We start from the raw sequence: 71,734 nt of genomic DNA on the forward strand, positions 1-71,734 counted from the left end.
TGTCCACTTGTTCTTTGCTTATCAAGTCTCTAATATATTTTCGTTTAAGACTCCCTCCTAACCCTCTTATGTTCAGACTAACAATCTTTATCATCTGAAACACTGCTCTCCCTCCTAACAACCTTCTGCTTACCACTGTCACGATTTTTCAAAAACTTTAACTTGCTGATAACAAGTTCCTCCTCTCCATTAAAGGTAAACCCAAGTTCCTTTCCTATGCTCCACACTCTAATAGCTTCTAAATTTTCATTTTTCAGCCAATTAAACCTAGAACCGTTTTTACCAGCACTATCGTCGCTCCTGCTGAGAGGGGACATGGTCTCACGACTAGATTTAGCATTCGGTTTCGAAAACAGGGTTCGAGAAACCTTCCCTATTACCATTTGTCCACCAGCTTGTGAACTTGTTCCTCTAGCGTTGACCATAGGTGCTCGGTTAAATACGCAACTAGCAAGTCTACCATCAACCTTATGACCGTCACCGTTGTTTGACGTACTAGAAATTAAAGTCGCATTGTCGCTCCCATTAAAACTTCTCCGTCCATCCTCCACCCCGCCACCGTACTGCAGAAACGCTCCGTCATCCCTCCCAATAATCACCCCCGCGCCCTCGCACCGAAGCTCGTCACCGTTCCGCCCCAAGCTGCCGTCACCAATGGTGGCAGCGACACCCAGCGCCGAAACCGGCGTAGCTAACTGGTCACCACCCGCCGCCGCACACAAATCCACGTATAAGACTTCCGCCGCTGGTTATTGTCGTTTCGTAAACGTCCCTGGAAGACGACCTGAACCCGCCATTGTGTTGCGCGTCCTCATCGGAGACGTCGGAACCGCTGGTGCCATCGCAAACCGCCACTCCTCGCGTCACCTCCTGATCTGCAACTTCCCCGGAGAAGACATACATGGTAGCCGTCGCCGCCCCTGGTGAAGAGTCAACCCTAGCTGCGACTCTTTCTTGGGCCAGAATAGGCCCAACACAAATTAGGTCATCAGACCACTTCTGATTAATTAATGCGTCATTAAAATGCAGCTCCCTTTTTCCACAACCACCTAACTGGGCCCCACTACACTTATTGCTCTCCTCATTCCCCAGAAAAGACGAAAAAACCCCACCAGAATTAGGGCTGCATGCGCCACCTACTCCATCTGAACTAAATTTTTTTCCGCAATGATTATTTTTGCATGCGCCACCTTCACCACCTAACGGACAAACCTTCAACCCCGCCGGGAACTGAACCGTTTTTTCTTCTCCTTCCTTTGATTCAAACCCTTCACCAAGCTCTGAGAAGAAAGAGTTGACGGATCCAGCTCCTTCAAATACATCCAAACTTGCCTCGGATCCCTCCTCACAAGCTACTCCCCAATGATGATCATAGAACCGCTGCATATCTGTCGGGACCTCGAACTCTTCTTCAAAAGAAACAGTGCATAAAATACCATTAATTTGCACTTGTTTTACCATTTTCACGTCTCTCCCTACCGGGATTTTGACACGCAATCGAACGAACTCAACAACCTCCCTTGTTATCGTAGCGTCGTCAACCTCAACTAACGAACCGACTAGAGACCCAATGAACTCGAAACATTGGCTACTCCACACCGCCAACGTGATACCTCTGCAGCGGACCCAAACAAATTTTTCTCCTACCATAAAGCTATCGTCCCAAGGGACAATAGACTCGAAAATCCCGTCTAACCAATCTTTACTTTCTGCAACTAACCTCTCTAAGAAACCCGCTTCTTTACATGACAGCAACACGAACTTCTCCCCTAAGGACCTCAACTTCACGCTTAGAATAAAACTTTCCTTAATAGACTGCACATTTTTGAGCTCAGTAAGTCTCCCTACGAAGCAATCCTCCAGCCACTTTGTAGAATCCACCGCAACTTGAACGCAAACCATGTTGGCGTCCAGAACCTTCTGAGCGTCAGCCTCGTGGCCATCCCTAACCACCTGAGCAAAGGTTCTTTGATGATCCTTCTGCCTCCAAACCTTCTTAGCAAGTTCCATTCTCCTACCGTCTCCCACCTCTGGCCTATTTGGTTCCCTCCTGCTAAACTTAGGTATATTTACCCGCAACTTCCAAAGACCTATCCAGATAGCGTCTAGCTTCCTTTCCAGAACACGAACATCCAACACTCCTTGAAAACTCACGAACCCAAAGCGTCGTTTACCAGAATCTAACCTTCTTGAAATGAAAACATCGCTCACCCTCACCCACATCTGAAAAATCTTCCACATGTCTCTCTCCACGTACTCATGAAGAAAGTTTGTGAAGAAGAACTTCACTTCCGCCATACTTCACCGGAGTCTCTCTCTAGACTCTCTGTTCTAAATATATAATAAATTAAAATAATATTTTATTTTATATTTCTTCAGAAAATCATTTGCAAAACAATTTAGTAGGAAACAATATTTTTTTCACTTATTGCAATGTTATTATCTATAATTTTATATCTATAAAAATATTTCTAGGCAACAATTTATAATTTATAATAGTTTTACTTTGAATCTTATTATTTGCAAGAAAAATAATAATTAACATATATGTAGATAATTTCACAGTCATTAACTAATTTTTTTCAAAAAAAATCCTTACAAGGAAATTTTCCTATATTTATAGAACGAAGTATCACAAAAAGTTTGAATGTATGCTGAAAATATTTCACAAAAAAATCTACATGTTTATCTACAAATCTATATCTATAAGAAAAATTACAGAAAACCATTCATAAGTTCTAATATTTTTTGTCGTGATTTTTTATTTATAAGAAAAAACATATAATTCTATAATTGATTTAGAATTAGATAATTTTACAAGTATTAAAAATAATTGTATGCGGATAATTTTCCATTTGAAATTTTCACATGTATTTTTAGTGGAATTTCTTTTTAAAATCTACATATATCTTTTTCGAAAAATATTTTACATAAAAAAGTGTATATATTTTTTGCTGAAATTTTCTAACTGGAAAATCTGCATTTAATAAATAGGTTTCTAATGTTTCAAGAATGTGTTGTGAATAATGTAAAAAATATATTTACACTTTGATAAAAAAAATTGTACATGTTAGGTACTCTTTGTATTCTCCAGAAAATACACTAGCTGAATGTAGATATTATGCATCATTGGCTTCTTCAGCATAATTTCATCAATCTCTGCTGAGTTCCATGCCCACACCTACATCCATCTACTTTTTCAACATCTTTTTTTTTTCTCATCAATGAATAAATGAAATATATATACAGAAAAGATCAAGATCAATCTCTAACCCTATACAAAGAAAATAGATCAATCACAGAAAAAAGTTTATTTCACAAAAGCACCAAAACCTAAGTGAAGGAACGTTCAAGAAATCTTATAACATGAATAAACGTTGTCATCCACAAACCTTAATCAAAACTACATAGGTAAACACCAAATTCGTGACAACATGCCTCGAAGGAACTTATACCCACCTACTTCGAGACACTAAAGATATAAGAAAAAAAAAAGCAATAAAATAACAAACACTCCATTGCATATTAAAATAACTTTAATCACCTTTGACAACAGCTATTCCTTTAGCCTTCTTTAACCTGCAAAAGATAAACAACTCCTCCACCTTGACAAGGTGAACCATTAGTAGCACTAGCCCCACCAGATCGAAATACGTATAAACATTAGTCTAGAAAAAATAACTTGCAACTACCCTGATATTACTACCACATCCTAGGCCTCAAATTTCTCTATGTAGCTTACTAACGTACCTGTTAAAGGTTCAATTAATCCATCCCCTTCCCAATCTTATGTTTTCTTTTTTATTGATTTCAAGCATTTCTTAGGCTCCATGCACCATTGGGCATAAGAGAAATCAGCTAAGTTTTCCTTACTAGATAGTCATGACCACGTCTTGAGTTGGGCCAGAGAAAAGATTTCTGAGCTATCCACCTTGCCATTCTTGAAAATGATTAGGTTTCTTAGCTTCCAGATTTCTTCAACCACTGCTATCCACATACATTTTCAACACCTTATAGTAAAAGTGAGATATCATCATCATTTATCCAACAATCAAATTAAGACAATCTAAATACTTTTTTAAATAGATTCATACTTCAAACAAAAAGACTTCCTAATACATTTCAAGCATTGTATCAAACATACAAATCAATCTCAAAATGTATCCTTAAAGCGATGAAAGTTATATTTCATCCATGTCAATGCTTTTTGTTGGGCCATATACAATATCTCCTCAGCATCTACCATGTCATCTCTAAACACTATATTATTCCTATTATCCCATATACTTCATACTATTGTGATCCACAATCTTTTCCACACACAATTATGTTTTTTTTAGTGAAATGAAAGAGTGAAAATGCAAGAAGTGGTTCATCGATGATATGTTGAATAGTCTGGACTCCAATCTAATTGTAACACAGGTTCCAAACAATAAACACTGTTAAGAAGTGGGCGGGATCTCCAACAAACACTATCTTACAAGTGAAAAAAAGATGGTTTATTGTTTCATCATTTTCCAAACATAAAAGACAAATTATGCTATTTATGTTAACCCCTCTTCTTACTAAGCTTTTTATTGTAGTCACTTTCCCCAATATAATTCTCCACACCAATATGTGGCCATTTGGTGGTGTTTTAATGGACCAAATTTTTTTAAAATATGTCGCGTTAGCATTGCTATTACAATTTTGTAGGTATGTATAAGCAGATTTTACTAAGAATTCATCATCTTGTTCTCCTAACCATGTCCATCTATCATAGTTATCCATTAGAATGATCTATTAATTTCCTCCAACAATTCTGACTCTTGTGTTGTTTCCCATAAGAATTTGTTCTTTATTGTCATTCCCAACCCAAATTCATCCTCGCCACTATTTATAGTACAATTTGTTTTTGCAAGTTGATATAATAAAACATAGGAAATCTATGCCTAAGAATAATTTCTCCCAACCATTTATCCTCCTGAAACCTATATGTATTTCCAAATTGTGTTTTTTTTCAAACCAGTTATATTCTTCAATCACCTTAATAGTATATCCACCACCATTATTGTTGTTTCATTGGTATTGTTCCATTATTCTTTTTTTTATCAGCAATAAAAAATAAATAAATGGGAATCACTTCAAGGGTGGTCCAATCCTTATACATAAATAGCTAGCGCCTTACCAACCTCCAACCAAGGAACACCTTCCTACTTAAATAAGGAACAACCAAAGTTACTCAAGAAAGTATTAAACAACCAGCCTCATACAATCCACTAGGTTCAAAACCCAGATGGGGTACATAAAGGAATTACAACAGGAGTTTGCAAAAATTCAAGACCAAACATTTACCTGTACCAGTGCAAATACCTCGAGCGCATCTACCACGCCCCTGTCGAAGGTCACCGAGTTCTTATGTCTCCAAATTCCACTCACAACACCAACCCAAATCGCCCCCCAAACGTCATTAACCACATCAGAAGCCGAACACAACCTGAATTGTTGGAAGTTTACCAAAGGGTCCTTGTGAATAACAAACTACACTCCAAGCCACTCAAAACAAAGACACCACACCCGCCAGGTAAACTCGCGGATAGAAAACAGATGACAGGACGACTCTTCCACCTTCCCACACAAACCACACACCAAATTCTCTACCACCACCTCTCGCCTTTCCAAATTTACCCTAGTAGCAATCTTATTCTCTATCACCCTCCAAGCATTATTCCTATAACAACCTCATTTCCATACTTTGAAAATAAGATTTCTCTTTAGTTATAAATTCTAATTTTTCCCCCAGTCTCCATCACCACCATAATTGTTGTTTCATTGGTGTTGTTCCATTATTCCTAACAACCTCATTTCCATACTTTGAAAATAAGATTTCTCTTTAGTTATAAATTAGTTAATACATGCTCTTTTCTTAGTCTCACTCCCCCAACACCATAAAGAATTTCTCTGTATATTTGTCAACCTCCGAGGTTGGAGCTTTATAGAGTGACAATAAAACAAAGGCTTTGCAGAGTCCGAACAAATTTAATAAGACATATTTTTCCAGTGTTATGTATATCCCTATCCACTTTGAAAGTTTAGTCTTTATTTTAGATATTAGAAACTTTCAAAACTGTTTTTTCCTTGGATTCCACATATCCAAGCTGAACATGAAAGATATACATGTTTCAGCTTATGGGACGCTATTAGATGATAAAAATGATCTCATATAATATTTTAGATTTCCAGTTGTAACTATTTTATTGGTTATAACTGCTCTATTAGTATTAGTTATTTTTATATAACACTCAACAATGTGAGTGAATAACAATTATTAATTAATAAAATATATCATTTTTTTTTCTCCCTTTTCTCGAGATATACAAAACTAATATAGCAGTTAAATTTCTATCTCAAGACGCAAAACTTATTCTATGTCTTCCAATCTTTTATTGGAATTTATATCCCTAGTTTAAATAAAAGGAAGCAAAATTACACTTTTGAATTGCTTAAAAGAAATATTCACATAGTAATTCATTTTAATATAATATATTATTATTTTAAATTAAAATAGATAAAAAAAAATATAATTAGTTTTTAAGTTGTTTTTTATTAATTAATAAATGTAAAAATACTGTAAAAGCAATTCATATATTGATTTTGGTGATTCCAAGACATGTGCACCCAAAATCATCTATTTCTTTTGTTTACAGCTACTGTCAAGTTACCTAATAAGATTTCGAAATTCAAATATTAATAAATATTAGAATATCTCTTAAATATTTCATTTTTATTTATTTTGTTTTTTTATGATAAAAAAGAAAAACGTTCATTTCTCTTTAGGCATGTCTTTTGCATATTATTTAACATATTTAAATTTATTTTTATTTAAGCTAACATTATCTTAAATTTTAAATTACACAAATTTTAATTTGTCTGCATATTTTTCAAAGAACTTTTTATGTTCAATTATTCTTGCATATTTTTTAAATATTGTTTCTGCTATTATAATGTCTCTGGGTCACGGTCATGTAGAATTACATGTGCGTTCTCTTTTTAATCAATTATGTTCATATTGTGTTATTTACCAATCATTTTTATACACCAAATGTAGAGACAGGGAATAAGCGAAAGTAGAGGCTATCCACTGCATTGACGATAAATGTTGTTATGTTTACGTCCACACGTCATGGTTTATATACCATGCATCGTGTTCCTTATAACCTTATAACAATATATAGTATATAGTGTTCGATTGAAGTCGCTCAATATCAAAATAATTAAGCAACAATGAAGATCTCAAATCTCGTGTTCATCTTGAGCATTATCTCATTGTGCAGCATTTGCTTCGCACAGAACACCCCGAAAGATTACCTTGACGTGCACAACGAAGCTCGTAAAGAGGTTGGTGCTAAACCACTAACATGGAATGAAACCCTTGTAGAATATGCTCAGAACTATGTGGACTCCAAGAAAAAAAACTGCGAATTTGAGCATTCTATGGGGCCTTATGGGGAGAACTTGGCGCAGAGTTCTGGGGATTTGACTGGCGTGAACTCGGTGAAACTGTGGCTGGAAGAGAAGGAGTTCTATGATTACAAGAACAACAAGTGTGTTAAGGATGAGTGCATGCATTACGTTCAGTGTGTTTGGAACACCACAGAGAGTGTTGGGTGTGCTAGAACCAAGTGTGACAATAACTGGATGTACGTCATCTGCAGCTATTACCCTGCAGGCAATATCGTAGGGCTTCTACCTTACTAATATTTTACGTAACCAACAATATTTAACTAAATATAAAACTCCCTATAAATAAATTTAACTTTCATTATCATTAAATGAAGTCATTCTTTCAAGAATGTGGTGTGAAGTAGCACCTGTATTGCGAAGCTGTCTCTTCCTAGGTTGTATTTGGTGTTTGTTTGGAGAATAGTATTGTACATTTGTAATTAGTAATACATTTTGTAAATCTCTGTATCACATGATTATTGGCAGCGTATGAATATAAATAAGTTTTGTGTTTTCATCCGGTTAGAAGTTCCATTATACCAGTTTTTACAAAACAAGAAGATCCAAATATTCTTATTTCCTATTCTTAATGTCACATAATTACTCACTTCTGTTGGAATTTATGCAGAATTTTACTGCATAGCTATGCCATTTTAGCACTAAATGATGTGCCAAAAAGCTGTTAAATTTGCTAATGTTGGTTATTATGCAGAATTTTGCTGCATAGCTGATGTGCCAAAAAGCTGAGGTCTATATATATGTTGCTACGTTTTAATGTGCAGTTAGGTGAGAAGGTTTTTTGACACTTGTAGTTGTAGAGAGGTTGGGATATTCTCCGTTTTTAATTTATTTAATCTTTGCTGATTAAAATAAAATTACTGCAAAAGATAAAAATTGAAAGGAATAAATAGATTTAAATTAGAAAAATATGCGATGGAGTGAGTAATTAGGACTTTGAAAAAGGGTTTGAGAGAGTGACACAAAGAACAAAGGTTGAGCTGTGGAGAAGAGGAATAAAGGGGCAGTCTCGTAGTGGGAAACAAGAATCCCATAGCGCTCTTGAATGAATTAATTTAAAAAATTCTAATGAGCTAGTATATAGAAGTTTGACTTAAAGGAGAAAGAATATTTACTTTTTTTTAAATATTGTAGTGTCTTTTAAATATAAAAAAAAAATATTTTTATTTGTATCAAATTTAAGTGTTGGTGTTTAATCAATTAGTCTGTCTTCTAAATATAATAAATTAAAATAATATTTTACTTTATATTTCTTCATAAAATCATTTGCAAAAAGTTAGTAGGAAACAATAATGTTTTCACTTTATTAGAATGTTATTATCTATAAAGTGATATGTATAAAAAAATTCGAGGAAACAATTTATAATTTGTAATAGTTTTACTGTAAATTTTTATTCACTAGTTAGTAGGAAAATAAATTCGAGGAAACAATAATACTTAACATATATGTAGATAATTTCATAGTTATTCACTATGTTTTTGCACAAAATCCTTACATGGAAATTTACATATATTTATAGAACGAAGTTTCACAAAAAGTTTGAATGTATGCTCAAAATATTTCAAAAAAAATCTACATGTTTATCTACAAATATATCTATAAGAAAATTTACTGGAAATATTCATAAGTTCTGTCGTGATTTTTTATTTATAAGAAAAAACATATAATTCTATAACTGATATAGAAATAGATAATTTTACGAGTATTAAAAATAATTTTTTGCGGATAATTTTACTTTGGAAATGTTCACATGTATTTTTAGTAAAAAAAAAATATGATAAAATCATTAAATATCAATCAAATTTATAGATAAAAAATAATTAATCATTATATTGATTAAATTAGATATTATTTTAAAAATTAAAAATTTATTGGTATTTAAAGTAATTTATATTATTAATAAAAAATTATAAAATGATTTGAAGGTCTTCTTTAATATGTTTTATAATTTTCTTCATCCTAGAGTTATTCTCTTTAGTGAGAAAAGATAAACAAAAAGTTCAATTAGACTCATATTTATAAGTAAGTTCATAAACAAGTTCTAGATCTTCACTCTTCCTTAATCTATGATTGTGTGGTTGGAAAGTTTCTATTGTCAAGATTATGAAAGCAAACATATAACTAACAATGTTTAACAACAACTACTTTAAATTATAAAGTTGGTACCTAAAAAATTATAACTAATTAGATACCAATTTAAATTTTTTTATATAAAAATTTTCATGTTAGGCATCACCGTGACAATTTAAAAATTATTTATTAATAATATAAATTACTTTAGATACTAATAATTTTTTTAGGCTCTAAAATATTTAATTTTGTCAATATAGTAATTAATTATTTTTTATTTTTAAAATTAGTTTTTTTTATTTAATAATTTTTTTATAATGAGTATTAATTTTGCATGAGTGTTTGGGCTTATTTATAATCATAATTGTGTAAAGACTTAAAAAATAATGGGTGTTTTATATGGGATATTCAAGAAACTTGAAGAGCTATGTCTAGTGGTTACAAACTTTACATGTAGAATTAGCTCTAACCATTCCATGCATATGAATGTAGATGTGATTATTAATGTTTATTTATTTATTTTAATTCTCTTAAAAATATATCATTAAACAAAAAGAAAGAACTTTAAAAAAAGTTTCGAAGAGAAACGTTTAATAATGTATTGAGTTGAACATTAAAGGAACATACCTTAACACACATCAATAAACATTAAACCCTAAATTCAAATGTTAGGTAAGCCTTTCCATTTATGTGTTTTATAGGTCCGCAATTTCGTTTATACTAGCAGAAGAAACAGCAAGGTTGAGTGCGTGAGAACCATCACTATATCTTTGTCGTTGCCCCCACATATCCATCAAAGTGTCATAAACTTCAAGCATCGTTGGCCTTTCATCTGCAAAAGGCTGAACACACTTGCATGCAACTTTGATGAGAGTGTAGACTTCGTTTTCGAAACCTTCCCCTATCAGAGATTCATCGATTGCGTTGATAAAGTTTGAAGGGTTACCAGATAGGTTAGTTGTAGTAGTATTGAAAGAAGACGACAACTCCTTCAATGGTTTCCCTGTGATTAGCTCAAGGAGCAAACTACCAAAGTCATAGACATCCTTCTTCCCATCACTCACATAAAACATTGTGCTTGCATCGTCCTGAATGTTGGGGTTCACAAACTTGGCCCCTCCAAAGTTGGACAGTTTTGGTTCAAAATTCTTATCTAGCAACACACACTCCGAACTTATATTGAGGTGCACAACATGCAAGTTGCATATATGGTGGAGCCAGGATAAGGCTCTTGCTACCCCAAGTGCTACTTTGATCCTCTGAGGCCATTTCAATGTAAGTTCACCTTCTAAAGGACGCAACCATTTTGAAAGCCTTCCATTTGACATGAATTGGTATACCAAAATCCTTTCATTTCCTTCTACACAGAACCCAAGTAGGGGAACTATATTTCTATGTCTGTACTTACCCAGAATTCTTATTTCCAAAAGAAACTGTCTCCTGTATTGTTTGGAATCGAATAGTTTCTTAATGGCAAGGATCCAACCATTGGGTAGCCTTCCCTCATACATTATTCCAATTTTCCCCATCCCAATGGCCTTGTCTATAGAAAAGCAGTCAGTTGCATCTCTTACTTCGTTCAACCTCATTGTGGACTTCATTCTCTCTGTTACACATATCTGTTGATGCAACCACAATTATATTAATTATTGCTAAACCTCGATTATAATACATTAATACAATTTCAATTTAGTACATGCTCATTTAACCAGTTAATCCTTACTTTTTTCAGTTCAGACTTCAATTTCTGTTTATCTGAGATCATATTTAGTACTTTAAGACAATATTGTTTATTATCTTATTAATTATTATCTCCTTTGAGTATCTAATTGATTAGGAGTCATGTTAGTTTTTGTGAATCAATTTTCATTAAAAGTAAACAAAAATATTTTGATTTCTTCAGAATTTTATTTTATATGTTTCTAATTTCTATCAGTCACTTTCATTTTTCCTTTTTTGTTTTCCTTTATCTCTTTCATACACTCTACTTTGGTGTCAATTTATCATGAGAAACACCCATTTAATATTTTTACTTCTACCTATCTCTTTCTTATTATAGTATATTACGTACTAACTACAGAGTACTAACACTTGTCCCGGTTGGGTTTTGTACCCGACATTCACCACATGTAGTTAATATCTTTGGGAGTGAAACTTAAGTGGAGAAGAGGGAGGAGATTAACTAAGTCACTTCTTAAAGATCATTTCTAACAACAGGTCGGAGTTGGAGACAGCAAACAGATAGGTTTTGGAAGGATAGAGGCAACAACATTTCCAGTCAAGTCTGCTTACGGGTTATTAAGGAAAGACGGGAAGAGGAAGATTCAAAAGGATTAAGGCGTTTTTTTCAGCCCATGTCACAACTTGGAGGGTGATTGAAAACAATGTAACTTTTAAGGTATATCGGGAGAGATGAAGGATAGAGTTCGAGAACAATCTTTGTTGTTTGTACAGGATGTTTAAAATCTAATTTTATATATTTCAGCGTTTATATAGATTTGGTGCATTAACAATAATTTAAGATAGGCAACTAATAACAATAGATAAAATTTAGTATCACTTCCATTCGAAAGTTAGTTCTTCTATGATTGAAAAATTTATTAACACATGTACTAATTTTATTATTAAACGAGTAGGGATGAAATCAGGAAAGATATTTTACCTCTTTATATTATTTATCTAAAGAAATTTTCTTGAGATTCTGTTTAATAAATTAATTTATGTGAAACTGATTTATATATAAGGTGATAGTTATACCTCACTTATGATAACTCACTTATGATAAGTTCAAGAGTAGGAAAATCATTACTAAAGATAGTTTAATTTTGAAAATACAATTTTAAATATTTAGTTTATCTCATCTTGATATTATTTGTAAATTTATTCTAAAATGATATATCAAGATGGTAATTAATGACAAGATAAGAGTTAAAGAGGGAAATATTTTCCTGATTTAAAATCTAATTTTATATATTTCAGGGTATATATAGTTTTGGTGCATTAACAATAATTTAAAAATGTAGGCTAATCATATCAAACCAGTAATTAATAGAAGAATTAGTATTGTTTTAAATCAAGAATTCATGTTTATTAGAAGTAAAACAATATATACAAAGGCACCGCAAGGTGCTTTTCAATGGCTGTTGGTCGTTGGGCACTATAAAAATGAATGAAAGTGAATTCAACACAGACTAATCTTAAATAATGCGCACACGTTAAAATGACTCCGCAGCCTGACTCTTCCAATCCAACTCTTACAACCATTTATTTTTCGGATGCATAATTACTTGGCTAATTTAAAATTTTTGTTACGATTAATTAGAAGTGATTTCGGTGGATCTTATATGATTAATTTTATATTTAGTTAAAAAAATAATAATTAAACATTGCATAAGAATATTGATCTTGTGGTAAGTATAAGTCCTAAAACCTTAACTTCTTAATCGTTAATCAGTAATCATGTTGATAAAATAACCTAATAATTAATCATGAGTAATGATCAAAATCTTGATAAAAATGCATGATTTCATACATTTACGTTTGATTACTTCGTCATAAAATTCATCTTTTTTCATACATATAATTAGGAAAGTGATGATATTTTAACATCTACCCATAAAACCAATTACTTAATCATTAATATATTATTATTATTGTAATTTTATTTTTTTTAACTTAAAATACTAATATATATTATATTATTAAAATAAAATATAAAATAAATATTTCTTTTAGAGTCTCAACGTTTCCTACGTATATATACTTCTCTCTGTAAATCTATCTGGATACCAAAATGTTGAAAACAAAAGAAATTTGAAGCAGAGATAGAAAGTACCTCTCTGATGACTTTCTCTTGCAACTGCAGAGGTTGCAATTCGTGTTCGGCATGAGCTTGAGTAGGTGTCTTTCTCCCAGCAATGGACCAAAAAATTCTGCCTAATTCTTCAGCCCTGTTGCGGTGCTTGCTCCTTTCATGCTTTGATTGTTCCCAAGGTGCACAGTAGGAGATGTAAATGACAATAACAGAAGTAACTGAAAAAGCATAGCCTATAGCAAGACCCTGCTTGAACGATTGAGGGAAATCATTGGAGGTGTCCAATGAGCATGGTGAGAAAGGCCCACCACAAAGCTCTCCATTATTGGCGTAATCAATAGCAGTTGAGCGTGGGAAGAACAGAGGCACCGACCCTGATAAATAATTATGGGCAAAAGAAATTGATTTGATCATGGGAAGCTGCCCCAGTTCTTGAGGGATGTGACCACTTAAATTGTTGTTATCAAGCCTAAGAGAATTCAGATAAGTGCAGTGAGCCAAAGTAGGTGGAATATTCCCATTAAATCTGTTATGTGAGAGATCTATGGAGGTAGCAAAAGGGATTAACGTGCATATATCCGAGGGGATGGGTCCTGTGAGGTGGTTGTTCGAAAGGTTTAAGGCTGTTAGTGACAAGCAATTCCTAATGCCCAGTGGAAACTCACCCTTCAACCCCATGTTTTCTAGTGAGATACTTAATACTTTATTCTCACCGGGATGCCAGCATGAAACACCAACAAAACTGCATAAGAAACCTTCGGTTTGGTTGTCGAAGCTCCAGCTTGATAAGTAACTAAACGGATCTTCCAAGGAATCCTTAATGGATTTTAAGCAGGAGATGTCGCTTGCAACCCCATTACCTACCATAAGAGAACTCAGCAAAGAACACGTGAAAACATGGATCAAAATATCCCTCTTCATTTCAGAAGCCATTTCTATGCAGATGCAGAAACGACCCTTTCTGATATAAGAAAGGTGAGTTATGAAAAGGAGAACGATTGGAAAAGTGAATTTAAGGGATCAAAATAATGGAATTGAATTTTCTTTTATTATATATATTTTATTAATGACAGTCTAACGCGTAACCAACAAAATCGTCTCTCTGAACCTTGAACAATACGCAACATTGGTCTTATTCATAAGAAGCATGTCATATATTGATAAAAAAAATTATATCAACCTTACAATTTTTAATATTGTTATTTTAATTATTTTTTCTATTATTTAATTACACATTTATCCTTTATTATATTTTTTCTATGTTAAAATTGTTGCATCAGAAATGGTATACAATTCCAATACTATAAAAGTTCATATCTTTACTCATAAGAAATAAAAGTTAGGCATAATTTCCATGGTTATAGTTTCTCTGTCTATCACTCTCAAAATGTCACTTATGGTTTACGAAGGCCATTACGTCGGCCACTCACTACATTTGAACGAGTTTTGGGAAATTATAAATATTATATTAAGGTTTTCAAAATATTTTAATGCTGAGTTTAGAATTTGATCTCAAGGAAATAGAATTATTCAATCCGCTTTTGGATTGGGAAAAGTTGAACATATGAACTTTTATTTCTTATGAGTAGTGGTTTAGGTTAGGTTTGGGAGAAACATAGCGTCCAAGTTAATTTAAAATATTAGCTTGCATAAGAAAAGCCCGCTTATAAAATTTACAACTTATCCATCTTATTCAATCAATTAACATCTTTTCTATTTAGATACGATAAAGTGGTCTGAAAAACTTATTTACTTTCTAAATAAATAATTAGTAATTTTTATCTAGATTTTTTTTCTGATAAAAGTAAAGTTGATAAAAATATCAATAATTAAATAAATGTTTTAGAATATATATATATATATATATATATATAAAGATTACATAATTTCCTCCTTAAAAATGGAATTCTCTCTTGTTGATCGGATCAAGTTAAACTATGGTGCTTAGATAAAAGTCATTGATGAGCTGGATGAGGTTTTTTTTTATTACTAACGGTAGCACAATATTAAAATAAAAAATAAGTAATAAGAAGAATTCAACTTATGATTAAAGCTCTAAATTTGAATTTTCTATATTGAAAATAGTTGTAAAAGAACTAAATAATTAGATACTAATTTAAAATATAGAATAGTTGATAGTTAAAATATAATTAATTAGATAATGATTTAAAAAATAATTTATAAATTTTATTAATAATAAAAATTATTTTTTAAATTAATATATAAGTTAATTAATATAATAATTAATTATTTTTTATTTTTAAAATTATTTTTTGTTTAATAATTTCTTTTAGTGAAGGTTGATGTTGAAGCAGTCTCTATTTCTCCTTACTTCCATTTGACAAATTATAAGCAAGCTTTTGGGATAAGGTTTTGTGGATTCTCGCTCACTCGTATCGTCACTTGTTTTGTAAGTATTCAATAGATTCATCAAAATTGCATTGTAATGTCGTAATATTCTACTGAACAACGACTTTGATTTTTGATACATGCTCCGCAGGCTGCTTCTTCCTGCACCTCCATTCCTTGTGTCACCTTCATAAGTTTTTTTATTTTAAAATTATTTTTTTTTAATATTTTAGATTACATAATCTGAAAGTCTTTTTCTATATCCAGAATTAACTTTCGAATTATATAATCTGGAGACTTCCGGATTACATAATCCAGAAGTCTTTTCTATACATAAGATTAGTTTTCAGATTATGTAATCCATAAGCATTTTTTTCATATGTGTGATTAGCTTCTGGATTACATAATCTGAAAATCTTTTTTAAATATGAGATTGACTTCCGGATTATGTAATCTGGATTACATAATCCATAGCTTATTTCAAATCCAAAAAAAGTTCTGAATTTTATAAATCTAAAGAACACTCCTGGATTCAAAAACATCTTCCGGATTATGTATGAGAGTGGAAAAAAATGATAAAACGGTATTTTCATATTTAGTATCAGAGTGACAGAAGAAAGTATAGAGGTGTAGGAAGAAAGAGTCTCCTCCGCATAGTAACCATGAAACATGGTTCCAAAAACTGAAGTGGAGTAAGTGGGTAGGTTACGGCCCAAACTACTTACGATATTGCTACGACAAATTCTCCCTGCAATTCAGTGTCTCCTTTATATAATTTCCTTTATATAATTTATAAATGATGGTAAGTATACCTTTGATAATATATTTGAGGTTTTGACCGTGTTTCGGTCACTTCTTCATCATTTTGAGCTCTCTCCTTCACTGATTTGTTATTTGTGGGTGATTGTTGGTGTTTGTGATTGTAAGTGGTGGTCAGAGGTGATGATTCCTAGTTGTGGTGAGTTTCATGTACTTTTATCATTGATTTTTTTTGTTTTTATGATATATATTGAATTGTCTCCTTCGTGTATTTTTTTTTTCAATATCAGTTTGTACATTCTGGTAAGTGTAATCAGATTGTATAAACTGATATTAAAAAAAATGCAAAAATGATGACTGCACTTCAGAAGAGAATAAATTATTTTCACTACATTTTTTTCAACTTTGCAAGCCTCGCCTATCACTCGAAAATGTAACATCTCTTGAACCATGGAGGTACCAATGTGGAGAGAAATGAAGGTGCGCTAAAAAAAATAACAAATTGAGGGATGTGAATAGAAAAATGCGGTTTTAATATTTTAGGGTTTAATAAAGGATAAAAATATAATTTCATTTTAAGTAATGGAGGTGAGGAAGGAGGCATTGAGGTGCAGGGAGAATTTGCCTATTGCTACAGTTACTTAAGTTAAGCCCGAGTTATCCTCTTCCAAGGCCCAAAAGGTGTATTTGTTTCCTATTAATAATATCATATACAACTTGTTGGAGAAAAGAAATGAAAAAGAATGCTAAACAAACTGAAGCAGAAGAATACAAAACTGGGAGAAAAATGAAACTTTCTATTATTTGAATATATATATATATATATATATATATATATATATATATTTACACACAAAATCTCTATTTATAGTGGTATCCACAACATACTAACCATTAGTTTATTCTCACTTTAGACTTTTGAATTAGTCAAATTTCAACACTCTCCCCTAATTCAAAATCTAAAAAAAACATTTAAAGACAAACAACATTCAGTAGTCTTCTAAGCTCTCTGAATCTATCAGCTCTTAATGACTTAGTCATTATATCTGCAATTTGTAAATCTGTTTTGCAATGCTTCAGTCTGATCTTCCCTTTTCCAACTTGATCTCTCAGAAAGTGATACTTCGTTTCTATGTGCTTGCTCCTTCCATGTGCAACCGGATTCTTAGCTAAATTGATAGCAAATTTGTTATCTATCAACAAGTCAACATAGCCATCAAAGCCAACCTTAAGTTCTTCCAGTAACGATTCTAACCACAAAGCTTGGCACGCAGCATGACATGCAGCAATATACTCTGCTTCACAGGTTGATAAGGCTATAACAGCCTGCTTCTTGGAACACCATGAGATTGGAGAGCCAGAGAGTAAAAACACATAACCCATAGTGCTCTTTCTCTCCAATAGATCCCCACACCAATCAGAGTCAGAATAGGCTACAAGTTGTAACCCAACTTTCTCTGAATGATTTGAGTAAAGCACTCCAAAATCAAGTGTGCCGCACAAATATCTCAGAATACGTTTAGCTGCCATGAAATGCGACTTCTTCGGATTACTCATAAATCGACTTACCAAGCCAACGCTGTATGAAATCTCTGGCCTTGTATGACAAATAAACCTCAAACAGCCAATCATCTGTCTAAACAAAGTACCATCCACTGTTGATTCCTGTTCACCATTATCAAGTTTCAGATTTGCTTCTGCAGGCGTCTCTGCAGTATTGCATTCCAGCATATTGAATTTCTTTAATACATCATGAATGTATTTCTTTTGGTGCATAAACAGTCCACCATCAACTTGTTTGAACTCAATGCCAAGGAAGTATGACAACCTTCCTAAATCAGTCATCTCAAATTCAGACTACGTAGTGTAAACGAGGTATGTCACTACTAGATGGTTGTGTTAAAGCTGGAAGATTCTGCAAGTGGAGCTAGTCGGTGGTGGATAGGATGGCTAATCCTCATGTCTGGTAGAGTCAGTTTTTGAATGCCCACCTGTTTATCCTCATGGCTGGAAGCGGCAGCTGTTGATTGCCCACCAGCGTATTGAGAGGTTGGCCTTTTTTGCAGTGCCAACATGGTCCTATTCTGGAACAGCGGCGTAAAGAAAATCACAGGATGTCCTGGAATCATGTCCACCGCTTGTCAGCACTGAGAGTTGAAGTAAGATATTGTAAATATCTTTGGTAATCATGATGGTGGGATTATACCCATGTCCTTCAACGTGGATATCCCTAAATGGCAAACAAAACTTGGGAGACTCTATCTTCTGCAGAACATACCCCATAAGGATGTGGCATTGTAACAGATGAGATGTGTGGTATAGAATCATGGTGGCATAATAGTTGTTGTGGTGTTTAAATCTCCTTGGAAAGAAAGGTTCATATGAAGCTGCGCCCTATACATGAACCACAGGTATGCAGAGCAGGGACGTACGTGGTAGCAATTGGTAGAGGGATAAGCACACGAGGCAACCACGTGGGTATTCGTTTGGTGTGAAGTCAACAACACCTGCACGACTTGTCCTATCTGTATTTTAATGTACTGCATAAGCTGTTAGCAAGGAATGAAGTCTGGAGCGGTGGACTATAGGTGATATGGTAAGATGGGCTTGGCTAGTTGAGATGAAGGCACTGCAATGACTGAGCTCGGTGCAAGTTGGAATCGAGGAGCCCCGAGATGAAGGCTAGGGTCGGTATAGTGTAGATAAGGAACGGAATGGAGAAAGGGTAAGAGGTGTGCCAAAATTCATACACGGATAAATATCCCAAAAGGAAAGATAACGGAGGCACTTGCTGTGGATGGAAAATAGGTCCTGTGTGGTAGCTTATGGTACACGAAGAATTGGAACTGCTAGTATTTCGTGAGCCCAATTAGTGGAGACTTTTTAAATAGGGTGTTAAAGATGTTGAGTTGAATGGAAGAGGGGGATGGTGTCTCCCAGTTATGTTGCAGTGAATTTCTTGGGCAGTAATTGGTAGAGGACGGTAGAAGTTTTAATAGCTCTATCTATTCTTAGTTTTTCTGTTGCTTTAAGTACTTTTTGTATATGGGTTGGGACACCCCTTAAGTGTCCCAGGTTTAATTAAATTAATTCTTTGCTGATCAAAAAAAAAAAATCTCAAATTCAGACTTCAAGCACTGCTTCACAGCTTCAATATCTTCTGTATTACTGCCAGTTATGAGCAGGTCGTCTACATAAAGGCAAATGAATAGAATACCTCCACCACCCATTGCTTTAATGTACACACCATGCTCTACATTACATTTCTTGAAGCCTGAACTTGAAAGGAAAGTATTAATCCTTTTATTCCAAGCTCTTGGTGCTTACCTTAAGCCATACAAAGCTTTTCTCAGTCTGTAGACCTTGTCTTCACTTCCTTCTATAACAAAACCTGGAGGTTGAGTAACATAGACTTCTTCTTCAAGAGGTCCATTTAGGAATGCTGATTTAACATCCAGCTGCCACATATTCCAGTTTTTCAAAGTAGCAATAGCAACAACCAGTCTAACAGTTTCCAATCTTGCGACTGGTGCAAACACTTCAGAGAAATCAATCCCTTCTGTTTGCACAAATCCTCTTGCCACTAGTCTTGCCTTGTATTTGGCAATAGTTCCATCTGGATTCAACTTAGTTTTGAATACCCATTTTACATCGATAGGCATCTTATTAGCTGGAAGTTTCACCAACTCCCAAGTTTCATTCTTCTTTATCGACTTCAATTCTTCATGCATAGCCTCCTTCCATATTTTGCTTTTTAAAGCTTCATCAATACTGACAGGTTCTGCATTTGCAAGAAGTGCAATGTGCTGGAGTAATTCTCCTTCGTTAGTGACAGCATCATCGAATGTAATTTCGCAATCTCTGAGTCTTGCTGGTAGAGTTCTGGATCTGGTGGGTCTTGTTTGAATACATCTCTCAAGTGAATTTGCACCTTGAGACTCAGTGTTGGGTTCGTCTCTATCGGACGATAACAAACTCCTTGACTCTGACTCTGGTGCATCGGACGGAGACATAATGTCATGAACAGACGGGTACGTGCTTCCACTTCCGGACGCATGCGATCTCTCACGATCAGACGCGTGCAACATTGGGTTTTGATCGGACGGATACAGGCTTGACTCAATGAAATGCACGTCTCTGCTGAATACTACTTGCCGTGTCTTAGGATTGAAGAGCTTGTAGGATCCAGTGGAGTTGTAACCAACGAAGATCATTTGTTCACTTTTATCATCCAACTTCCTTCTCTTTTGATCTGGAATATGCCTATAGCATAGTGATCCAAAAACTCTGAAGTGCCTGATTGAAGGCTTCTTCCCTGTCCATACCTCTTCTGGAACCTTAAATTCCAGCCTCTTTGTAGGACAATGATTCAACACATAAACTGCAGTTGCTACAGCTTCTCCCCAAAATTCGTGTGACAGATTTTTACTCTTCAGCATACTCCTAACCATGTTTAGGATGGTTCTGTTTCTTCTCTCAGCCACCCCATTATGTTGAGGAGTATAAGGTGTTGTTATCTCATGCACAATCCCATTTTCCATGCAAAAATTATCAAATTCTCTGGAAGTAAATTCACCACCACCATCTGTTCTCAGTATTTTGATGGATTTTTCAGACTGCTTCTCAACTAAGCACTTGAAGGATTTGAAAATGGGAAACACCTCATTTTTAGCCTTAATAAGATAAAGCCACAATTTTCTGCTGAAATCATCTACAAATGTCACAAAATACTTGTTCCCTCCTAAGGATGGAACCTCAAGTGGACCACACACATCCGAATATATCACATGCAGTAAACTATTGGCTCTCGATGCAGTATAATTGCTGAATGATGATCTGGGTTGTTTACTGATTAAGCAACTATCACAAACTTTCTTAGGCACGTGTACAGACGGAAGCCCAAGAACCATTTCTTTGGACTTCATGAGGCTAAGATCTTTGAAGTTAAGATGACCAAGCCTCATGTGCCACAACCAAGTATCATCAGATAGAATTTCGGAGTTAAGGCATTGAGTTTCAACAACATTAAGGTGTACCTGGAAAGTTCTGTTTGATGCAAGCGGTGCCTTCATGATTTTCTTTTCTTCAGCATCAAGGACTTCCAAGAATCCGTGCTTCATGGCTATTGAGAAACCTTTCTCCAATAGTTGTCCCAAGCTGATTAGATTGCTACTCATGGTAGGCACAAAGAGCACATCATACAGCAACGCATTCCCACCATCCTTCCTCTTGATTATCACATCTCCAATGCCTTCGGCTTGAATTATTCTATCATCAGCAAACTTTATTTTTCTTTTCTTACTTGAATCAAAGTTTATGAGCCAATCTCTATGGCCTGTCATGTGATTAGAACAGCCAGAGTCTGCATACCAAACTTCCTCACTGCAAATTTTTTGAGTATTTGTCGTCTGCAACATTACAGACGCAGACAAAACGGACGGGCACAAATCTTCCTGCACCGTTGTCACCATTAGCAGAACAGGACTTTCATCCCTGTTATCTTTCATTTCTTCTTTTGCCATATGAGCTTCATCATGCTGTTTCCTGCGATGATCAAACTGGCTTGGGGGAGCTTGACATTCAGAAGAAAAATGTCCAATTTTATTGCAATTGAAACATTTGATTCTCTTTCTATCTATTTTCTTCTTACCTCCTTTCCAATTGGATCCTCCCCTCCTTGAGGAGGTTTCTGTTTGATCTTGATCAGACTTCTCTTGTTCTTGATGAGAACTTCTGCCCTTTCCTCTGTAATCTTTCCCCTTTCCTCGGTTTCTAAATCCACCCCTGCCATCGTAGCCTCCTTTCCTCAAAGTCTGGGCTTGCAGAACCTGTTCTACAGGTTTCTCAGTGGACCTTTCAATGAGCCTCTGCTCATGTGCCTCGAGGGAACCTTGAAGATCTTCAACCTTCAGTTCTTCAAGTTTCCTGGATTCTTCAATGGCCACAACAATGTGGTCAAAGTTAGGGGTTAGGGTCCGTAATACCTTCTCAACAATCGCTTGATCAGTCATCGTTTCACCACATGCCTTCATAGCATTGGTGAGAGTGAGGATTCGATTAAAGAATTGAGCAATTTTTTCATTTGACTCCATTTGCATCAACTCATACTGGCGTCTCATAGTTTGGAGACGCACCTTCTTCAATTGATCTGCTCCTTGATGACATTTCTCCAGAATCTGCCATGCCTTCTGTGACGTCTTTGCTTCTGCAATCTTCTCAAAGTGTGCATCGTCGACACTCTGATGAAGAAGACACATGGCTTTGCAGTCTTTCTTTTTGTTTTCCTTGTGTGCCACCCTCTGTGCTTCTGTTGCATCTGTAGCAAGTTCTGGGTAGCCATTTTCAACAATCTCTGTGATTTCTTGAAAGCCAAAAATGGCTTTCATCTGGATACTCCATCGATTCCAGTTCTTGCCATCAAGAACAAGAAGGTTCGACTGTAAGTTTGCGCTGGTGTGTCCCATTGTAGATCAACCCACAAGAACGTCCTTGAATCTGAACTACGCTCTGATACCAGTTTGTTGGAGAAAAGAAATGAAAAAGAATGCTAAACAAACTTAAGCAGAAGAATACAAAACTGGGAGAAAAATGAAACTTTCTATTATTTGAATATATATATATATATATATATATATGCTTACACACCAAATCTCTATTTATAGTGGTATCCACAACATACTAACCACTAGTTTATTCTCACTTTAGACTTTTGAATTAGTCAAACTTCAACACAACTTACTTATGTTCTAGAAGAAGTTATTAGTGTCAAGTAGCAAGGGATTAACCTTAAAGGATTCCATCAAACTTAAGTTTAATGTAAAATGGATTTCTCTTAAAGTGGAATAAAATATTTACTAGAGGTAGGCTTTTGGAAAATTGAAATTTGGACTACTTTTGATGAGAAGAGAATAATGATAAAGGGAATCTAGGTATTTTTAAGAATAACTTACTATTTTTTATTTTCTTTTAATTTAATGGTTCTAAAGATTAAAACCAACTGGAAAGTATTTGATTGAGATTTAATGACAGTTTTTTACAAGTGAAATATTAATTATTATTAATATCATAAGTTTTTGTAATAATCATATCACTCATAAACTAAATAATTAACATATAACAAGATACCTGGGCAAATTTATTAACATGCATATGGATAAATCTATCACCTAAACATTTATAATCATAAAGTAATTTTATATTGTATTGAGGTATTTAGTTAAATCATTTAGAGTTGAATGATTTTTTTATAATTAATGAAAGGTGTACTTTCCAAGTTTTGTACTGTATGGATGATGGGTTCAGGTAATATTTATCTACTGGATATACAATTTGCTGACGTGTTGGTAGTCTCTAAGTTCTTTGAAGTTCTTCCTCTCGCTGTGTGCTCCGCCATTGCACTTTGACGCTCAAGTTAGTGCTAGTATTTTTGGTGTGTTCTATTAGGATATGAAAAACGTACATTTTCTCCTCTCATAAGTTCTATTTATAGGTTGACTTAGGTCCTTACCTGTATGGACTAATAAATGGTTCATCAGACATGTGTAGTGGTTTCCTAAAATTATGGGAGTGTATCTTTTAAGTTATTTCTATTGCGAAATATTTACCCGCATATTTCGAGATTTGTCCTTTACTCTTACTTATCCAAGTCAGTCGTTATTTTCTCTTTATTACTTTCACCGGTACAAGTTTACTTTGTCTTTTTTTCTATCATCTCCTAAGTAATATCATCTATTCCTTAAATCTAGGACTATCTCCAAACCAATTCCAATTATCTCCGTAGTTATTTTGTATTTTTCATCTTGGCATAGTTTTATTTTTACGTTATTAATTAAGCAGTAAGTTTTATAATCGACCTGTTAGATTATATTCCTTTCCTAGAAAACAGTCTAAAGCTAGCAATACAGAAATCCTCCAGTGTCAAATCTAGAAGACTCAAAGACTTAAAAAATATTTTGAAGATGAATTATATTCCTTAAAAAGATCAGAGTAACTAGAGATATATAGTTCAGATGTTGGATTCGAATGGAGTAGTTTTTTTTTTTTATGAAATGGAGTAGTATAGAGTTGTAAATTATGAGATAATAAGCCTGTGCACTATTGTTGTCGTATATGTAGGGCCAGATGTTGATTGATAAGCATTACATCTGTGATTTTATTTCTGTCGTGTTTCTATCACTTTATTAGTCATGATCAAATGGTGAAAAATGCATCTGGGCATGTGTAAAAATTGGAACTAATTAATGAAGGGAAGTGACTTAGTGAGAGCATGGAATGTACACGTTTTGATTATTGGTTATCAGAGTTATCTATATCTAGTGAGCTTTACGTGGAGGGCATAGGGGAGGTGGAACTAAAGACCATTTCAGTGGGAAACCATTACGTGGAGGGCATAGGCCACATTTTAGGTGATGTCAAGTAGAGGGAGGGCATGCCCCCTTCCCATAAATTTTTATTTTCATTATAAAAGATAAATAATTTATCAAAAATAATACGACAGAAGAAGATGAAAGAGTTCAAAATTCATTTACTTTACGATTTAATTTCATAATTTTTTAATAATATACTATACCATCTCGGATTTAGTGGATCATATCTCAATTGACTCGATGCGTCAGGTGATTCAAGATTAAGATTACCATAATTTTTTAACCTATTATTATAGACTCCTACATATAATTATACCATCTCGAATTTAGTCGAGATCATATCTCAATTGATCCGATGCGTCAGGTGATTCAAGATTAAGATTACTATAATTTTTTAATCTATTATTATAGACTCCTACATATAAAATTATATTAGTGTAATTATATTAATTTAGATAAATATTATGAGTATCAATATTATAAATACACAATTAACGTTATCTTATCTATAATATATTCTAATTATATTACATAATACTTTGATTTATATAAATGATATTCAGATTTTATGAAATGATATTCAGAAAAAAATTTGTCAACACTCTTAACTCAAATCTTATATATGTTTTTACTGATTTGAGCATCAGAATATTATTGTAAAATCTTCTAATTTTTTTTTTTAAATTGAAAGAAACTCCTACAAATTCTAATCGAACCTCAAACTAACTAGTATATATATATACTTAAAAGTGGGCAGACTTGTGCTCACCAAATACCTATACCTATATGTAAAACTAGTGTATAAGTTGGACGAGTCAGGACATGGGAGAAAGGGAACTGAATTGACCGCTTTAGTAGGAATTATTGGAACATTCGGTCTTTCTGGTACAGTGGTCGTATTTTTATTAATTATAAATGAGAAAAATAATTTAGAGATGTTTGAATTCTTATATAAGAAGTCTAATTTAAAGTTAGTATTTTTTTTTTGTATGGATATAGATAAAAGTAAGGAGGAAATAAAATTCAGATGAAGAACAAAAGTTATATCAAGAACTAAGCCATCTAAAAACAAAGTTTTACAGCTTGGCCAAAAATCAATATAAAAAACATTCCTCACCCCATACTACAGCTCTCTCAAAAAGTACCAGAAAAAACAAAACCTCTCATTTAAAACCAAATCCAAAAAATCTCATACACACCCAACTTTCAGTTACCTCACTACAAAATCCATCACCGAATCACTTGATGCCCGTAGTTTTTTTTTCCATCACATTGTCAAAGTTTTTCAAAGTTTGAAGTACTGCTCCTAAGTTCCTCCTTTCTAATGATTCTTCTTAATTTTGTCCTCAACTAATAGAAACCATTTCCTCTTATCCTGTCAAAACAAATAAACCTATTCAATATTATAGAAAATAGATTTCGTAAATAATAAAAAAAAAGTAACAAGGTCCAATTTAAGTTTTAATAAGACCTAAAATAATTATAAATAAAATCTAAGATTAATTCTGAATTATGTAATTAATTAAATTGTAATAACAAAATCTGAACTTAGTAAATAAAATTATAAACAGTAAAATTTCAACAATACCAATGAGGTTCAATATATTGCAATATAAATAGGGGATAAGATGAACAGGTAAAGAGAGTTTGTTTTTTTATATAAGACATTTAAATTCAATTCTGACTCTATAATCGTATAACTTTAAAGATACACTCTACCTGTTTGTCAAGCCGGAAATTGTGAACAACAAAAAAATGAAATACTAAAGCAAAGAAGAAGTGCAAAGGGAGAAGTGATCCAAAACTGAAGAATTGATTGTAATTATCTTGGTGAAAAACTTCTAAGAATATAAACATTTCTTATTTACATGAATTAATAATATAAAACCAATTATTAGTAAATTGTCAATACTCAATAAATAAAAAAACTGATACACAAAAAAAAATTGAAAGAAAAAATTACTCCCAGTAAGATAGAAAGCTAGTTTTGTTTTTAAAAGGGAAATCCGATTAAAGAAAAAACAAAATTGAACTGAAATGATTTCCATGTACACATCATTGACATTTGAAAATAGAATTTCATAAAAAGCCATCCAGAATGAAAGAAATAGAGCTATCAAAACAAAGTTACCAATAGTTAATCCTTTGCTCTCCTGACACCTGTGGTACTCTACAAAACAAGGCCTACATAACAGATTGATTTCGTTATTTACTACACACGACAAGGAAACTACGTTTAGGTGAATTTCAAGTTGGATTGGGAGACAATAACCTAAATTGGACAACAACTTCAGAAGTTAGGATTTAACCAAGTAATCACATGACTCAGCACTCAGAAGATTTAAGACATTAGAATAATATAAAATTGAATCATGTCCCACCTGAAACATTCGATCCATAAAGTTCCCAACTTCTTATGTTTCCAATAAGTATTCTCACACTAAGCAACAACCTAACTTAGGTGTTAATCACCTTCACCGCCATTCAAATTTGTTGTCTGGATCAGTTTTTTTCCAATTATTGAGCAAGAGAATAATCTAATTGTGGAAGTCATAAACTAATTATGTCAATTAGAGTTAGTTCTAGGTAAAACCTTGACTTTCTTTTTACTCAATCAACTCATTCATAATAGTAAATATAATTTACGTAGTTAGTGTCGCAAAATTTCCATCTAGCGAATGTTTATCTCCTTTATGCCCCTATAATAATGTGCTACTGTACAAGCAATATTCTGTCGTTTGAATGTCGATTCTTGGTGCTAGTACACTTTGTTCCAATTTCTAAAGGCTGGTTGGTGGCACCCAATTGTTGAAACTTATAATAAATTTGTTCCATTCTATCATATTTATACATCCTATTGTGCAATTTAGATTTAATTCTAATGTCACAAATCTTGTCTACATTCCAAAAATCTGACAACCCCCCATACCTTCTACGTCTTTTGTGTGTTTACTTGTCACTTCATAGTGCCAAGAGACAAATTTGGTATGCACAACTTCACATGGCTATATAACCACAAAAGCTTGTCCAAGTTTGCTACTCATATTAAACTATTTTGGACTAGTGGATATTTATAATGAAGATTGATGAGATATCGATCGGGAAAAGGTGCCTGTAACAGGGTGCAACCCTAAGTTAGATGCTAACTTTAATAATATTTTGGAAAATAATATTATATCTTTAATTCTAGCTTTTCACCTATTGATAAATATTTAATACAATGAATTAATGGACTCAAACTTCGGATTAAATGCCACATGTATATATATCTTTCCGATATTAAACAACACAAGAGATTAATCACGAACTAATTAACAAGAAGCCAAATCATTGAACTGTTTAATGACACACTCGTATTTCTTCAACTCTTTAAAACTTGGTAGAACATATATATTGTAGCAAAACAAGAATATTGGTAGTACAAGGACGTATTCCTACTTTTGGCTCGTTATTGGAAAGACATGCACGCTGAACGATCGAAAAAGAGGCTTTCAGAAATTAAAATCGCTTTCTGGAAGTGCTTAAAAAAAATCCACAAGCATATATATAATGGAGGGTTTTTTTCTGCTTTTGGTTCCACTATGAGGTTGGCTTTTGAATAATTGGAAAAAAATGAGCACTTTCAAGACATAGATGTGATTTGTCTTTTGTCATGCATGCACCAGAAGAGCCATTCAGCCACCAAGAGATACCAGAAATCTCTGGGAAGTTGCCTACTCAGCATGTGAAAATAAGTAGGTTTGGTCATTTATATTATATTTTTTTTGTCCCTTTTTTCTCATATATAATGCTACTTGGCTCTAACACCATCCCCTTATTCTCATTAACATTTATCATCTTTGCATCACTTGATTTAATTTGATGATCCAGTGGGATAAGATAGAAAAGTTTATTGTAAAGAATATTTTGGAAGTTACATCAACTTCAAGGCTTTTGATATAAAGTAAGTTTGTTCAAACTAAAAAAAAAAAAAATATTTTCTTTAATAAAATAATTATTTATTAACAGTTTTTATAAAATAAACGTAATTTTAAAAAAGCAGAAAAAGGGAAAAAAAAAGAAAACAATTGCAGTAAAAGAGAGAAGAATTCAAAAAATTATTTAATATATTTTTGGGTAAAAATGTTCTTATAGAAATTTTATGAGAATAGTTTGCTCATCTTTAAGATTACGTTTTTTTCTCTTCTCATAATTAGAAAATTATTATTTTTAATATTGTGAAAAACAATGTCAGTTTCTACTTGCATAATAGTCACTTAAGAATAAATAACTTTTTATTGCTGATTAAAAAAAAAGAATAAATAACTTTTTAAGTAGAAAAATATCTATAAATAATGTGCTAGAATTCTTGTAAATGAATAGATGTTACTCAGAAAATGTTATTCTCTACGAATTCTTATTTATATTCAGATAAAAATGTTATCTACACTTTAAAATATCTTTATAAATTATTGAAATACATAAAAAATATAAATTTTGATAAATTACAGTTACTTTTTTAATGGGTTTTTTCCTACTAATTTAAAAGTAAAATCAACCAAAATGAATATTTTTTTTAATAAATTTCAATCTAAAATTTCACTGAAAGTGAAAGTGGCTAACATTTCTTTATATCTACAACACTATTTAGGCCACAGACGTACTAGATTTAGGATAAATAATCTATTTATATTTTAAATTTAATATTTAGTCAATAATATTTTGACACATGTTTTCGTACCATTCGTTCATATTTAGTTGATACAAATCATATAATGATAAGTCATGTATGGAACTAAACTATTAAAGTAAACAGTAAAAATGCACTTTAATAATTTAAGTGGATAATAGACTATAATTAATTGAATAAACACTAAAATATATTGTTGTCAATTTTTAGACATTTATAAAAAAAATAAGTATATTAAATAAGATCAAAGGATTTCACCACACCAACTACTTGCAATAATTTCCTATTCCTTCTTGGTTTAATTATATACTTAGTTTTGTTCTAGTTAGAATCCCTCTCCAATGCTAAATCAAGGTAACACGTGTCTCTTAGTTGTTTATGAATATTCCTCGAGAGCTTTATCCTATTTCCAGAATAAAGTTTTCATGTTCAATTATATTAATTTTTTATTATTATAATACCAAATATGTTACTTTTTTACCATACCAAGAAAAATTGGTAAGAAAATAAAGAAAAGTATGGAATAAAGTACATTTTTAACGTGATAAAGAAAGGGATAGTAATATAAAAAAAATGTTGAATAAATAATATATAGTGTCGCTTTTTCAAAATTATGCTTTCATTACAACAATTGGATGAACAATTGTTTGCCATTAATTTATGAAATGTTTGATTTCATTGACGAGTCACTTTCTGAATCCTATGAGGAAAAACACTAGTTTTATAAGAAGACGATTAGGTTTTGTCACGGTTGTGCATACTGAAATATTATCTAATATGTTCACAAGTGTTGCCCTCATCCAGGATTAAGTACCTCAACTCACCATATATCAAAATACCGATAACAAATATTCATGTATTATAATTAAAATACCACGATATTAACTTTCATAATAAATATTATTTAACAATTCAAGATTATTCCAATATTTAAATATTGTTTTTGTCTTAATAATTTGAAATAATCAAACATATGCATAAATCAAATTGATTAATCCAAAATATAAAAAAAGGTTATGAAAAGATAGTGTAAGACAAGTTGACTCCGTAATTCAATCATAAACTATAAATCATTAGTTCATTAACTTTTAGGTAAGTTGTGGTCATTAAACTTTAAAATATTAAAACTTTCAATTCTTAGAGAGAAAATATATTTTGCATTGATAATGCAAAATAATTTATAAAAAGTTTAAAGATTTTTATAACTATTCACCATAAAAGTCATATTAACATAATGTTTCATGCGTAAAGAAATTATGATTTTTCATTAATTAACAATATAAAACTGGTTTACACATGACTATCAAATTATTTTTCAAAACCGCAATCTGACATATTAAGAAACCTAATTTTGATCATATAAAAGTTCAAACTTTAAACTTTATCACTACCACAAAAAAAAATCAACATTATTAAAAAAAATTTAATTATGAATCTAAATCAGTAGGGAAATTTAATATTATCTACTGATATTATCTATAGACAACATTACTTACGGATATTACCCATATATCTGAATTCGTAGGTAAATTCAACATTACTTACCAATTCTTATCCATAGATCTTTATTATCTATGAACTATTACCCACAAATTTTTTTTATTATCTACCAACTATTATCCACGAATTTTTAATTACCTACCAACTATTATCCACAGTTTTATTACCTATCAATTATTATCCATAAATCTCTATTACCTACCAATTATTAGCCACAGATCTCTATTACCTACCAATTATTATCCACAGGTCTCTATACCTATCAACTATTATCATAATAATTATATACATAATATCAAAAATATTATTATAATACGAATAATAATAAAATTATAACTAATGTTCATAAATAATAATAAATATACATATTATTAATATTATAAAATTAATAATACTAATATAATAATATAAATAATATTATTAGAATTATATTAATAATATCAACAATATTCTTATTAATAATATTAATAGTATTAGTAATATTAATAGTATTAATAATATTAATAATATTAATAATATTAATAATATTAATAATATAAATAAAATTAATAATATTAGTAATATAATAAAATATTAATATTATTTATAATATTAACACTGTTTATAATATTTAATAATACTATTAATATTTAGTAATATTAATAATATTTAGTAATATTAATAATATTTAGTAATATTAATAATATTTAGTAATATTAATAATATTTAGTAATATTAATAATATTTAGTAATATTAATAATATTTAGTAATATTAATAATATTTAATAATATTTAATAATATTAATAATATTTAATTGTATTAATAATATTTAATTTTATTAATAATATTTAATAATATTAATAATCTATAAAAAAAAATTATTTACAAAATTAGTTCTTATTTTGATCCTTATTTCAATATTTATTTTGTTATTTCATATGAATTACTTAAAAAATAAAATTATTGTTTAATTTTTTAAACTAATATTAAAATACAGTTTTTATTCGCAAACTAACTTCTCCCCTCTTTCCTTAATTCCTTATTTTAAGGCAACAATAGAAAGAAAGAAAGAGTATACTCTCACTCATTCCCACACCAACTAGTGTTTATGCTAATATTTAATAATATTAATACTATTTAATAATATTAATAATCTTTAATAATATTATGGTATTTAATAATATTAATGATATTAATAGTATTAGTGATATTAATAATATTTAATAAAAATATTTTAATAATATTTAATAATATTAATAATTTTTAATATTAATAATATTTAATAATATCATTAATATTAATAATATTTAATAATACTTAATAATATTTAATAATATTAATAGCATTATTATTCAAATTAATAATGTTATTAATTTGAATAATAATAATATTAATAACATTATTAATATTTAATAATATCAATAACATTAATAATATTTAATAATATTAATAACATTAATAATATTTAATAATATTATTAATTATTAATAATGTTATTAATTTGAATAAAAATAATAAAATAAATTATGTTAAATATATGAATAATATTAATAATATTTATATTAATAATTATATTAATATTGATAATCATACTAATAAGTATAATAATAATCATAACATGACAACAAAACTTGAGTGATGTAATGGGTTAAAACTTCTTTGGTCATTCTCCAAGAGACTTGGTATTCAAGTCCCACTTGCTGCTATATAATATATATTAATTGTTAATTATAAATTAGTAGATATAAATCAATTTTAGACACATATAATAATTAATTCTTTTTCCTAAAATAAATTTCAATTTAATAATTTTCTAATAGTTTATAAGTTAAACTTATATACATTCATCTTCTTAAAACATTTTGGCATTAATTCTTTTCTAGATGTAATAATCCCTTAGATATGGGTTGAATCTATCAATATAAAAAAATACATTGAATGAAAACAAATTCCATAAATGGATATGAAAAAACATTAAGAAAAAACAAAATCATGGTAGGCATGCATGTGCATTGTCCTAACTAGATACCAAGTAAGAGTTATAACTTTGTAATTAATGAGGTAGTTAAATGCATTTACATTTTTTTTTCAAATTTTTTAAATTTTCTTCTTCCAAGTCTCCTTTTATGACTACAACGTCTTTTTTTTTTCATGTTCTTTCACACAACATCACATAAAATCATTTTAACCACTTATTTTACATGTTGTTCAATATATAACAATACAATAAATTATATTGAATAATAGCGTAGAAAAAGTTTTATGTTGATACTTAAACCTTTTGATAAAGATATGTTGTTAAAGTCGTGGATTTGGAGAGGTTTTGAAGAAGCTAAACTTTGATTAAGTTGAATCTTCCGGAGCTTGTTGAGAAAATATCGAGTGAATGTTAATTTGGAGAAGATTTTCCAATGTTGAAGTTAGTAAAATTTTAGGAATTTATTTTAGAAGTATTTAATAAATAAATAAAAAGATATTGATTAAGTATTTTATAGAGAATCATGTTATAATTATTAACTTTTGGGTATAGGTTAATATCCAAAGATAAGTTGGATATTTCACTAATCAATTTGTTATCAGAAAGGAAAATGTTATTTTGACAACTGCACATTGAAAAGACATTAATTTACAACTGTAAATTTACAATTTTAAAATTGTTCCATTTCAGTAAAATATTATTTTTCTATCTTGTTGTAATATGACAGAGGATTATTAACATATCAATCATGTACGATCGGAACTAGACGGGTCCTATTAGCCTCGGTACCTAGTTCTGATCGATTGATATGTTTAAAATACATTAACTTTCAAAAGAAAATTAACAAGACTAAGTTGTACGAAAAACTAGGTAATATACCTCTAGTCAATATCCGTACGTTAATCTCGACCCAACAATAACGATGTTCATTACAAACATATAAATAAGCACAACTTTCAAGAAAATGGTACGTCATTATTATGCATTAATTGTACCGAGCATTGGATACTGAATACTTATTTGAGCGTCAGAGTAACTTTTGCAGGTGTTCTCTCAATCCAGAGCCTATGAAAGAAGCGAGAGTGAAGAAAGAAAGAGTTAACCGAACAAATATGAAAAGTGAATGAAGATATAGATACCGACTGACCAAAACGAAGAAGGGAATTGTTTGGTCGGTAAAATTTCTCTCAATCTATTTTATATGAAAATAAATACTTTATAACAAAATCACATTTTCAAGTTATTCTAAATTTTTTGGATTCACTTAATAGTAATAGTTGGGTGGTACAAGATAGGTCGAATTAAAAATCATTTTATGCATGGTTTTTAGAATATTACCATGATGAAATTAAAAAATTTACTATATGTAATAAAACATGATCGAAAGATGATAAGAAAATGAATTATATTGTTAGTCAATATGCATTAAATTAGTACTTTGAGTTTTTCTTCTCTCTTATCATTTGCTTTATTTTATTAATTAACTTCTTCATCTCTATCTAATTATTTGTCTCCCAGTTTGTCACTTTCTTTGTCCTGTATTGTCACTCTTAGATTCCCTTCTATTTATCTTCACAACCGAAACAAAATCACTTCTGTTGGTTCACTTCTAGATTTTGTTTTTCCCCCTTTTTCTGTGAAGTCAAAATGCACTTCAGTGGTAACTGGTAACTCATTCAATATTCAAAATGAACTACAATTTCAAGAAATTTATTCATTAACAGAAACTACACAATACTATAAAAATTAACATAATCATTATACAATACATGATTATACGACAATGTCTGCTCATCAAAATTGATTAATATTTGAAGGATCCTAACTAAATTAATAGAAGAGGATTAGATACTGGGATCATCAGTTAGATTTTTGTGTGACTTATGCATCTTTTAAGAATTGTTGTCCAAAAATATAAAAAAAAGTCCACTTGAGTTTAATTAAATTAGTAATAGTTTCAAAATTTAACATTCATTTATTATTTGTTATGGTTGTAATCAGAAACTAAATCCATCTTATTTGTAAAGAATAGGAACTAAATACATCAACTACAAAGTATAGGGATACTAATCCATTCTAACCAAAAGTTGTAAAAAAATATTATATGCACTAATAAGTGATACAATTTAAGAGGAAAGGAGGAAAAGAAAAGGTGAAAAAAAAAATAACACCGTCATGTCTTGCAGCTTCAAAAAATGAAACAGCGTTGAAATATCTAAACATAGCAATGGAGACACTGTTGTAGTGTCTTTTCGATGTTAGCATGGTGAAAAGGGTAAAAGGTTCATCATTATATTAAAATTATAATAATTAAAAAGGGGGGAAACATCTATATATTAGTAATAAATTAAAAAACAGGGGGAAACGTTAGTTATTACTAAATTGTATTATTACTTTGTTGAAAAATTGATTAATTTTACTACAGTAAGTTTAAAAAAATTACTGTAAGTTATTTATTTCTAATGCATAAAAATGTTATTAGAAGGCCTAAAAGTACCACATAATTTTTTTTAACTCTTAAAAAATAAAATGAAAAAAAATAAAAACAGTAAGTAAAAAAAAGTAAAGTAATTCTCTTATAATTAACTATTTAATATAATAAATAAATAAAAATAGGTGGTTTATAGTATATTGAGATATAAAAGATATAATCGTGAGTAATCTGTTGTAACATTGCCCTTAACCTGTTGTAATCCTTAAAGAAACTCAATTTTCTACTGTGCCACATTTTTCTAATCTTTGTCTTATGTGACCCTTTTTGTTTTTGCTTATTTTCAAAAGGCTCTGTTACCATTCCCTCTTTATCCTTATAAAAAGGCTATGCACATTCAGTTATTCACTCATACACCTTACAATTTTGTACAAACCCTCAAACAAATGAGGATTTTTCACAGCCTCACATGTTTGGTTCTTACCTTCATCTCCTTCAACCCTTGTAATGCTGAACAAGCACAAACTATTTTAGATGTCCTTAGCAGTAAACATCTCCTACAGAAAATATATGAATGGGGAAATGGTGCACAAGGATTCCAAGAAGCCCAGATTCAATTTTCAGGCCCTATAGTGCTGGCAGGAGTATTGTGTTTCATTGCTTCTTCTATATCCAGTGCTGGTGGTATTGGTGGTGGTGGACTTTTCATTCCAATATTGACTATTGTGGCTGGCCTAGACCTCAAAATAGCTTCAAGTTTGTCAGCTTTCATGGTCACAGGAGGGTCTATTGCAAATGTCATGTGCAATCTTTGTGCCACAAGTCCTAAATTTGGTGGCAAGTCATTGATTGACTATGACATAGCACTTTTATCAGAACCATGTATGCTGCTAGGAGTGAGTATTGGAGTCATATGCAACCTTGTATTCCCAGAATGGTTGATTACTATGCTGTTTGCTGTCTTTCTCACATGGTCTACCTCAAAGACTTGCAACAGTGGAGTGCTGTTTTGGAAGATTGAATCAGAAGAGAGGAGGAAAAATGATGGATTTGAGGGGCTTGAAAACAGACTATTAGAACATGGTGGTGGTGAAGTAAGGGAAGGGGGAATGAAGGTGAACAAAGAAAAAGAAGGGATGAAAAGTGTTGAAGAACAGGTTCTGGTTCCTGAAGAAAATATCAGGGTGAGAATCCCTTTGCTGAAATTGGTGGTCTTACTCTTGGTCTGGTTCACTTTCTTCTCCCTCTATCTTCTTCGTGGCAATAAATATGGACAGGTTAGATTTTACTCTTCCTTACTTTTGGCTGTGTAGTGATGTTATAGATCAGTTATAAATAAGCATAAGTGCAGGAGAACAATAATAGGGTCCCTGAGTTCACTAAATTCAAGATTGAGGGTGTCTTTAATTTCTGTTTCAAAAAATTAGTTTTAGTTAGTACATAAGCAAAGTTGCTCAGATAACTGGTGGAGGGTGGTGCAAGGTATACTAATGGAGCAGGGTGTAGAATTGAGGAAGTGAAAAATGATGGAAACATATGTGAAAACATCTTACTTGGTTTCTGTTTTTCATTTTTAAAATATTTGCTTTGAAAACAATCTTCAAAATTTAATAAATTTTAGATGAGAAATTGATGCTAAGTAGCATATAATTAAATAATTTTTAAAAGCAAAAGGTGAGAGAAAATCAAATCCTCAGAATTCTGTTGTCTATTCTTCTCTCTTTTGTTGTCATTTCAAGTCCTTTTCTTTGTGGTGGAATATAGTGTTTGGAGTTGTGATTATACATGCATAAGATGAATGAAGTTGTGATGCAATTGTTGTAATAATAGAGTATCATTCCAATGGAGCCATGTGGTGTGGGATACTGGATTCTTTCATCAGCTCAACTCCCTCTTGCCTTATTTTTCACTGCTTGGATTGTATACAGAAAAGATAGCCATGAAGATCAAAATCTCACGCAAGAGGTTCGTAAAACATCATACACTGAAAACTAACACTTGAATGTTGCTTAAAGTTACAACCTGATTCAATCAAATTGGATGCAGGACCCATGCCTATCCTCAAGGGGACCATCAAACAAGCTTATTTTTCCAATGATGGCACTGCTAGCAGGGATATTGGGTGGTGTCTTTGGAATTGGAGGTGGAATGCTGATAAGTCCACTTCTTCTGCATGTTGGAATAGCTCCTGAGGTAAGTTTCATGAACATATTAACATCAGATTCAGATGTACTTCCTTCTATCTTCGACATAATAAAAACAATAATCATACTGAATAAAAATGATAGTTAATTTTATTTTTTTTCTCAATCTTATTTAAAAAAATAACTTCATTTATAAACTTACCCCTTTATGTTACTTGATGGAAAACTACAAATTTATGAAAACTTGTTCCATTTTAAAGGTCTTGTGGTTGATATCAAAACAAACAGTACTTTGAGATGATTTTGTTAAATAAGATGAAAAATTAGTTGATATTGATAAAAAAAAATTCTTATATTCCATACAAGATGAAGCAACACATCATGATGATTAACATAAAGCATTAGTGGCTAGTCCAATTCATCAACTCACTAATGATTACAGTGCTTGGCTAATAAACTGGCATTGACTAAGCACTCAAATTATTTTGTTGCATAGGTGACAGCAGCAACATGTTCTTTCATGGTTTTCTTCTCATCTACCATGTCAGCATTGCAATACCTGTTGTTGGGCATGGATCACATAGAGACTGGCCTAATCTTGGCCATAATATGCTTTGTTGCATCACTTCTTGGGTTGTTAGTGGTGCAGAGAGCAATTCAAAGCTATGGAAGACCATCCTTAATAGTATTTTCGGTTAGCATAGTGATGACTTTAAGTGTTGTTCTAATGACTAGCTTTGGAATGATTCGAACATGGAAAGACTATATATCAGGGAGATACATGGGATTCAAACTACCATGTTGAAAACCAATTTTGTTCAATGAGTGTCTCATTCTATGCTAGTTATGTCTCACTAAATTTGAGTGTCAACATCAGAGTATAAAGTTATGAATCAGGTAAATTTTTTGGACCTTTTGTATTTAATGCAAAACACTTTACTAGGGAACACTGTGTGCCTATGATATTCTCGGATCAAGAACATGTGACATCTTGCCAGAAAAACATATAAATGAAAGTTGTCATCTGTTAAAAGAAATTCTCTTGACATATTCTGTCACAAATAAGAACCTAAAAAGTGTTGGTTGAAGAAAGGATTGAAAACCCTGCACAGGTGGTCTTGGTTCCATCACAAGATTTTTATGTTACAATGAAAAAATACAGTTGAAAAGAGTCTCATTTTCGCTCCCAACAGTTCCTGTAAAGAATCAGAACACCAAAACATAAGAAAATTGAGGAAATTGAAGATCTATGTTTTCAGTTTTCAATGCTCTACGTATCTTTTACCGGAATTATGAAAAAGTGAATTTCTCTTCAAAGGAAAACCAAATCCTTTAAAGAATTAATTCTAAACTTTTAATCACTTGTGTGTTTACCCGCATTTGTGTATAATCCTGTAACTGAGGATCATTTCATAAAGTTAAAAAGTTATTTGAGTTTTGCACTAATTGAATCTATACCGTCCTTAATGTTAAAATTACAACTTCATGATCTGAAAATTAATTATTCATAATAAATTTAAACTTATTTATGTTAAACAATTTGTCAACAGCGTAGATTATCATTTTAGTTATGCAGTCCGTGATACAAAGTTCACCTTTTTAATTCATATGATTAAAAATCATTCCTTTTACTGTACACACATTTTTTAATCTCTATTTTACATTATCTATACACTTAAGAATTAAAAAAGATTAAAAATACCATGATAGAAGCTAAAAAATATTAAGTGTAAAGCTTATACTTTTATTTATCTGTGAAAATCAAATAAGGTATCAAATTAATGTAAAATTTACACCCATATATATGAAATAATCGTTCATCCGTATCAAATTTCATTATTCCTCATTGACAAATCATATTTTGAGTTTTGTTGTAAGGGTTGAAATTCAGATAAATCAATTTTTATTCACTTGAAAGTAATAATTGTGTCATATTTCAATTACTCAATTTGACTTAATTCAACCCAAATAATTAGGTTGATGATTTATTGAAATTGAACTCAATCTGATTTAATCTTGATAAAGTATTTATGTGAAACCCAAGATGTAATTTCATTAAAATTATCAAGTAACATTAATAAAAAAATAGCAATATAAATATTATTAAACTTATTTTAATATTTTATTTACCAAATGTATATTTTTTAAATATTAAATAAGAGTCTATCTTAAAAAAGTCTAAAAAAGTGGTTTGAAAATTATCAATTTTAAGAAAATATTACAAATTTTATGATCAGAAACTTAATATTGAATTTAATAAAAAGATATATAGAAATTCAATTCAATTCAACCCTACCCTAAATTCTTTTATTAGAATAGATGAAGGATTTATCTCAGTAGCCAGCCTATAAATATAAATAAATGGATACACGGCAAACAAAATTGCTCAAGTGGGATTGAATCCCACCGCCCCCCTTGTTGCGTTGTTCAAGGCTCATCTTACAGATGTCATCTAAAATTATGTCCAAACGAAGCTTAACCTCTTAAATAGTGAGGGAAGAAAAGGACCAAGAATTTTGCTAACATCCTGGGGGCAAAGAATGCTTTCTTAGCAAAGAATCATTAGAATAGCAAGTGCTAAATATAAATTAAGAATTATCTCATGTCGCATCTGAATGATAAACAAAGTATTGGTAGTACATATATTTCACTGGAGGCTAAAGCCAAGCCTCTACAACCAATTTACACAAAAAAGCTAGATTCTCTTTTACACTCTCGTACAATAGCAGCAAAAGGAATATATATTTTTTCTTCATTCTGCCGCTAAAGCAGGACAAATAAACAAAAATAATTTTGGTCATGGTTGAAACCTATTGTTAGGCAAAGCTCTCTTTTAACCATAGCTCAAACGGGAGGACAAATAAACAAAAATAATTTTGGTCATGATTGAAACCTATGGTTAGGCAAAGCTCTCTTTTAACCATAGCTCAAACGGGATTCTGAGGAGCGTGTTGATGAAGTATGAGTTTGACGCCGTGGAATCCCAATTTCACATGCATTGACTCTGGCTGCAAAGCGAAGAGAGCATAGTGACTCACTAGTGGAAGATTGATCAGGTGAGATGTTGACAAACATCAACGTTTTGGAGTCGCCACCTAGACATGGCTGCCATGAATAATAGTTAAGAAGCATTACAAAATAAAGCAATTTTAAACTAAGCATATTTAAGTAGGAGTTATAACATTTTCAGTTTTTAATTTGAATACAGTAAGAGCAACTACATCAATTTATCAATGAAAATTTTAACAGGGGCAAACCTGAAGAAGGTACGTCAACTTGGAATTCCTAAAAGGAATATGCTCTTCTTTCTTTCCTCCCAAAGCAAATATGACATCGCTTAAAGACGATAGACTTTTGTTGATAGCCTAAACGAGACCGTAAATAAAATCACTGTTATTACAATAAAAGTAGAATGGTTAGTATGCTTAATAGCATGCAGATCAATAGATACCTGAGTTTCCTTCAACCGATCTCCCATTGCCCCACTCCTTGAGAGTCTTTCACTCCCCGCAAGATCAATCAGGTTCAAGACACCTTGGACTTGTTGTTCAGTGTTCTATAAAATAGAGGGTGTCACAAAATAATTCAGGAGAAAAAATGAACATAAACAAAAATATTGTACCTCATTTTTCCCACTTATACGCAAGGTAAAGACAAAGTGGCTTCTCGATGACTGTTCATTCATTTGTGTTCTTCCCACTGACCTGAAAAAAAACGAGTCTCACAATTTTTTATTTTCTTTGTTTATGATCCAATGTCCATAATAAATTATTATTAGATTTTCTAACTGTACCATCTACAGAAACTTAGCAGCTTCTATTGTTTAGTTGAAAAGAAATAACTAGTCATCTGACATTCATTGTTGCACACATCTATCCAGAAAGGTCAAAGAACCTTTTTCAAACAAGGAAGACATATACCTGCTTTGTGCAGCCTGCTGTAAGAGGGAGGAAATCTCATCTGCGCTACAAACATCCTTTATGGTAAGGTCCGAAACATGTGTGTTTCCATTTGCATCATGTTTGATAGTGTACTGCTTGCTGCTGGAAGCACCATTTTCCTTTCGTGCATATGATAACAAATCTCTGATGGTCTCATTATATATTTCGAGTATTGATGCCTGGAATTGTTTAATTAAAATTTTCAGTTTCCATCGGTAGATGTGGCCACATGAAAATTGAAAATCAGATGCAGTATACTAACCTGCATTGTGTACTTCCATCCCTGGTCTTTTAGAGACTGGCTAGTCTGGAATATCTGTTCTAAAGAACGTGGTATCAATCCTTTCAGATCTGGCGCATCAGGCCTACCCATCATAGTATAGGTTTTACCTGAACCCGTCTGTCCATATGCAAAGATGCACACCTGCCATAGTAACCATTGCCCTCAGTGTCAAAAGACTTTAGACCCAAATCAACACAAACAAAAACAAGAAAAAATATGAATGAAAAGGATAAGCCTCGTGCGAGGCATATTTAAAATTGTATGTGACCCATTCCTCCTCTGTTCTGCATCTCACGACTGAGACAACTTTTCAAGAAATAAACAGAACTGAGTTGTCTTCAGCCATCTTAATAGTCTATTTGAACAAGTTCATAATAAATAACAAATTTAAAGAATATGTGCTTGAAGCGTTGATAGTATACTCAACAAGAGATAGTTAACAACAACCAAAGTAATCATTAATTAATGATTTTTTCCTATGAAGGGCAAAAGACAGACAATCATACACTACAAACAATAATAATAACATTAATCTTTATCCAACACGCACTGTGTTTCATTTAAATAAATAAATAAAAAGTATCCGAAAGCTAAGTCATCCCTGTATTTTAAAAAATGAAAATCATTGTCCCAAACATAGGCACTAGGATACGGTACTTTTTTTTGTTCCCAACACCAATGGCTATTTTTTTTCGTGCTCATTTTGATCATTATTTCTTGTGTACTGTGATCTGCCACACAAATACAGATACTGAACAGAGGAGGCAAACTAGAAATTACCTTGTAGCCATCAAGTGCACTTTGTACCAGCTGTGAAATCTCTACAAAAACGTCACGCTGAGAAGCTTCCTGATCGAATACCTTATCAAATGTGAAATTGTACTTCTGCCCTGCTGAATAATATTAATGGATGGGATTGTAATGCTCGTCAAAGCATGTATTTGTAAATCATAAAATACAATAGCTGTACAAAAATGTTTGTATATATACCGCTTTGTGACAATTCAATGTCCCGACCAAGCGCTTCTGTTGACGTAGGGAAAGAAACAACCGTGTCTGTTCCCGTATTCTCATCTGGTAGGAGCGGCCGTACACGGCAGAAAACACGAATATTTCCTTTTAGTTCCTGAAATATAATTTAATTAGAAACCATTGACCTATAAGTGGAGATTTACATCATAAAAACCAAAGTAAATATATATGAAAAGCAAGCAATACCAGAATAGTGTTATGCAGTTTTTTCCTTAGCTTCTCTCCTTCAACTACTTGAAATTCTTTATCTGCCAAACGATCCTGTAGTTTCTGTATAATTTTATTCTGCTCTTCAAACACTATTCTTGTTTCTGAAGCTGATAGATCAGCATTCTAACAGAAAGAAAATAAAGTTGTTTCAGGTCTAGTTGTATGGTAAACAAGAAAATTAGAAAATTATATGGTAAACAACTATTCCATGTCAAGAATAAAAACCAACGACATTACCTTTAACTTTTCTTTTTCCGCAAACAACTGCTTCTGCAGTATATGTATTTGATCTTTTTGAGATGAACAAGTCTCCTATAAAGAAACCCCACAATAACATAAATCCACCGGACACAAAAGTGCAAGTTAATGAACCAAAAAAACAAAATATATAGAAGTGAACAAAACAAATCAACAAACCTCAATAGCATTTGTTTTAATCGTCAACTTATCTAAGTGTGTACATATTTTCCCAGTATATTCTTCGTGACATACTACTTTTTCGGTTAATTCATGTACTTGTCCCAATAAATGGTCACGATGATCTTTAATTTTCTTTAAGTCTTCGTTCTGCTTTATAAGCTCGTTATGTGAAACCTAAAAAAAAATTAAAAAAATTAGAAAAAATAAAGGCAACGAACACAGAAAGGAGAGCGACTATCAAGATACTTCAACGACAACAGGGAGTTAATGCTAATAATAACGGTACCAGTAAAATACAATAGGTTCTTCACAAAGGTAAGCTATTTCCAGTTAATCACTTCCATTTCGCACCCAATGTAGCAAAATAATTATCAAAATGTTCACATAATAATTCATATGGTTTTAAAAAATTATACAAATCAGTGGGAAAAATTCACAAAACAACACAGTTCACGGACAAAAAATCATACAACACTTTAGAGAAAGAGAGAAAATACAGACAACTTACTTTAAGAGATGACAACTGATCCTGCACTGCCTTATAGTGGCATCTTACATTGCTAAGGCTCTCAACAATGGTTGTTTTCTCTGTTTCAACTCGTTTAAGGGCCTCGTTACATGTTTCAAGTTGAGATTGAAGTCTACTATTGTACTGCAGTAAGTTCATATTATACTCCTGTGAGAAAGTGGCCTGCAAAACTCAATAGTTTTAAAAGGAACAGATAATGAGGGAGGCTGTAGGATTCAAATAACAGAAAACATGAAAATCTTTTTTAAGTGCAGAATTTACCCAAGAGAGCAATAATTTTGTATAACTCGGAGGTAAAGTTCAATAGTCCAATATTTTACCAATAATAATCTTATACAGAATATAGCATTAAATCACCTGCTTCTCAGCAACTGATTTCTCATCCCGAACTTTCTCAAGCTCAGCTGATTTCTCATCCCGAACTTTCTCAGCTTCAGTTCTGACTTCCTTTTCTTTACCATAACAATTAATCGCTTCCTAGATTTGAAGTCACAAAAAAATATATCATTGGGAAATAAAGTAACTTCTCTTGAGATATTCCACAACAAAGATAGCAGGCAGCTTTACCAATTTATCTGATTCTTCCTTCACAATTCTCTCTTCCAGAGAAGAATTTTTCATCCTCAAATCAGATAGAGTCTCCTTCAACTCATCAATCTTATTCTTCATCTCAGTTTCTGAGAAAACAGAAATGTATGGTGATAAAATAATTGTGCTTTCCATATGAATTTTCTGAACTGACAACTAAAGATAATAAGTTCTATCCGGACTTTAAGGGACTATAGAGTCAATCTTATTCTTCATCTCAATCTCTGAGAAAACAGAAATGTATGGTCATAAAATAATTTTCCTTTCCATATGAATTTTATGGTCTGACAACCAAAAATAATAAATTCTATTCGGGCAAAGGACTATAGAGTCAATCACAGAAAATTTAAAATAAAAATTACTAAACAAAATATATAATCCCTCAACAAGCTAAATACATCACCAAATGATTACAATAGCCATATTACTATTTCACTGTGTATTGAAGAACGAACGTCTCTATCTATGAGTAAACTCTACTTCACCTAAATCCCTACCTGCTTCTAGCCACACAGCAAACTATACAACAATATACAAATACCTTCTCCCGCTCAACACATAAGTACAGCACAAATAGTAGCTAGCATACTTCAAGCGCAATTTTAAGAGATTTTCAATAGTATATCAGCATATCGACTCAACTTATTCTCAAAAATTTCCGAAGAGATGAAACTCACCAGTATCATTGCACTTCTTCTCAGAAGCCTCTAGCTCAGACTGAAGCTTTTCCTTTTCTTGAACATGCCCTTCTTCTATCCTTTTATACCAGCGAACGCAGGCCTTAAGGCGCTTAATAAGAACCGTCATCTGGTCCATATTTTTCTGCCAAACAAACCACAAAACAGTAAAGAACAAAAGGAAAAAAAATTGTTGACTAATTGATTAAATTAAGAACATCACAAAACAAACCTTATTATTATCATAGGTATTCCCCTTCTTCTTTTCCTTCTTTTCATTCAGCAAAGTCTCCACCTCCTCCTTCGTGAAATCAACCGCCTCGGTGACATCACTCGTCGTGTTAAGATCGGAGCGATTGGTGACAACGGAAAACGGTGTTCTAGCCCTCCCAGCAGAAGCGGCACCGCCCTGTGGCTCCATCTTCTCAGCTCCGATGCCCCTGCGACGCATGTTCGGAGTAGCTTCGTCGGGGCCTAACTTTTTCTGGAAGCAAAAACGAAGTGGTTTAGAGGGAAATGCTGCAATGTTTGGATTGTAAGAAAACGAAATAAAGATTTGAGTTTGGAGGAGCAAAGGCTTTACATACATTACTCTGATTGCGGGAAGCCATGTGAGGCTTCGGAAATGGAGGTTGTGAAGCGAGTTGGTAGGTTAGGGTTCAGAGAGAGAAGTGCGTGGAGCGCGAATTTTGAACTTGGATCTGGCGGTCAAGGTACTCTTCCGTCTTCTTCTGTTTATGGAAGTAAGTGCTGTTACTCTTGTTTTCAAATTATTATCAATTTTGAAACCAACGTTCACATTCGTCGCTCTTCAACTATACAAGAAAATAAATAATTCTCATAATAGTCAGTGGCTATTATTTAAAAAAATTTAAAATAGTAAAGTTTTCAATTTATTAAATTTGTAATTTTCAAATTTTTCCTTTCTTTTCTTGTGTGCCTTGTATATCTCACGTTCATTTCTATTATTTTTTACCTTTTATAGTGTGGCGTTTGTCAATGCCATTCTATCATAATGTTACTGTAAATGCCATGACCAATGTGTTATCATAATTTATTACATTAAAATGGATAAATTATCTTCTTTTTTATGTATTGAGTATATCAACTTTAGTCTATGTTTTGTATAACGTGATAATATATGAAAGATTATTATCTCAGAATTTTTAAAAAAAAACATGTATATCTATAGGCTAAATTAAAATTTCCTTGATATTCAAAAATAGAATTATCAAATAAATTCACCCCAATATACATTTATTGTTCGAGCAATATAAAAAAAAAAAGAGGTTATCATATTTTCACAAACAAATCAATATCAAAATAATTAAGACTAAATATAAAAAAAAAATATAGTTATAAATGTGGAAAAAAGTGCTATGATTTAGTAAATTGATAGTTTTTGTACTACAAACTATGATTTTGTATAAATGGAAAAACATGTGCAAACTTAAGCAGAAAGAGGGATTGGGAATTAAAGACATAGAATTTATCAATAAAGATTTTTTACTAAATGGAAATGGAGAATGGGCTCGGTGAGCAAGGCTTATGGATATATATATATATATATACTAGAGTCAAAATATGGAACATTGAGAAGTCTTAATGGAAAGAGTCCTGATATATTGATACCCTCTGCACATGACACACATTTGACGCTATAGACGTGATAATGACGTGTCAGAGTGAGATTGCGTGCGAATGAGCAGCGCGAGCTCCAAAATAGGATAAAAAAAGAATATATTACATCGGTTCTTAGAAACAACCGATGTAATATATTTTTTTTTTAACTCACAATGACCCATATTACACCGATTAAGTCATCTAACCGATGTAATATATGACCCATATTAAAAAAATTGATTTTTTTTTCATAAAGAGTGGGTGGATCATAAACATCACATAGGTAACTACTTACAGACACACAGGTAACCAATTTTGCGCGTGCCAGAACCTGTGGCTGGGAACCAGCTCTGGTAGGATTATTACATCGGTTAAACTATCTAACCGATGTAATATATGGTTTTTATTAAAAAAAATTGATTTTTTTCATGAAGAGTGGGTGATCATAAATGTCACGTAGGTAACCACTTACAGACACACGGGTAACCAACTTAGCGTGAGCCAGTATATGTGGAAGAACCTGTGGCTGGGTAGTTCTGGTAGGGTTATTACACCGGTTAAGTCATCTAATCGATGTAATATATGGTTGTTATTACAAAAAATGAATTTTTTTTCATAAAGAGTGGGTGACCATAAATGACACATAAGTAATCACTTACACACATGGGTACCCAGTTTTGTGCGCGTCACATAAGTAACCACTTACAGACACACGGGTAACCAGTTTTGCATGTGCTACGAGTCATATATTATAATATAGAGCCAGTGTCACATCCTCACCAAATGTCATGTCTGCAGCGTTAATTAATGTCACGCAAACAGTGTCAAGTCTGTATTAGTGACAGAGGATGCTAATAAAACATTTTTCTAATGGAAAATAAAGTAAGTAATATGAGTCATTCTGGTAGAGAGATTTATGAGAGGTACGTGGGGTTAGGGCATTAAGGGAGGTGTTTCGACAATAATATTGAGTGGTAAGTGGGTAAGGGGACTAAAATAAAGTTTTTGGAAGATAATTGTGTGGGAGAAGTTTCATTAATTGACAAGTACCCTGTGTTATACGCTAATTCATCGAAAAAATGGAGCATAACTTGTATTCTTCGGGTACTGGTACAATAATATGTAGGAATGGAGTTTGCCTTGAAGGAGAGAGTGGTTTGAGGGTGAAAGGAACCAAGAAATTGAGTTATTGAAAGACATAAAAGAGAAAGACTTATGCATTGATAGGGAAGATATATTGATATGGAAAGACATGGAAGTGAAAGGGTACACGATAAAATCTGCATACTCCAAAATGCAACAGGTAGTTTACAGGGAAGACTCTGAAATGTACACTACCCTTTGGAGTATAAGGGTTGTGCCATCTACATACCACTTCGTGTGGAAGGTATTATTGAATAGACCTGCAACAAAAGGGAACCTTAGAAAAAGATGTACAGATGTAGGAAATATATTGTGTGTACTGCATCCCACCTTCGAGTGGTACAAAACTATATACGAGACATGACTAGATACTATAGATTTTGGACAACTGCAAGTTCATATAATGTGTTGGACATTTCGGATGGTTTGATCTAATGTGATGTAGATAACTATGATGACGTAGTTATTTTGTTTGAGGAAGAACCACAAGATGTCCTACCATATATGCATTAGTACATATGTTCCATAAACAGTGATCTTTGTGGGTCTTTGGCACATTAGTGTATTGGTGATTGTGTCATGTAGCTAATGCTAGATAGCTCCATGGAAGTGAATATTTTAAACAAAAATTGGTAATCATTTCATGTTAAAATTGGAGTTAAAAGCTTGAATTTCTAAATTAAAACATTTTAAACAATCGGAAGTTAAAGGGTCACACCATGTTAATCATTTCATATAAAATGTTAAAATATCTATATTGTAAAATTTTTATTCAAACTAAAATATTTAAAAAAAAAAAAAATTTAAAAATAAATAAGAACAGATTTCTTATCTAATGAATATAATAGTTGTACATTTCTTGTCTAATGAATTGGTAACAAAGAGAACGGTGATTAAGGATGGCCAACAATGGGGTTTCCTTGCCTCTTTTCTTCCCTTCTTGTGGCAGTTACAGAGACATAATAGACAATGGTGAACAAGCCATGTATGAAGCACAAAATCCCTCCAATCGATAGAAAACGACTGTTTGATATTCCACACGATTCTCTTGATCTTGAGTTGGCCAAGGTCCCTAATACCAGCAAGGAGAAAGAAATTGCTAATACTATCCTGCAATGAACACCACTATTCAGTCACTAACAATTGATTTCAGTATCTAACAAGTGATAGAATCAATGAGTATCAACATGGATCAAAGAAGAAACTTGTGGTAACATATGACATGAGATTTGAAGCAGCAGTATAAAGAGAAGCAACACATGTTGAAAAAGACTTACCATGATAAGATTAGAAAGGCCACTGCTAATTGTCTATTGGCTGTGGCTCTCTCGCATTCTTCTTTGGACCGCATGCAAATGCACCTACCAAGCAAGTGAGCAAATGCATGAGCAAAGACCAAGAAAATGGAAGCACAAACTCCTAGCTTGAAGGCTTCATAGTTAGGGTCCCTACACACCAGTGCCCACATCTTCAAGTCCTTAACCTGTTTCCATCCCAAAACATCAAAACAAGGCTCATTGCTAAGAGTTCTCTTCTCTCACCAACATTGAGATTTCAGATATATATACACATGTTTTTGGTCATAAAGAAGTACCTTGTTTTGAGCTATTTCTGCTTGAATTCCAAGTATGCCAGCAACAATATCCAATACCAAGACAAAAATGCAGACAAGGAAACCATAGTTTTGGGCCATTTTCACAAAATTCAAGGCAATGCACTATGGCTAAGATGTTAACTACAGATAACTTGTTCATAACTCCTTACTTTAATAGTGGAGCAGTGTGATATTTAATAGAGGAATACGAATAAAGGTTTGCTGCATATTATCATATATGCATGAAATTAGCTGTGATCTATGGCTAAAAGCTGCTTTCCTCCTCAAGTTTACACTTTATTCTTCGTTTCTCTTTCTCTTTCCCTTTTCAATATTCCTTCCATGAGGGACAAGGAAAACAGAGTCACCAAGCCAAGGTCACATCCATGGCTTTGATTATGGTTGTTAAGTTGCTGCAATATTATGCTGTGAATTAAAAACTGATTGCAGTTACCCATATGCTAATCAAAACTTGTATGTATTAAGCTTTTAGACTTTAATCCATGAAATTTTGTAAATATATAATTTTGATTCTTATAAGTTTGATAAGGACCAAAGTGGTGTGTTCTCCATCTTCGATAATCCACGTTTGTAATTCGTAGATTTCGTGTTCCTTTAGTAACGAATAATACTGCTGTCTACTATAGCAAATAGATTTGAAGCTAAAATCATAAACATCGTGATATTGGTTTAAATTAAATTAAACACAATTTCTTTAAATTAAACAAGTCATTTACGTACGACTCAATAAAATAAGACTTTTGTTTATAAATAACATTTTTGTTTATAAACAATTCTCAGAAATCATTTTCACTAAAAAGCTGTTCTAAGCACCTGTTAAAAATGATTTAAGTGTTTTTAAAAAATGGAAGACTCACATTAAAATAATATTTTTATATTTAAATGACTCTTCTAAATCATTCCCAATAAAAATGTTTTTAACATCTCTCACTCGAAATGATTCAAGTATTTCGCGCTTAATATAGCCTGAACATCTCCCATTAAAAGTGTTCTAAGCATTCAAGAAGAGAAGTTAAGAAAAAATTAATAAACGAAGAAGAAAAACTACTACATTATTAATTAAATGATTTAAATTAGCGTAAAAATATAAAAAAATATTAAATAAAAAATAATTTTACATGAAAAAATAATTAGCTATTATATTGATTAAATTAAATATAATTGAAAATTAATAAAATTATTAATTTTTAAAGTAATTTCTATTATTAATAAATAATTTTTAAATTAATATTTAATTATCAATGTTTTAATTACTAAATATTTATATTTTAAAGTTGATGACTAAAATACTAGTACTTAAATATATATCAATTTAAAAATTATTTATTAATAATAGAAACTAATATAAATACTAATAATATTTTTATTTTCTAAAAAATATATATAATTTAATAAATATAATTATTAATTATTTTTAATTTTTAATTAGTAATTTTTTTAGTGGAAATTAAATTATATAAATTTGATGTAAGGAATGGTGTGCATAACATCAATGTTGTTACTTAAAGCACCTTATTTCTTAACTACTGGAAAGAAATAATGAGAAAAAAAACTAGTCAAATTTAGGTTTTTTCGTTATGCAGAAGATCAGGCTTAAAGAGTACTTATATAAGCAATAACAACTTTTAAATTTAACTAACAAATTATGAAGAAAAAAAACAAGAAAAATATTTCCACCTTGTGTTTAGATAAAAAAAAATATACTCCATTATTTAATTTTTTTTATATTATATTAAATTTCAATTATTTTTTTCATTTTTTAAATATTTTGTATGTAACATCTCTAATTTTTATCCTTATATAATAAAATAAAAATAAAACAAGCAATATGTAATGTGTAGAACTATCTCAAAAAGATATTGCTTTTCATATATACACCAAAAGTTTTTGAAACAAAAACAAAACATTCAAATGAAAGTTATCTCATCCTCCAGCTTGTTCATTAAGAAATTTTATTACCTACAACCTCATCTGCTCTTGTGTAATACGATCATCACAGATAAAGAAACAAACACAAACAAAGAACATGTAAGTTAACTATATAAATATTTCTATATAATTCATCAAGTCTTATACAATTTCTCAAACCATTAAGTGTTTATTAAAATTCATAAATTCATCTTTCACATGTCAAACTTCTACTGACTCACAACACATAGACACTTGACTCTACTTCCGGAAGACTTGTGCGTTGACTTAGACTCAGAGATTTACACCTGTTATATTATCTCAATGTGAAATCCACACAGTTATGCACATAAATAATTTCAATATCATCTTTCCTAGTATCACAGGGTTAACTCATATAACAAGTCAAGTTAGTTATCTTTCAACAACTTACTCATTCATATGAACCTCCCTCAACTCTCACCACATGAATAACTTCATCTATATGATTTTATTGTCTCAAGAGAGTCAGGATATCTCCGTCTAGATGAATCCCTAGTCAATGCACATCCTAAACAATCTTAACACGGTATTTTCTTTCCTGAAAATACTATGTCTTGATTAAAATTCATATTCCACATCTCACAATATCCTAAATGTCACAATTAAATCATACCAAAGCTTAGAATTTCATTTAACTCATAATTTCATAAAACTACACATGACATTAACAGTTCATGTTCAGCATTATACAAGCACTCTCATTGATTCAATTAGCTATTATGTCAATATATATATATATATATATGATTTCTAAACCAAAATCATTTAAAATCAAACAATCAATTCTCATCAAACATTTCATTTGAATTAATTCAACAAACTATTCAAATACATTCAATTTCAAACTCATACATTCTACAACATTTATTATATCTACACTTTCACATTTCAATCTCAAACAAATCTCAATCTACTAAAAAACAAGAAATCCTGCAAGAAAATTTGAGATTGGTGACCACGTCACCCCACATTCAGATCTTCTAGCCTAGGATTCTATTGACAATTTAAATTAGCTTCCCTTACCTGAACTTGAGCATATGCTCCTTAAGAGCTCTAAACTACCAAAAGCTCAAGGGTAACCTAACCTGTACCACTGAGTCTTGATAAAAAAAAATCTAACTATACCACTAGGACTCTGAGCTAACATAGACTACTTTTGAACATAAAAGCATTACATGCAAGCTTAAACTAAAGACAAACCTAACCCGATCAAAACTAACTCAAAGAAAAAGGAGTCAAGAATGAACTTACTTTATCTAAGATTTTGATTGGGTAATCTTGTAGAGTTCACAACCAAGAGTCCAATGGCAGACTTCGATCGTTAAACTGATAAGCGAGGAAGTTAGAATCTTAGAGAGAAAGGAGAGGAAAGAAAAAAATTAACAAAAATGAACTTATTCTATTACAGATTTTGATCGGGCAGTCTTGTAGTCTTTGTTGCCATGACTCTAATGGTGTATTCTGATCGTCAAACTATCAAAATCTTAGAGAGAAGACAGAAGAAAAGAAAATGGAGTTTTTAGAGAGGTGATGATTCTTTTAAAATGAAACCTTAATAATAATTGATTTTTTTTATATGCTCCTTTAAATTTAATAATAGAATATTCAGGTGTCATTTTATTTATACCACTTCTACTATACAATTATTTTTTCGGTCCTTCCATTATATATGTAAGAAAATGATTAAACTTTGATTATTGTCAACTATCACTAAATAAAAAAAAATATTAAATAATGTTTAATAATTTAAAAGTATTAGTAGGTGATGTTTTTTCTAATCTTAATTGATGTAAGAAATAGCATAAACCTAATATTCTCTACCGATTTCTTAATATTAAAGAATTGTAGTTGACATGAGTTTGAAAAATGATATCAATGATAATACCCTAAGTGAGGAGGCAAAGTTGACAAAATTCTAATCAAGAACGAATAATAATAATACTACAATAAGAGAGTATGAAAAGAAGAGATATAATCGAGAGAAAAAAGAGAGTATGAGAATTTTCAAAAATTTTGCATTTTTAACTGCAATTTTAAATTTTATAGTTTTAAACAATCAAATTAACTTTACAAATATATGACCTTTTTTAAAAAAAAAAATCTATCCAAAAATATATTTTTACTGTAAAATGGCTTGTGAGTTTTAAGTAATGGAAAAATTAGAAGAAAAATATTCTTTGACATTACCTTAAAGATCTTAAACACTTGACCAAATGGTTTTTTATTTCATCGAAGAGACAAAAATATTTAAAAGTTCATATCAACTTTTCATTAGTAAACCTAAGTATAATGGGAATATTCATCAATAAAAATGATAAAATAACGAAATTCAAAGGATAAAACATAACTTAAATTTCAAATATTAGAATGAATAGAAAAGACAAAGTAGTACCTGAAATTTGTTCTTTTTGGAAAAAAATCTTAAGTTTGTATAGATATTTATGATTACGAATTATTCTCTTATATAAATATATTAAAAACTTACAATTTGTTTTAAATTTAGCTTTATTTTATTATATTTTGTATGAAATTATTATATTCATATTTGTCACGAGATTATATAATATTATAGAAAAGAACTATAACAAACAAAACTACGAGTAGGGACATCTCAATACCTTGCTTCCCCTTTTTTTCTTTATTGATTTAAAGTTGGCTATCTAAGCAAACATAATAATTGTTATTCTTTAACTTCTATTTTTTATTTCTTTATATATATATATATATATATATTTGGGAAATATGGAGTTTCAAGAAAATATATAAAGATTATTTATATGTTAATTTCAATCTAAATATTTTAGAGTGTTACACGTGTTAGCAAAATCAAGTTAGTTCATTATATTCATTCATATTTTCTAGCTAACTATGAATTATCACTTTCAATGTAATAATACATTTGTATGGTGCTGCAAATAGTTTACATCATAAGGTTTATACAAATTGAAAAATATACTGTATAGAGTGCTTAGTGTTTTTTTTTATCAGCAATAAATAAATAAAATTATGAGGGATACTTAAGGGGTATCCCAACCCGTATACAACAGCCACATAGTTACTTCTCCGAACGGGAAGGATAACCAAAGTGTGACATATCCTGCAAAAGCTATATCCCCAGCCAGTTCATAAAATTGTACCAACATGACAGTAAACTACAGAAAAAACCAGCAGCTTCCCAACCCCAACACCATTCCAAAAGATATAGCAGAGCATCTCCTAGTACTCCCCCTGCACCCTGCAATCCAGCCCTCTATACCAGAGTAGATTTTCGTTCTTCCGTCTACCAACCCCGCTCCAACAGTCTCTACTTCCTACTTTCCTTTTAATACCAACACACCACTATAATTGTGCACCCAAGCTCGCTCTTTGCTTGCTTAACAGCTATAGTGACTTTAGAATAAGTGAAAAGCACAAGCACATCAGCCTTTTTCCTTCACCCACCATCTCCTTCACCTATGTATTGACCAGCCAGCAACCTCCCAAACCTGCCAGCCGCTACAAATCAGCCACGAATTTACAAAACACCATGTTACCACCTTACTTTCTCTGCATAGTAACATCACGCCCCTATTCCAGACTGAGTCAGACCCCCTGAATAGCGTGATGATGACTTTTTACGGCAAGTGCACCGCGTTTGTCAGAAGTAATAATTGTCCCTAAGGACGGATATCGATCCCACAAAGAACAGTGAATCATCGAGTACAATATTCGTTAAATATAACAACAGAACAATAAAAAAGAGTGTGAAGTGATTATGTTGGCACTGATCAATAAGAAAACAAACAAAGAATTAGTTGCTTCAATTGGAAAAATTGGGATTAAGTTTCATCTCTCTCACTCTCATGTATTTTGATTAGCATGTTAATATTAAGTTCTTTAATTGAAATTGATGCCCGTATAAAAATCATTTATATCGATTCCTCGCATATAAAATCCTTAAGAATGTTCCCTAACTATCGATCCCTCGCATACTTATAAGAACAACTTAGAACGAAGCTCAGACGTTTAATAGCAATTAACATTTCAAGTCTATTCCTAGCACTCAAATATGTTAAGTATTGTTGTTTAGGTCCGAACCCTAAAAATACCTCCCGGTCAGATTTAAGATTCTCAATTTGTCACGGAGAATTAAAAGTAAAACAACAATACCAATAATCAATCAAGAACTGAATATTAATATATAAAATATCACCTCAATACATAAGAGTTTGAGCAGATTACTCCCAATCCCAAAGGGTAGAATTAGCCACGCATACTTCTATCACCTTCCATTCTCCCAATTGGGTTACAATTCACTCTATGGTGTTTTCCTCTCAATCTGGCACCCTAAGGTTGAGCCTCTAGCCCTCTATTTATCCTAGTTTTCTAGGGTTAGGTTGTTTATTGTGTCGCGCTAATGGGCTAAATGATAAAACACATAAAAAAGGCCCAATCTTTCTTTGCATCTTTTTCATTCTGGGACCTTCTATCTTTATCTTTTAAGCTCAAATCATTCATCTTTAATCCAAATCTCCAATCTTCCTTAGAAATCTGCAATTAACACCAAATTTGGGAATAAAATACTCTTATTCAAATAAAGATCATAAAAAATGTAAAAAGGTATAAATTCATAAATTAGGGATTATTTTATATGTAAATTAGCAATAAATCCTCATAAGTGTCTATATTTTAATATGAAATATTACTGAAATTAGATACTTATCACGTGACAATTCCATCCTCAGAGAATCGGCTGCACCCATGGTATCACTTCAAACAGCCACCCCTCCTTTGGTACTGGTGCGTCACACCCATACCAGCGTGCTCCCTTTTTAACATATATGCTCTCCTTAACAATCTGCTTCTGATTCCTACAAATAACATTAACAGAGGCCACCCCCGAAACAAGAAGCAGCAACCCAATTCCCTGCCTGGAGAAAACCATCTAATCCATAAGGAACCCAAACCATCACTATAACAGATTCCTACCTACCAGAGACTTCACATGAGGCCAATCCAGAAGTAACAACCATCTTCTTCATAACCATCACAGACGCATGTAAGCCAGAAAATTTTAGCAGCTTCTAATGCAAATATTTGGGTTAAGGACCCAATCTACAAAGGAATAAGAAAACGAGCGAGCTTTATGCTTCATCCACAACCAAGACTTCAGTTGAGCCCTCTGGAAAACCTCCTCAGCATCTACTACCCCTTGCTGGAATGCAATCAAGTTCCTCTGGTCCCATAAACTTCTAATGACATTTGCCCATACCCCTTTCCAGATCCTATTCTGCTTATTACTAACTTGAAACAGGTGAAAACTTTGGAAATGCAGCTGCAGATCATGTTGATGTACGAATGAAATATCTACCCACTGAAAGCATAGAGACCAAACCTTCTGGGCATATTTACACTCCATGAAAAGGTGATGGCAGGTCTCCTTCTGTAACTGGCACAAGGGACACATCATTGAGTTCACCACTACCCCTCTCCGGCTCAGACTCACTCTTGTAGGAAGTCTTCCCATCAGTACCCTCCAGGCTGTCACTATCACATTTGGAAAAGCCTTCACCCTCCACAAGAGTTTATACACTTCTCCCTGGTTCCCTCTACCATGCTTAGCTAGACAGTCATAGGCAGAGCTCACCGAAAACAACCCCGGAACCTCCTTCCCCCATACCTGGGTGTCCTGGACTCTTCCTGAAACCACCATTTACCTCCTCCCTCCTTACACATCTTAGAGAGGTCTCTCCACCACCAAGATTGATATTTGACAGGTGTAAGACTGCTTTCTACTCCCAAATCGTATTTGGAGTCCAACAACTTCTTCCATCTTCCATTCTCTTCTGAAAGACACCGCCATCTCCATTTCGCTAAGAGAGCTTTATTAAACAAATGTATATCCCTACACCCCAGCCCTCCCTCCTCTTTTGGTCTGCATACATCTTTCCAGCTAACCCAAGCAATTGGCTTAGTTAGTTTCCCCCAACCCCACAAGAATCTTGTTTGAATACTGATAATCCTTTTACACACCGAGGTCGGTACTCTAAACAGGGAGATATAATACAAGGGAATAGCAGTTAGAACAGAATTGATTAAGCAGATCCTCCCTGCCATGGATAAAAACCTCCCCTTCCAAACATTGAGCTTTGCTTTCAGTTTGGTTATAATTGGGTCCCAGAATTGTTTCTTTCTTGGATTCCCTCCCACCTTCAGTCCTAGATACTTGAAAGGCACCTCCATCTGGATACAATTCAACGTCTTGGTGAAACACCCTATAGTACTGCTTTGTACGTTAATGCCTGCTAACCTTGATTTATGGAAGTTGATCTTCAATCCTGAGGCTAACTCAAAGCCCCTCAGGATGACCTTCAGGGTTAACACATTCCCAAAGGTATCCTCACATAGAAAAAGAGTATCGTCCGCAAACTGTAGAATACACATCTCCACCTCATGCCTTCCTATCTTAAGGCCCGTCAGCATATTAACCTTCAAAGCTTGTCTTACTAGCCCAGCAAGTCCTTCAGCAACCACAATGAACAGAAAAGGTGCTAGGGGGTCGCCCTAACGCAACCCTCTAGAAGGCTTAAACTCCTCCGTAGGACTCCCATTAACTAAAACTGACACAGTAGCTGATTCCAAGCAACCTCTGATCCTCAAGATCCATACAGAGTGGAAACCCAGTTTGTGTAACATAACATACAGGAAATCCCATCGAACCGAGTCGTAAGCCTTCTCAAAGTCCACTTTTAGGCAGATACCACTTCTCCCCTTTTTCCTGAGATCCTCCACCACTTCATTTGCCATAAGGACACTATCCAAGATTCCTCTACCCTTTAGGAAAGCTTATTGGTTTTCATCTATGATTGCAGGCAAGACCTTCTTCAATCTCCCAGCCAACACCTTAGTAATGATTTTATAAATGACACCAACCAAAGAAATGGGTCTACACTGCTCCAGCTTAGTGGGGTCCCTCACCTTCGGGATAAGCGCAATAAATGAAGCATTACAACCCTTCGGGATGTTTCCAGTCGCATGAAACAAAGCCATTGCTTCCATTAAATCTGCTTTAACAAAGTCCCAGCTTTTCCGGATAAAATTGAAGTTGAACCCATCTGGACCAGGGCTCTTAGACCCTTCACACTGCCACACTGCATCTTTAACCTCTTTTTCTGTGAAACCAGCCACAAGCCTCTCATTATCTCTCAAAGTTAGAGTCTTAAACTCCACCTCATCCAACCTCACCCCTAGATCTTTCGTTGCATTGAACCTAACTTTAAACAGCTTTTTCGCCTCCAACCGGACAGTACCTAGTTCCTCACACCATCTGTCACCCACCTGAACACCCTTCACTTCATTCCTGAGTCTTCTCCACCTCAGAGATGAGTGAAAGAACCTAGTACAAGAATCACCACTCTTGAACCAACTTGCTCTAGCCTTTTGGCACATAAGAGATTCGAGTTTTTTGTCATTTTCTACCAATCGACTTGTCAACGCTATTCTATTAAGCCTTTCACTTTCCTTCAGACCCCCGATACAATCTCTGTTGTCTAGCTCCTCCAGCTCCTGTAGAATCCTCCTCTTCGCAGAATGGAGGTTACCAAACACCTCTCTGTTCCACACTTTCAGCTCTGACGTGAGGAGTTTCAATTTCTCCTTAAAATTAACTATTTCGTTCCCTTGGACTGGGAAGGATTTCCATTTATCCTTAACCATGATGTTAAACCCCCTATCCATAAACTAAGCGTCAATCGATCTAAAGGGTTTAGGACCCCAATCCTTCTCCACAGATTTTATCACCAAAGCACAATGATCAGATACTTCCCTTCGAAGGACATACTGTTTGCACATGGGCCACTTCAATAGCCATTCTTCCGTGACTAGCCCTCTAACAATTATACTTTTAGCTGTTCCATCCGGTCTAAACCACGTATAATTCTTGCCAACCAATGGTAAGTCTAACAAGGACATGTAATCAATGAAGCTGTTAAAACCATATATCTCTCTTACCTGATCATTCCTACCCCTGACTCCTTTCCTCTCAGACCTGCTTCTCACAGCATTGAAGTCACCACAACAACACCAGATTGATTCTTGTGACGCCATTTTAACATTAGAGAGATCCTCCCATAGAGTCTTCTTTGCATTCAGTGCACAGGGAGAGTAAACGTTGGCCACAACACACCTAACGGACGATTTTACATGTTGACCAACAACCACAATAAAACCTTTCCCCATCAAGTGGTATTCATAACTAAAACCTTCTTTGTGCCACATGGACAAAAGGCTTCCACTCCCCTCCTCCCCTTTATTGTGTAACCAGCCTACATTATTATCACCCCACAAAGCAAAGCACCTAGCATCCGAGATGTCCTTAGCCTTTATTTCTTGTATACAAACAAAGTTCGCCTCCTCCCTTCCTATTAAATGCCTCATGTACCTTGACTTGGTACCACCCCCAGACCTCTTATATTTAAACTGACAATAATCATAAAAGACCTCCCTTCTTCCCTTCCTCTACACAACTCATGGTCTTCAAATCCCTTTCCTCTAGACTCGAGAACTCCTGGATAACCTCCTGTTCGTCCTTACGACACCTTATCCCAACTTTCCTACTAATCTCCCACAGCTTAATCGGTTCCTCTGGCGAATCAGACTCACGCAGCCTTAGGTTGCAGTTATCAATATCTCCATCAGAAAGAGAGACTATGGGCATACCTTGTCTAAAAAGAAAGGATAGAGCATTCTGCGGGCATTTGTTTCTGATTCTAACAGATCGCCTTGGGTGTGACTTGGAGCCTTCCAGATCAACAAGGGCTTTGATTTTCCGCCGACGCTGTGTGGTTGTGACTCCCCTTTCCTCATGCCCACCACCTTCTCCGCTCCCCAACAGCAACCCTCCTCTTCTGCGGTGAGTTCCGATCCCAAGAACATCGTCCTGGGTTTCGGAAGAGACGTTGCCAGCTTGTGCCCCTTCGTGCTCCATCGGTTTCTTCTTCTACGTACTCTCCAACTCCAGATATATGTTTCTGCTACCTTCCTTCACAACGTTCTTATTGTTCCACTGTTCTTGCGAAGCATTCATTCCCTCTCCTCGTGCTCCCCCCTGTCTTCCTCCAGTTCGAAATCTCGTCTCCAACTCGGATCCATGGTCCGACAGAGAATTACCAGGCCTTGACCCGGAATAGCCCACTCCCATACCCGTCTGCAACACTTCTTCTTGGGCTTCCTTTCTACCCTGGCCCAAACCTAGCACGTACATGTCTTGGTTATACATACTTTCAACATCCACCACTAATCTGGCCAGCTCAGCATGTGTGGAATAGCTACAAAGAGAACGCTTGCAGGCCTCGACAGCAGCGTTGCCAAAGTCAGGTTCCTCAAATAGCTTCTGCCTTTGACTTTCCTCATCAGTGAAAGGATTGCCACCTTTTTCCTGACACGAACAGAACCCTGCAGAGAGCTCCCCTAAACGAACATTCAATCGTTGCGCTTGACCTTCGTCCTCTTCTCCACCTCCGACCACCTTCGACCACCTTCCCCTTCGTCTGACTCCGTACTATAGTCCTTCCGACTCCCCCCTCCTCGTTGCTTTTCACCGAGAAAGTCGATTCCTCCATGTAGGTTTCGGTTGAGGTGATACTGTCTGAAGAATCATAGATACGATGTGAGTCTTTGCACTGGCCTGCTAATACCACTGGGTGTTCCTCCTCAATAAAAACACTTATATTTTGATCATTGATCCTATACTTCCTTGCCACCCTTATGAACCGATTATTCTCGATTCTCACTTTCAGACGTGCGAACTCTAGATTTTCCCACATCAACGTGGCATCATCAATATCAATCAGCATAGCTATGTCTCCAACCACTCTAGCGAAGCACTCTCTGTTTCATAAGGTTATTGGCAGACCAAGACACCTTACCCAAACCACTCTATGACTCACTGTGAACGATGCTGACCACGACTGCATCTTGACAAAAACATTATCAAACCATTCTCTGTTTAAGTTTATAATCTCCTCCATCTTCTCCCCACCTCTTGATGTTAAAAGAGCAAGGTTATCCCCCATCGCTCTTACTCTGACCATGCTCATACCTCCTCTAACGAATTCTTCTCCTAACTGTTCAAAATCCATATCAGCATTGAAACGCCTTACCACACTTCCCTCCATCCACGGCAATGACTGTTGCTTTGCGGTAATGACTGGTCCCTTCCATGCCCACCTTTCCTGTTCTCTAACTGCATCAACAAAAGATTTCTTCTCCCCCTTCTCCACCCAGACCTCCTTCCCTTTGTATGACTTGTTTACCTCCGTTTCAACCCGCTCCTTCACCCCATGCTCAAGCCTCCCCGTCTCCACCGAGCTTTTGTTCCCTCCTTCCTCCCTTGACACATCCACACGGTGGTACTTCGGTATGTTCACAAAGAGTTTTGTACTCCCAATGTATATTTGGTCAAGTTCCCGCTCTAGTTTTTCCACATTCTTCACATCAAACAGCCTCACAAACCCAAATCTTTTGCCCCACTTGTTAAGCCTTCGTGAAATAAAAACATCTTGCACCCTTGCCCACCTTTGAAAGATTTTAAGCATGTCTTTCTCTCCAAACCCGTTGTGAAAATTTGAAAAGAAAAACGTTATAGATTTACTAGCCTTACAAGGTTGGAGGTTTGGTTTCCGGCGAGATCTCTGCTCACCCTGCCTATCAAAAGAAAACACCTTACTATTCCGATCTACTCCCCACTCCCTCCATTTTGAATAATGGACAAGTTCACAGAGTGCTTAGTGTTAATATTTGGAGTTCGGTGCATATGTGTGGCATATGAGTGGGTAGGTCATCACGGTAACTAAACCCATGATGTGGAGAATGAGTTTTGGCTCAATTATATTAGTAAGTTTGTTAAATAATAATTAAAATAATATTCTTATTATATACTAATATAAAATTATTAGTAGAATATATTTGATCTAAGTGTGCGTTTTAGTGATGAAGTGATTAAGTTATATATATTGAAAAGATAACGTTGTACTACGAGTAAAACATTTGACTTTGCATAATATTATTATTATTATTATTATTAATAAGAATCCAAATCGCAGTTAAATATAAATCAAAGGAAAAAAAATTACACTAAAAGATTTGCAACGGCATAGAAAATTAAAAAAAAAAAAAAAAAAGAAGACAAAAAGTTAACTTTTTTTTAAAAAAAAAATTCAATAAATTATGGATTTCCACAAACATTAAAATATTAATGTTTAGTAATAAGTTGTATACTTGCGTCAGTTGTTTTCGTATTTGTTTTTATCATTTGTTTATGTTCTGATATTTCATATTTCACTGCATTCGTTTTTATCTATAAAACCACTCTTTAGATAATTTGCTTTTTTAAGCTATTTTGCAGTTGAATAATGTATAATTATTATTTTTATAAGATATTTTTAATTAATCGACATGTATTTACTGAAAAAAAATTAATAAGTATTTGAAATAAATTTTCTCTCCTGATTTCTAGAATATAAACATGCATAAATAATTTAGGAACAATAACGGATTTATTTATTGTTTCAAGTAATTACATTACATTATTATTACAAAAAGCAAATACATAAACACGTGTAACAGCGTCGTCGTACTTGTGTTGGATGAATAGCAATTCCTCTTCGAGCGTTTTCTAGAACCAGCTTCATTCTTCTCCTCTGTTCTCATGATAACTACTCCTATCTTCTTTCTCAGGTAAGAAAGACCGCGTTTGGGAGAAAGGAAGGGGAAATCCAAAGCAAAGGAATACACGGAACTGGAATTTCTCTTGTAACTACATAACAATGTCTGCGTCCCTATGGAAGAGGAGGTATGCATTTAACGAGGATCGTCTCGACAAGCCTCGTCGTTTCGGCGTCACCGAGATTCCAGTCCCCAATTTCAATCCTTTCTCACGCAGCCTTCTTCAGGTAACACCATTTCCCTTTCATTTCATCACTCTCTTTTCTCTTCAATTCCACTTACAAACTTGGCTTTTCATTACTACTATCCGTTACCATGTTCCCTATGTCACTACACTTGTTTTTATTGACCTATCTGTAATTAGTTGTACTCTTTTGGAATGTTTATTGCAGGATATTTTTGAATCTAGGGGGGATTATGTTGATGGGTTGAAGTTACCTGGAGGTTCTTACAGCTTGATGCCAAAGACTATTATCAAGCAAGTGATTGATCTAGCCCATCAGCACGGCGTTTATGTTAGTACTGGTGATTGGGACGAGCACGTGATTCCCAAAACTCCTTCAGATTTCAAAGAATACGTGGAGGTCTCTGCCCGTCTTATTCAGTAATCATTTTGTTATTACTTTTATTATTTTATGATGAGTTTTGTTTTGTGATTGCTGGAGTAGTGGTTTGGTTACATGGATTTTTGTGTTATTATAGGAATGCAAGCAGTTGGGGTTTGACACAATTGAGCTTAATGCTGGTTCACTTGGGATTCCTGAAGAAACCTTTCTGAAATTTGTCCGCTTGGTCAAAAGTGCTGGTCTGAAAGCTAGGCCTCATTTTCAAGTGAAGTTTAATGCGTCTGATATTCCCAAAGGTGGTAATAGAGCCTATGGAGCTTATATTCCCCCAGAACCTAGATCATCTGGTAAGGACATTTGACTCTGCATATTGTGCACGTGCTTCTCTCTCTCTAATCTGAATTGTACCAATAAAGTATACTAAAACAGTAAAATTTATATATAACAAGTGACGTGATATAATCTTAAGAGTTTAATGGAATGACTTTAAAGATAGTCATTGTTTTACATCATTATTGCAAAACCTATTTGTAATGCTACTTGCTGATGTAATTTTGGTGAATGCAGCAAGGGGAGTCACATAAGGATGATATCTTTCTATCTTCTTGCCGTTTGATCATTCCTTTCCAAATTTTGAGCTAAAGCATTAGTTTTTATGTTCTGAAGAATTGTTTTATCATAAGAAAGTGTACATGAAGGGAAAACATCTAAATTTGGAAGTTGAAAGGGGTTTTGGTTCCAATTTGGATAAACTGCTTAATCAAATGGATGAATGTAGAAGATATATGCTTATTATGGATAAACTGCTTCACATAAATTGGCTGTGAATGTACATAGCATCAAATAGGTAGAGGGGGAGGCAGGGGTTCAGTACCGTATGAGGTGTATTTATTTGACATTTTAAATTCTACTATTTTCTTGTTTGAATGGTGTTATGAAATTTTCTGTCAATACCGAAGGTAAAAGTGTAGAATCAACGCAATATATTGGTTTAACCTTGGTTGAATTTTTTTCCTCAGAATTTGTAGAAGATGTGGATCTCTTGATCAGAAGGGCCGAGAGATGTCTAAAGGAAGATGCAGACATGATAGTGATTGATGCTGATGGGGTCAGCAAACATGCTGATAACATGCGTGGGGATATTGTTGCCAAGATCATAGGGCGCCTTGGTCTTGAGAAGACTATGTTTGAAGCATCAAATCAGAGAATATCTGAGTGGTTCATCAAACAATATAGTCCAAAGGTAAATGTTCCACAAAATAATTTCATTTTATTTAGTCTTATTTTTCCTTATACTAAACAAGAATAAGAAACCTATGTTAATTGACATTATTTTTTCGCTTTGTTCAGGTGAACCTCTTCATTGATCATTCGCATGTGCTGGACGTGGAATGCATCAGGGGACGCAACTCGGGTAGCAATCATGCTTTTGTCTTTGGCCCTTCATCTCTGTTCTAAAGTGATGGGAGTTCGTCTAGCATATTAGAATCCACTGGGATTGATTTGTCTGTAATACTATTATAATACAAGTTTGTGTTTTATTTGGTGTGTTAATATTTCCATTAAGATTGGGGAAGTTTAGACGGAGACTCAAATAAATGTAACATTGTCTTCCATGAAATTTATTTCCCTTCTTAAATTTGTCTTGGATTATTATTCATTGAAAAAACACCTAATCCTAAGAAATAATAAATGTCAGTAGAGATAGAATTCAAAATAACATATAAAAATAATTCCGTATTAATGTCATGGTTAATAAAATTTGACAAACTCGTAATAATATACCTTACAGCTTTCTAACTTATCGTGATAGTTTAAATATTGGTCTGACTTGTCAAAGTTGATGGTTCAAGGCTTTTCGGCTCCATTTGTAGACCAAGACAGTGTTTTTGTCGTGCTCTTAAGGGCTAACTTTCGCAGTTACTGTAGCCAATTAGGTAAGTAGTTTTTAAAATTATAAAAGTTAACCTAAAACTATTAAAATGTTACTTTATTCTTGAAATTAAAATTGTTAACTATAATATTATTTATTTTTATATTTTAAGAATTAAAGTGATATTTTTGTGATTCAAAATTAATTTAACTTGCGCTAGTTTTTTATAATTAATTTAATGTATTATTCCAAATAAAATGATTTTTGGTATTATTTATAAATTTCAAAAATGACAAAGATGAATTTAGACATTTTGCTTGAGTTGAACCAGATTAGTTAAGCATGATTATTTATTTCTACCAATAATGCAACTATGTAATTCACTATATAAGAAAATCATGAAATAAAAATTAATTTGTAGAAATCAAAATAATTAGTTGTTGATTATTTATTTCTACCAATGCAACTATGTAATTCACTATATAAGAAAATCATGAAATAAAAATTAATTTGTAGAAATCAAAATAATTAGTTGTAACAAAAATTAATTTGTAGAAATCAAAATAATTAGTTGTAACAGTAACTAAATTAGAGAGCATTTTAAAAACTAAAAAAAAATTGATTTTTAAATTTTTATTATTGTTAAATAGTTTCTAAATTGGTATCTAATTAGCAAGATTTTTACTATCAAATTTAGAAACTAAATAATTAGTAGTTAAAACCTTTGCTAATTAGATATCAATTTATAAACTATTTAACAATAATAGAAACTAATTTAGAAATCAATTTTCTTTTTAGTTTCTAAAATAATTTCTATTTTAATTTTTATTGTAATTAATTATTTTGATCTTTAAAAATTATTTCTATTTTAGTGATTTTTTAAAATTATAGTTTAACAAATAATTTAATACGGCAATAATTGTAACCCAGGATCCCAAATATAATGGATAATTGTGGTTTCGTCCATTGAATTTTTTGTGTTAACTTATACTTAAAATAATTTAAAAATATGTTCAAATCCAATATATGAATATAATATTTTTTTTTTCATTTTTTTTAATTACAAAAAATGAAACAGTAGAATACAATGTACACCAATATCATTTAGTAAATACATAAAAAAAAAATGTAGTGATTCTTTATATAATAAAATTAATATATAAATTATTTAGCAAAAAAATGTGTTGAAGAATCAAGAATGTATAATGCTGATAGTTATCATTTTTCCAGTAAAATGGACGTTCTGTATTTTTTTAATAAAGTTATGAAGTTTTGGTATCATGAGAATTTTTCTGTTTAGCTTGTTGTACTAGTTCAATATATTACTATTAGAAGCATAGTACTTTACTATTTGCAATTATAACCCTTCAAAAACAGACAATCAGTAACTTTTAAAAATTGATAACGGTAATTAAATATTATTAATTAATAACATTCTTTAATTCATTGCCTCGATGCGCTGACATAAATGCTTTAATTACAAAAGTTGATATGGTAGCTTACCTCTATTTGTTCTAATAAAAACTTTAAGAAAAAACTATTTATAAATGAAAAATAAAATTAATTTATTTAAAAACAAATCTATAAGTTAATTTATAATTTTTTAAATAATATTTATATTTTTTATTTTCAATTTATGTTTAAATTAATGTTTTTTATTTTTATTTTTTTCTAGATCTAGTTTGGTTGGATAAGGGCCACAAAATTCTTTCAAAACTTTTGTATTAAATTTTTGTTTTTAACTACAAGTTTCTTCAACATGATTTATTCAATGATATTTATTAACAATTTAAATTAAACTATACAATGAGTAATGGAAGTACAGAGCTACTAAATTATTGAAAAATGTATAAATAGTTAGACAAAATTAGCAGTTATGGATTGATTTAAAAGTAGAATTTTCTTAATTTTTCCATTGATCTATTTAGTGTAAAGGGCCGTTTAACGTTATTGGTTGAAGATGGTTCCTCTAACAATGGCATCACACTCACCAATTTTCCATCTATGGTTGTTACATTACAACCTTAGTGCTCTTCTTCACGAAACAAGCGCTTTTTTCACGACCTTCGAAATCAAGGGTAACGCTTTTTCTTTTCTTCTCTCTTCTTCACTCCACTAACCTTCTCATCCATCATTTTTAGCTTTTTTCCGCAGATTTTCCGATCCCTGTCTTATTTTTAAACCCCCCCCTATCTTGTTAGGTATGCATTGAAAAATGGGGATTTTTTTCCCCTACGGCTATTGGAGCAATTAATTTTACCCAAACCAAGTGTTTTGGTTCAGGTGCTCTTTTGTACAAGGTTCGCTTAATTTTCACTACGTTCTTCACCATTTTAATTTTCTGAGCTAGTTGTGTGCATTTTGCATGATAGGTAATTCTCTTCTTTTGATTGGGATATGGCTTTTAGAAGATTGGATCAATGGGGTTAATGTAATTAGGAATTGTCAGCGGGGTAGTTCTGATTAGTGGGTGAGGTTCGTGTTAAATCTGATATGCTGATTGCTGAGGAATGCAACCATGTTGAGGCATTGTATTTCAAGCTTTTGATTTTTCTTGTGTTGTGCATCTTGATTCTGTTGAATGTTAATTTACTTTCCCCACATGTTATTGCAATTGTGGCTGTTAGACTAGGTTTGGGATTAAAAATAATTGATGAAATAGAAGGAAAATAATTGTGGGAGCATATTAATGGAACTAGTCTCAATCACACATCTCCATGAATTTATCTGGTAGTAGTTCCTTTTATGCTTTCACTTGATGCGTCTCTTACATATTATATTATTGCCAAGTATCTGCTATCCCTCACCCCAAAAGAAAAGAGTATGAACTTTATGAAGTCATATATATTTCTAATCCAATTGGAATCGTGTGTGCCATTAAACTTCATCAAAAGGGAAGTCATGACTAATAATATTCCAAATAATACAGTTTTTGATTGAATCCAATGATGTTTTATAATACATATAGCTCACTAACTTCATCTAATGGGATAAGAGTACTATTGTTGTTCTTATTGTGCATTGAATTTTCTCTCACTCCTGCTAATTTTGACATGTTGTGGAGATTCAGGCAGTGAGTCCTAAGTAAGTTACTGTAGAAGCCATGGTTCTTGAGTCCATTTTGGCTACTCCTGGTCTGAGGTCACCATCTTTCAAGAGGCAGTTTACAAAGTATGAAGTGGGTAGTTGGTCAGCTATGGTGAAGAGGCACCGATTCCTCTTATATGCTCTTGCTCTACTAACTGTCCTCTGTACCATATATCTATATTTTGCGATTACATTAGGGGCCAATGACTCCTGCTTCGGGTTGAGTGGACCTAAGAAAGTTTCCTGTCAAATGGAGCTTGCTAAGGTTTCTGCAGCCAATGGTAAACTGAAACAATTATGATTTCAATACAAGTCATGGAGACAGTTTTTATCTTTTCCTTTAGGTGACATGAAATCGAAATATAATTTTTCGACTCAATTTTATAATATGTAATATTTATCTTAGTATTTTGTGAGCCAAGATGTACAGAATGCATATAGAAAGCAATTTCTTGATTGCTTTATTGTGGCTAATATAAGATCGTTGAGCATCCTAGCAGCCCAAATGAAGCTTCAGTTTTAACAATGTTTATGCATATTCACTAATTTGAAACTTCGCATTTCTCTTTTTGTGTGATACTGTTGGTTCATTTTCAAATATGAACAGAAAATTTGTATAACTATTGCAATGAATTGGGAGAATGATGCTCCGTGTTAACTTACTTGCATGTTAGGTAATATAAAAACCACAATATTTCTATTGTTGAAATTATAGCAATTATATAAATTAACTTGAGCATGTGTTTAATTACCCAAAAACATTACTGTAGATGACACAAGAATTATAATATAAGTTACGATTTTATATGTTTATTAAAAAAACATAACTGTAATAATACTATTTAAAAACTCAAAACGTTCAACAATGTATCGTAATATTAAAATTAAAGCTTTTGAAGCAATTGTTGAAGTACTTAGTCTATTTGTTTGAGTTATTTTAAGAAGTTTTTAAATTTGAAATATTATATAAAAATTGGATAATGCATTCATAATGCAAAACAAAGACATTTTGGTATTACATCGTGATGCAACATTAGTTGAACAACTCTTTCTTTCTCATCATTAACTTGAAAAGCTTATCACTATTAATTATTTTTATAATTGTGAAATTTCTTAAGAAGAACAATTCATAATACAATAATAATAATATTAAAAAACATATTTTAATTTCTATTGTTTTCAATTTTTGACTTATCTTATTTACATTCAAATTAAGTAAATTTTGTTTCTTACTAATAGATTGCACATATTTAACGATTATTATATTATTTTGTGCCAAAAATAAAAAACCGAAATACCTTTTAATATAGACAGAGAAATATATATTTAACTTATTTATGGTATTTTGGGTTTTTCATATTGAGATTCGAAGATAAAATGAGTAACGAAGATGTTATTACTGTTCCCTAATACCAAAACTTTTATTTAAAAAGAAGATGTTTTTTCTGTTACTCTGAACAAGGAAAATTTAGGAGTGTAGGAGAAAGCAATTGGTATTTTAAGTATTTTCAAATATACAGATTTATTATAAAATTATTCAAAATAAATACACATTTTGAATATATATTATAATAATAAATATTTCTTAATATTACAAATAAATTTATAATATAATACATAATATTTTAGTGATACAGAATCATTTTAATTGGTGATAAATTGTTTTAAAAACGCTAATATATAATTTGGAAATATAGAAGAAAATTTGAAAGAAAAGGCAATAAAAAAATTAAGTAGATGGATAATAAAGATAAAAACTTGTCATTTTCGAGATTTTTGTATTGATAAATAAAATAAAAATAATATTAGTAATATATTTGAAAGATATAATAAAAAAATTAAGTATTTCATATATAAAATTAGGATAAGATGTATATAATTCATCATGGAGAACAATTATTCAGTAATGGCTTTTAAAAATACTTTTATTCAAATAAGAGGATAATAATTTTCACATATAAGCACTCTTATTATAAGAACTATAGTCCTCAGCTTTTTTTAAGCATTATAATCCTTAGCTTAAATAATATGACTTTTTTTGTCTTTTTATTTTTTCAATTAAAAATTATTTTATGTTTTTTATATATGTAGGAGCTATTACTAAATGAGAATGCTTATAAGATTTATTTTTGAACTAGAATATTTTTAAAATGTTATTTTTATTCTCGTTAAGTAACATGTTCTATCCCAATTTTATAAATAAATTATTTAATTTGGAATCTTTACTTCTATTCTTTTAAAATACTTTTTTATTGGATCATCTTAAAATATTTTTCTTTTATCTTTATTTATAAATAAACAATTTTTTAGACTTAATGTTTTAATAATTAAAAATAATATTGTATCATAATATAAATTACTTATCTACATAAAGAAAGTTTCTTTATTTTGTACACATTTTACGTTATGATATATATCTTTTAAAATATGTAAAATCGTTGTTTTGTTTTACTTTCTATTGTTAAAAATATTTTTCCTTCACTCCTCACTTTTTTATTTTTTTTTATAAACTTCAACTTTTCTCTATTCGTTTTGTTTCCGAGGATTACTTTTAAATTGGTTCGATGTCAATTTTAAATATCTTAGATAATATTAAAACAACATAAAAATAAATAAATATGTATTAAAAAATATTAAATCTAACATTAATATATAAAATAATAAAAAGATTACAATAATTAAATTTTAACTTAATAAAATTGCGGATGCTGCTGTTACATCGGTGCCTATGTTTTTCATAGTGATTTTAGAATATATTTATAGATCCAATGGTTTTAAATAATTGGGAAACGCAGCTGCAAGAGAAGATCTTCCTTTGTTTATGGGGCAATGACGTCCTCGGAGAAGAAGGAAGCTTCAAGCTCTACCCCTAATCGCAAAGTATCGTGCACTGCTAGCTTCGACGCGCTCTGGTTCTGCTACTGTAATACCC

The 71,734-nt window shown here is 32.3% G+C and overlaps 8 protein-coding genes and 1 long non-coding RNA gene across 13 annotated transcripts in view; 5 read left to right on the forward strand and 4 right to left on the reverse strand.

Moving 5' to 3' along the window:
- Positions 1 to 7,228: 7,228 nt before the first annotated feature.
- On the forward strand, positions 7,229 to 7,960 carry LOC137809753 (basic form of pathogenesis-related protein 1-like). The gene has a single exon (XM_068610837.1). The coding sequence runs from the start codon at positions 7,264 to 7,266 to the stop codon at positions 7,735 to 7,737; it is 474 nt and encodes a 157-aa protein (XP_068466938.1). The 5' UTR covers positions 7,229 to 7,263; the 3' UTR covers positions 7,738 to 7,960.
- A 2,247-nt stretch (positions 7,961 to 10,207) lies between these two features.
- Positions 10,208 to 14,367, reverse strand: LOC137811934 (probably inactive leucine-rich repeat receptor-like protein kinase At5g48380). The gene is made up of 2 exons (XM_068613796.1): positions 13,407 to 14,367; positions 10,208 to 11,190 (listed from the first exon to the last, which is right to left on the reverse strand). The coding sequence occupies exons 1-2, from the start codon at positions 14,316 to 14,318 to the stop codon at positions 10,267 to 10,269; spliced, it is 1,836 nt and encodes a 611-aa protein (XP_068469897.1). The 5' UTR covers positions 14,319 to 14,367; the 3' UTR covers positions 10,208 to 10,266.
- A 21,359-nt stretch (positions 14,368 to 35,726) lies between these two features.
- On the forward strand, positions 35,727 to 38,599 carry LOC137811937 (sulfite exporter TauE/SafE family protein 2-like). Its single transcript, XM_068613802.1, has 4 exons — positions 35,727 to 36,695; positions 37,249 to 37,383; positions 37,465 to 37,611; positions 38,059 to 38,599. The coding sequence occupies exons 1-4, from the start codon at positions 35,808 to 35,810 to the stop codon at positions 38,365 to 38,367; spliced, it is 1,479 nt and encodes a 492-aa protein (XP_068469903.1). The 5' UTR covers positions 35,727 to 35,807; the 3' UTR covers positions 38,368 to 38,599.
- Positions 38,600 to 40,106: 1,507 nt separating this feature from the next.
- On the reverse strand, positions 40,107 to 46,045 carry LOC137811936 (kinesin-like protein KIN-14C). Of its 5 annotated transcripts, none has more exons than XM_068613797.1 (17): positions 45,830 to 46,045; positions 45,475 to 45,726; positions 45,243 to 45,387; positions 44,545 to 44,654; positions 44,335 to 44,454; positions 43,957 to 44,139; positions 43,446 to 43,622; positions 43,266 to 43,340; positions 43,005 to 43,151; positions 42,777 to 42,912; positions 42,567 to 42,679; positions 41,766 to 41,927; positions 41,483 to 41,682; positions 41,185 to 41,266; positions 41,014 to 41,118; positions 40,820 to 40,927; positions 40,107 to 40,667 (listed from the first exon to the last, which is right to left on the reverse strand). In XM_068613797.1, the coding sequence occupies exons 1-17, from the start codon at positions 45,851 to 45,853 to the stop codon at positions 40,479 to 40,481; spliced, it is 2,328 nt and encodes a 775-aa protein (XP_068469898.1). In that variant the 5' UTR covers positions 45,854 to 46,045; the 3' UTR covers positions 40,107 to 40,478. The 5 variants fall into 5 exon arrangements, with proteins under 5 accessions (XP_068469898.1, XP_068469899.1, XP_068469901.1 ...); XM_068613798.1 differs by having other exon boundaries at positions 42,567 to 42,676; positions 45,830 to 46,035; XM_068613800.1 differs by having other exon boundaries at positions 42,567 to 42,676; positions 43,957 to 44,100; positions 45,830 to 46,032.
- Positions 46,046 to 48,810: 2,765 nt separating this feature from the next.
- LOC137809754 (protein DESIGUAL 2-like) lies at positions 48,811 to 49,757 on the reverse strand. The gene is made up of 3 exons (XM_068610838.1): positions 49,603 to 49,757; positions 49,286 to 49,491; positions 48,811 to 49,118 (listed from the first exon to the last, which is right to left on the reverse strand). The coding sequence occupies exons 1-3, from the start codon at positions 49,699 to 49,701 to the stop codon at positions 48,902 to 48,904; spliced, it is 522 nt and encodes a 173-aa protein (XP_068466939.1). The 5' UTR covers positions 49,702 to 49,757; the 3' UTR covers positions 48,811 to 48,901.
- A 9,535-nt stretch (positions 49,758 to 59,292) lies between these two features.
- Positions 59,293 to 59,988, reverse strand: LOC137809475 (uncharacterized). The gene has a single exon (XM_068610583.1). The coding sequence runs from the start codon at positions 59,986 to 59,988 to the stop codon at positions 59,293 to 59,295; it is 696 nt and encodes a 231-aa protein (XP_068466684.1).
- Positions 59,989 to 63,170: 3,182 nt separating this feature from the next.
- On the forward strand, positions 63,171 to 65,481 carry LOC137811938 (protein HEAT-STRESS-ASSOCIATED 32). Its single transcript, XM_068613803.1, has 5 exons — positions 63,171 to 63,503; positions 63,669 to 63,860; positions 63,979 to 64,189; positions 64,862 to 65,085; positions 65,193 to 65,481. Exons 1-5 carry the CDS (start codon positions 63,378 to 63,380, stop codon positions 65,298 to 65,300), a joined length of 861 nt encoding a protein of 286 aa, XP_068469904.1. The 5' UTR covers positions 63,171 to 63,377; the 3' UTR covers positions 65,301 to 65,481.
- Positions 65,482 to 67,598: 2,117 nt separating this feature from the next.
- Positions 67,599 to 69,293, forward strand: LOC137811939 (uncharacterized). Its single transcript, XR_011081200.1, has 3 exons — positions 67,599 to 67,793; positions 67,917 to 68,015; positions 68,786 to 69,293. It is a non-coding gene; the product is annotated as an uncharacterized lncRNA (long non-coding RNA).
- Positions 69,294 to 71,526: 2,233 nt separating this feature from the next.
- LOC137811941 (uncharacterized) overlaps positions 71,527 to 71,734 on the forward strand; it is a 2,937-nt gene continuing 2,729 nt past the window's right edge. The window contains exon 1 of the mRNA XM_068613804.1: positions 71,527 to 71,725. Coding sequence (XP_068469905.1) covers positions 71,632 to 71,725 — 94 coding nt within the window. The 5' untranslated portion in view covers positions 71,527 to 71,631. The remainder of the gene's footprint in view (positions 71,726 to 71,734) is intronic.

Source organism: Phaseolus vulgaris, chromosome 2 (genome assembly GCF_000499845.2).
Source record: "Phaseolus vulgaris cultivar G19833 chromosome 2, P. vulgaris v2.0, whole genome shotgun sequence".
NCBI classification, from domain to species: domain Eukaryota; kingdom Viridiplantae; phylum Streptophyta; class Magnoliopsida; order Fabales; family Fabaceae; genus Phaseolus; species Phaseolus vulgaris.

Excerpts from the sequence above, each read along its gene's own strand:
- LOC137809753 (XM_068610837.1), top strand. The coding sequence starts at position 7,264 with ATGAAGATCTCAAATCTCGTGTTCATCTTGAGCATTATCTCATTGTGC.
- LOC137811934 (XM_068613796.1), bottom strand. The coding sequence starts at position 14,318 with ATGGCTTCTGAAATGAAGAGGGATATTTTGATCCATGTTTTCACGTGT. Across the intron at positions 11,191-13,406 it reads AAGAGAAAGTCATCAGAGAG|ATATGTGTAACAGAGAGAAT; the intron begins GTACTTTCTATC and ends TTGCATCAACAG.
- LOC137811937 (XM_068613802.1), top strand. The coding sequence starts at position 35,808 with ATGCACATTCAGTTATTCACTCATACACCTTACAATTTTGTACAAACC. Across the intron at positions 37,384-37,464 it reads ATCAAAATCTCACGCAAGAG|GACCCATGCCTATCCTCAAG; the intron begins GTTCGTAAAACA and ends AATTGGATGCAG. Across the intron at positions 37,612-38,058 it reads ATGTTGGAATAGCTCCTGAG|GTGACAGCAGCAACATGTTC; the intron begins GTAAGTTTCATG and ends TTTGTTGCATAG.
- LOC137811936 (XM_068613797.1), bottom strand. The coding sequence starts at position 45,853 with ATGGCTTCCCGCAATCAGAGTAAT. Across the intron at positions 45,388-45,474 it reads ATACCTATGATAATAATAAG|AAAAATATGGACCAGATGAC; the intron begins GTTTGTTTTGTG and ends TTTGTTTGGCAG. Across the intron at positions 41,119-41,184 it reads GTATAAGTGGGAAAAATGAG|AACACTGAACAACAAGTCCA; the intron begins GTACAATATTTT and ends TCTATTTTATAG.
- LOC137809754 (XM_068610838.1), bottom strand. The coding sequence starts at position 49,701 with ATGGCCCAAAACTATGGTTTCCTTGTCTGCATTTTTGTCTTGGTATTG. Across the intron at positions 49,492-49,602 it reads CAGAAATAGCTCAAAACAAG|GTTAAGGACTTGAAGATGTG; the intron begins GTACTTCTTTAT and ends GGATGGAAACAG. Across the intron at positions 49,119-49,285 it reads GCCTTTCTAATCTTATCATG|GATAGTATTAGCAATTTCTT; the intron begins GTAAGTCTTTTT and ends TGTTCATTGCAG.
- LOC137809475 (XM_068610583.1), bottom strand. The coding sequence starts at position 59,988 with ATGAGGCATTTAATAGGAAGGGAGGAGGCGAACTTTGTTTGTATACAA.
- LOC137811938 (XM_068613803.1), top strand. The coding sequence starts at position 63,378 with ATGTCTGCGTCCCTATGGAAGAGGAGGTATGCATTTAACGAGGATCGT. Across the intron at positions 63,861-63,978 it reads ATTTCAAAGAATACGTGGAG|GAATGCAAGCAGTTGGGGTT; the intron begins GTCTCTGCCCGT and ends GTGTTATTATAG. Across the intron at positions 65,086-65,192 it reads TCAAACAATATAGTCCAAAG|GTGAACCTCTTCATTGATCA; the intron begins GTAAATGTTCCA and ends CGCTTTGTTCAG.